This window comes from Ammospiza caudacuta, chromosome 12 (genome assembly GCF_027887145.1).
Source record: "Ammospiza caudacuta isolate bAmmCau1 chromosome 12, bAmmCau1.pri, whole genome shotgun sequence".
Taxonomy (NCBI): Eukaryota; Metazoa; Chordata; class Aves; order Passeriformes; family Passerellidae; genus Ammospiza; species Ammospiza caudacuta.
Genome location: NC_080604.1, coordinates 3,104,505 through 3,175,406, shown reverse-complemented (window position 1 = coordinate 3,175,406; position 70,902 = coordinate 3,104,505). Strand labels below are relative to the sequence as shown.

The 70,902-nt window shown below is 49.1% G+C and overlaps 1 protein-coding gene across 1 annotated transcript; it reads left to right on the top strand.

Moving 5' to 3' along the window:
- The first annotated feature begins 19,951 nt into the window (after positions 1-19,951).
- Positions 19,952-55,110, top strand: WNT7A (Wnt family member 7A). The gene is made up of 4 exons (XM_058812841.1): positions 19,952-20,579; positions 21,387-21,613; positions 32,041-32,312; positions 51,749-55,110. The coding sequence occupies exons 1-4, from the start codon at positions 20,509-20,511 to the stop codon at positions 52,226-52,228; spliced, it is 1,050 nt and encodes a 349-aa protein (XP_058668824.1). The 5' UTR covers positions 19,952-20,508; the 3' UTR covers positions 52,229-55,110.
- Positions 55,111-70,902: the final 15,792 nt, after the last annotated feature.

The window sequence follows — 70,902 nt, the reverse complement described above, 5'->3', positions numbered from 1 at the left end:
AGTGCTCACATTGAAATGAACTCAAGGCCATGTTTGGTCTTCACTATAATTCCCACACTAATTATATGTTAATTATCCAAGTATTAACTTTTGTTTAAAATCTTTGGTCCAAGACTTCACTGCTTGGGTGGGGAACATCTATTTACTGCTGAATGTGCAGGAGCTCTGCTGATTCCAGACCTGGTTTCTGACCGTATGTTTAAATTGCTGCATAAAAATCTTGACTAGTCCTAACATAATTGCAGCTGGTAAGGTATCTACAGGTAAGGCTCAGGCAGAGAAACACCAGTAAGTTTGATTTTGGCAGTACCAAATGCCTTAAAAGCTTAAATATACCTACCATTTTATAGATACAAGTGGTATGCTTACAAAAGCTTTAAGTCATCTGCTCCCCACTGCAGCTGCTGGTTCAGCAGTCTTGTCTCACCAGGTAATGTCTCACCTTGATGTGTCTGTGGGTTCCACCCAGCGGGCTCAGGGCTGGTTTGCCTTTCCCATGCGTGTATTCCAGGGGTGCAAGGATGAGGTGATAGCATGCCAGAGCCCTTGTAGTACAGGCAGTGGTGAAAGAATGCTCAGCAAGCAGTGCAGGAAGGGCTGCAGCAGCAGTGGGGACTTGCTTACCACCCATAGTGCAGTGATTGTGTGTGATGGTCTTGGAAACATTCCAGTATTGCTCCAAAAATAGAATGCCCAGCCCAGGTCCACATCCCAGGAGGGGGATTTGTGTGCTGTGCTCTTCCATGCAGAAAGGTGTGCTCTGAATTCTTACTGTACTGTGAAACCTGAGACCTGCTGGGCTTTTTCTGGGAGAGAAACCCCTGCTGATGAACATCCCTGTGCCTGCAGAGGGGCTCTGGGTGCTTGAGCCATGGTCATGGTAGGGAAACTTGATGCATTAAAATTCAATCCTTTTGTTGAGAACTTGGGGTGTGGCAGCTCAGAGTTTCCCATATAGGAGGGATGTGGAGCTGCTGGAGAGGGTCCAGAGGAGTCTCTGGAGCTGCTCCCAGGACTGGATCCCTCTGCTCTGGAGCCAGGCTGGCAGAGCTGGGGGTGCTCACCTGGAGAGGAGCAGCTCCAGGGAGAGCTCAGAGCCCCTGGCAGGGCCTGAAGGGGCTCCAGGAGAGCTGGAGAGGGACTGGGGACAAGGGATGGGGGGACAGGAGACAGGGAATGGCTCCCACTGCCAGAGGGCAGGGCAGGATGGGACAGTAGATACCGGCAGTGCTGGCTTAATGGTTGGATTCTATCAAAGGGCCTTTTCCTACCTGAAAGATTCTGTGACATCTTTATGCCTTGCTCTGTCCCTGGGTAAGCAGCAAGTGGGACTTTCACAGGTGCAGACAGGTCTTTGCTTTACAAGACAAATGATAAAATAGCTGATAATATGCAAGGGGAAAACAAAAAACGTTGAAAGAGAGGAAGACAAGTCTCAGATACACTGGTCCAGAGACAAGTTCAGCTAAGATTATTGCTTTCACCTGAGCCTCCCAAAAGAACAGGCATCCCTCAATTCTAGAGCCATCACAGCATGGTGTGGCCTTCAGCCCCCAAGCTGAAGCTGTGAATTTAATGTCATAGTTCTGTAAAGATGAGTCCTGGCAGGAGCTACTGGAGGCATCAGATGTCAGTGTGTGTGTTGTTGCAACACGAGAAATCAGATTTGTTCTTATTTTTTCTATTGGTTGTAGTGGAATTGGATTTTTAGGCTGGTTTGTTTCAGACACTTGAAACCACTCCAGTGAAGAGGCATTGGAAAATCAGACACTGTTCTCTTCCAGCCTGTTGCATTAAAGTAATCTTCAAAATAAAGCTATTACAAGCCACATAATGCTACTAAGAGCTGTATTTTTGGCAACTGAAAAGGTCCTGTCTGAAATAGGAGAATGTTTCTGAAAAAGCACTCCTTTGACATTAAAACTCTATATACAGATGATGTTGAGCTGGTTAGTCAAACCCAGCACAACATAAAAGCAGGGAAGGGATCAAGTCATGGAAGTCCCAGTTCTGTGAGAGAGTTTACTACTCCCTGTGTGCCTCACCTTGTGTGTTACACAGCCTTTAGTACACTCCCAACAACTCTGTGTGAATGAAGGGAAAGGAGCAGCCAGTGGTCAATCCCAGTGTCCCCAAATGCTGTCACACATTAACCCTTAATCTCAGCTGGAATTGCCTCTGCAGTAGCTCCCTGGAATGAGGAGGGATAGGGAAGAAAAGGAGAGGTGTAATTTGAATTTCCCAACTCCCAGTGTGCTGCTGAAGCCCTTGGTGCTGGTACAAAACACTGAAGGGCTTATGCTGAAAGAGCAGCCAGAGCCTTCCCTCAGTATCTGTGTGCAGAGAGCAAGGCTGAGGCTGTTCTCAGAGCCTGATGGAATTAATTCCTGGTGGGTTCTTCATCAGCTGCCCAGCACTGCTCCAGCTGCCTCTGTGCTGCAAGGAAAGGATGCACAGACACCACTGCAGCTCCTCCTCAGCTTGGAGCAAACCTCATCAGAGCAGGGGAGAAACCTCCAGGTCAGTGACAGTGGAACAGGAGGCCTGAGAGTGACTGAGGAGTGTGAAATAAGCAGAGCACATGAGTGTCTGAGGGTTGCAAAGGCAGGAGATAGGGTTCTGTTCAAGGGCTGGTACCAGTCCCAGCTGACTGTCACACAGAGGTGCAGTGAAACATGTGCAGAGCTGGAGTGGGGGCAGTGCCAGGGAGCAGCTCTGCTCAGCTGGCCTTTGACAGGAACAGACAAGTTTAAACCCAGGTTCAGCTGAGCAAGGGAAATCCTTCATCTCAGGGCAGGATTTCATTTTGAACTCAGAATAATTCACAGAAACTTGAATATCCCCAGCTGGAAAGGACCCCTGTGGGTTATTGAGTCCTGCTCCTGGGCCTGCACAGGAGACCCCAAGAACCCCACCCTGTGCCTGAGGGTGTTGTCCAGACACTTGACTGAAATAAAGCATACAATTAACTCATTACATTAATTAACATATTAAGAGAAGACTTAGCTAAGATACTAATTAGTAAGTATTCTTAATTATATTAACATACTGTAAATTAAAATATTTTAAAATAAAATTATTATAATAATTTTTAGCTTTTAATAGGTTATTAGGTATTGTTTTGGGTTTTTTTTTAATCTACTCAGAGCTAGGAAAGGCTTGTTGTTGTCTGAGTGGGCAGCAGCAGGTGTGGATGTGGGAAATGCACTGGGCACTTGTCCAGGGGCCCTGGGCCAGCCTGGACCACTCAGGGCAGAGGCTGCTGGCCCTTGCTGGGGCACTGGTGGCAAACAGAATGCTTTGAGGAGCTTGGGCATGTGTGCTTAGCCCAGCCATGAAGAGAAAGATGCTATTAGCACAGTGAGGGATACAGGAGTTAATTAATACCATATCACAGAATCCCAGAAATGTTTGGGTTGGAAAGGACCTTAAAGCTCATCTTGTTCCACCCCTGCCATGAGCAGGGACACCTGCCATAAACCAGGCTGTTTGTTTATTCATTGTGTAGTGAATTAGACCACATGAAAATTTCCAAAGCATTTAAAGTATGTTTCTGAGGTGCATGATAGAGTTTTTACTCTTAATAAAATACCTGTTTTCTGTTTCACATTTCAACCCTGGCAAAACCTGTGTTCCCACTGGATTGCCATGACTCAGTGACATTTCATTGTGTTGCAGAAAATCTGAAATGGGGCCAAGAAATTCCAATATTACCTTCTTAAAGAAAAAATGCCCACTAAACTGCTTGTCCTTCAAATCTCATTCAGTGACCACAGTGTTGTATTTCAAGCAGGGCCAGTACAGGAGTTTTCCTTTAAGCTGCTCTTAAAATGTAGGAGCTAAAAATCACAGAATATCCTGACTTGGAAGGGAACCAGGAGGATCACTGAGCTCAGCTGCTGGCCCAGCACAGGACAGCCCAGGAACCCTCCCCAGCTCCCCTCTGTGCTCCTGTGAAGCTCAGAGCCTGTGTCTGGGGAGGATGCAGCCCAGCTGTGTACAGGGCTTCCCTGCCCATTCCTGTCACTGTTGGCTCCCATAGGGATATCCCAGGGATCTTCAGGCTCCACTGAGCTGCAGCTCTGACAGCAGCCAAATCTGAGCTGCTCTGGAACTCTGGTTATTGATTTAGGGTCACTGGTGGGGACTGCAAGTGCTCAGGAATTATTCTCCAGAAATCCAAGTCAGAAGTGCTGATCAGTGAATTCAATACTGAGCAGAGTGTTTCACTCAGTGGAGAGCAGCACTGAGCTGATCACTGTGCCATCCCTCTCCAATCCAAACACAGCTCTCTCCATCAAAATTGGCAATGGAAAATAGCCCAATGCTGCTCTTAGATTTAGAACAAATTCTGTGACTGGATGACAACAAAACATCTCCTGTGTACCTCTGCTCTGGAGCCAGGCTGGCAGAGCTGGGGGTGCTCACCTGGAGAGGAGCAGCTCCAGGGAGAGCTCAGAGCCCCTGGCAGGGCCTGAAGGGGCTCCAGGAGAGCTGGAGAGGGACTGGGGACAAGGGATGGGGGGACAGGAGACAGGGAATGGCTCCCACTGCCAGAGGGCAGGGCTGGATGGGATATTGGGCAGGAATTCCTCTCTGTGAGGGTGGTGAGGCCCTGGCACGGGTTTGCACGCTCATTTTCGAGCACCAAACATGTTCATTGTCAGATAAGGCTCGAGATGTGTTTTCCCTGCAATAAAATAAAACAAAACAACATGAAAGGGAGCTGGAAGGTGCCCACAGGCTCTCTTGGCAGGGTTTGAAGCTGTGGAGCTCTCCCAGGAGAGCAAAGGGCACAGGGCAGCTCTGAGCTGTGCTCGTGGCTGCCCGAGGGAGGGTTCCTGTGTCACTGCTGCCCCACAGGTGACAAGGGAGGGTTCCTGTGGCACTGCTGCCCTACAGGTGACAAGGGAGGGTTCCTGTGTCACTGCTGCCCCACAGGTGACAAGGGAGGGTTCCTGTGGCACTGCTGCCCTACAGGTGACAAGGGAGGGTTCCTGTGGCACTGCTGCCCCACAGGTGACAAGGGAGGGTTCCTGTGGCACTGCTGCCCTACAGGTGACAAGGGAGGGTTCCTGTGTCACTGCTGCCCTACAGGTGACAAGGGAGGGTTCCTGTGTCACTGCTGCCCCACAGGTGACAAGGGAGGGTTCCTGTGGCACTGCTGCCTCACAGGTGACAAGGGAGGGTTCCTGTGGCACTGCTGCCTCACAGGTGACAAGGGAGGGTTCCTGTGGCACTGCTGCCTTACTGATCAACAGCTCCTTGTTACTGCAGCTCCCACTGACACACTGGCACTGTTAAGGTAACAGGTTGCTGTGCAGATAATGCCCCAAACTGTTTTCTCGAGCTGGCTCATGCTCAGGGAAGATGGCAAAGGCACTTTAAAGGTGAAGTAATTTCTTGCCTACTGTGGATGACCTAATGAGACACAGTCATGAGATAAGGGTTTGCGTCACCATCTTTTATGTAAATTCTTTTTTAGGGCTGGTAAGGGAGTGTTACAGTTGGCCACTTCATAAAGGAAAACAAACAGATGGAGCTCTATTTTTAGTCTTCTGAGATTATAACTCACAAATGCCATTTTTCCAGAGGTGATTCGTTGAATTTCCACATTTCTGGTTATGGTTAGCAAAGATTTTAACATGGATTTGCACATTAAATTCATGTGACAGTTCCATAGAAAGCTTTGGAAGTGTTGTTTTGATACCTAACAGGAAGTACACAGGTGGCTTCCTCTAACATGCATCTTTGGGAGCTTCATCAAAACTCAATAATTCCAACCTTGCATTTTGGAAACTGTTACCTACAAACAAGGCAAGTAACCAAACCAAGCTCTGTATTCTCTCCTGCCTAAAGCATGGTGAATATAACCCTCTCTCATATTTTTAGATTATTTACTGGCCACATTTAGTGTATGTGTTATTGCTTAGGTAGTTTGAGTATTTTTCTTGTACAATAATAAAATCTCAAATCTTTATAAGGTGTACTTGCACAACATTGGTGTTTTAGCACTGTTTATCCAATAAAAGAGATTTTTATACTTTAGGCACTGGAAGCAGCCTTCCCTGCCCAGGTAGCTGCTCTCAGAAGTGTTGCTTCAGAACTCTTGTGCCAGGAAAAGAAAATTTTAAAAAATAGTATTTTAGACATGGTGAATTCAAAGTATATAACAGTCAAGGGAGCAGCAGCAGATTGAATCTGCTGTGCCACTACAGCCCCAGTTCTTTGAGCTGTTGATGTTACACATCCAAAGCAACTGTAAATGTAAGTGTAGGCTGCTGGGAGAGTTTTCAAAACAAATCCGTGTGGTCACAGTTCGTGTTAACTTCTTCAAAGTAAAGCCACTAGAATATTCCGTTTTGTGTTTTTTCTCATGAAACAGGTCATAACTATGTACCATGCAGGGAGGGGTTGTGAGACTGCCATCATGTATTAAATCAGTTTGGTGTTAAAAACAGTTACAGCAGGCAGGAGCATCCCCAGGAGCTGCTCCTGGCCATGGAGAGCCCATGAGCTGCCTCTGGGCAGGCTGGGGCTGCAGGGGAGCTGCTCACACTCTGTTCCCAGCCCGCTCTGGCTGCTGCCTGTGCAGTGTGACAGCTCTGCGTGTGCTCCATGCCCAGAGTGACCTCCTGTGTCTGGGATGGGCGTCATGCTGCACCTGTGTGTGACAGGGTCACAGCAGGGCTGAGCCTGTGCTGCCCTGGGGACTCCAAACACTGTCAGTCCACCAGGTGAAGGTGCTCAATCCAATCCAATCCAGCCTGGGCTTTTCCTGGCTCCCTGTGTCAGTGCTCCCTCTTTCCTTCTGTGTCACCCCATCAGGGAGAGCCAAACAAGCTGAGAGCTGTAAGCCCTCCAGTGCAAACATCAAAGCAGGGGAAAAGCTCCTAAACAAACCCAAACCAAGCTTCTGACCCAGCTTTTGGTGCCATCTCTGGGCTCTGTGCTGTGTCTGTATGCTGAGGTGGAGCCCAGGGCACGTGCCTGCTCCGAGCGGGGTGGGGAGCACAGGATGTACGGACAGACAGAGCCGGACAGACAGAGCCGGACAGGCAGGCTGGCAGGAGAGCAGAGCCTGGCTCTCCCAGGAGCTAATCCTGCCTGCTGGGCACGTTCCCTTCCCCGTGGCCTCTGGGCCATGCAGGGATCATGCTGAAGCCTGCCCAGGTTATGTTTTTCATGCTCAGTAAAATTTGGGTGCCAAAAACTTTCAGGATTCTCCCTCCCCTGTCCTCCATGAGTTATGCTTCCTTGAAAAACCACAGCCCTCTCTAAGTACCTTAGAAATGCACCATAAGCACTAAGCCAACACGGGACGATAATAAATGAGGCCAAATTACATGCCAGGATGTGCTGGTGATAATGTTTTCCACTGAAGACAGGAGCGGGGAAATTTTCCAGCACAACAACAGAGGCTCTGTCCCCACCCCACAGGAGTGACCTTTACCTGAGCACCCCAAACCTGCCCATGTGGCCGTGTCCCCACAGGTGACACCGGGGCAGTGCCGAGCGTGGCCAGCCCTGGCTGCCCTTTAAATCCATCTTGGCTTGTTTGCATGCCCAAGAGGAAATCACATGTGTGGCACGAGCCTGACCCAGAAATATTGCAGGGAGTAGGATATTTTGTGTGAATAAGGAAGGGCAGGGTCTGCAAGATGAATCACCAAAACAATAATTATCCTGAGGAAAAGCCTTGGAGGGTGGATTAGCCATGATAACTGCCCTTCCAAGGTAACAACAATGCGAGCCGTCAGCTCTTCTCAGTGCGAGGGACACGGAATGCTGCGGCTCAAAGCTTAAAAATAAAAATGATGGGAGTTCATGAGAAGAGATTGCCCAAGGAGGCATCCTTCACTTCCCAACTGCTCTGACTTCAGCCTCTGATTGTTATACAATCTGCCACAAGAATTGCTCCAAAAATTATTTTTAGCACACCAGCAGCTTTCAGTGAAAATAAATAAAGGGCCAGACAGTTGCTATAAAGACAGGAAATAAACTTTAGAAACTCTTTAACATTTGGCTAAGCATGGCAACTGAATTACACAGTTCCTGAGCATGCATGATTGTCTCAGATAAGATGAGCTCTGATAGTTTTTTCTTTCTCATCAGCCCAGTTACAACATCGTGGTCAGTGCTTTGTGCCTGACACACCTGGAGCCAGCATCAGGGCCGGGAATCCCGGGGTGCTGTGGTCTCAGCCCGCACCTCTGGTGTGTGTTTGCCACGGCTGTGCCATGTGCAGGCATAGAGCTCCCGTGGGTGGCACCGTGCCCGCTCCCAGCCCTGCAGGGTTTGGCCACCGCACATTCCCAGAGCAGGGTCCTCTCCTGGCCAGCCCACCCTGCATGGCTTGGGCACAGGGGCAGGAGAGCTCTGCTTGCCCGACTCTTGCACTGCTCCCAGGAGCTCCAGGCGCCCCAATGATGGGCAGAGCCATGAGGGGATGCGGCCTGGGCCTGCAGAGCTGGGCAGGGGCAGCAGCACCTCAGGCCCTGCAGGGCCCAGGGTGGGCAGTGCCCCTGCCAAGCTGCCCACTGAGTGCTGCCCATCACACCTCTGCCCTGGAGCACAGCCAGGCAAGGCCCAGCTCTGGCCTGCAGGTGAAACAATCTCCTGGTTCTCGTGACTGAGCCAGCCTTGTGCCCAGCCTGGCTGAATGCTCCCAGCTCCCACGCTGGCAGTGGGACAGATGGGGGGAGGTGACAACATTGTGCTGCCTGTCAGTTTTACACCCAGTTATCTCCCTCAAGTGTGCTCTGAGCAACAGAGGTGCCACAGCCTTGGCTGTGCAGTTTTACACCCAGTTATCTCCCTCAAGTGTGCTCTGAGCAACAGAGGTGCCACAGCCTTGGCTGTGCTCCTCCCCACCTGCCCACAAGGCTGGAGAAAGTGCTGGCACTCTCTGGGAACGCTGCCTGGCTCGGGCAATTCCCGGGGGAAAATCCCTCCTGAGGCCCTCAGGCTGTGCCCTGAGCCGGGCAGGAGAGTTGTGTGCAGTGCCAGCAGCCGGGGTGAGCGAGGCAGAGCTGGCACAGGGAGGGCAGCGGGGCAGGGGCAGAGCACAGAGAGGCTGCCCTGGGAGCAGCAGCACCGCCTGCCCTGGGCACGATGTGCTGCCAGCCGCCTTCCAAGGAAAGGCTCCTCCTGCTCCTCTCCCACACGGCTGAACCCCTGCCAGCAGCCAGGAAAGTGAAACCACAGCACGGCCACAGAGCAGCTGGAGAAGGCACTTCCCAGGTGCTGCTCCTTCCCAGGGCTGCTCCTTCTTTCCCGAGTGCTGCTCCTTCCCAGGTGCTGCTCCTTCCCAGGTGCTGCTCCTTCCCAGAGGCTGCTCCTTCCCTGGTGCTCCTTCCCAAGGGCTGCTCCTTCCCTGGTGCTCCTTCCCAGAGGCTGCTCCTTCCCAAGTGCTCCTTCCCAGGTGCTGCTCCTTCCCAGAGGCTGCTCCTTCCCAGGGGCTGCTCCTTCCCAAGTGCTCTTTCCCAGGTGCTGCTCCTTCCCGGGTGCTGCACCTTCCCAGAGTCTGCTCCTTCCCAGGGGCTGCTCCTCTGCTCCTTCCCAGGTGCTCACAGTGACCACAGTGTCCTTAAGCCCTTTGCGACTTGTGCAGGAACTTTAATAACAACAAGAAAATGAATAAAATCATTTCCCTGCTCCGGTGGGACGTGGATTCCTTTCCATCTCGCAGCTCCTGAGTTATTAGAAGGAGTTAGTAGAACCATCTACTTCAGTTCACCATTACTGAGCCTGTTACAGCTTTGTGTGGCTCTGCCAGTTCCACTGCATCCTGAGCTGTGCTGCCAGCACTCTGGTTTCTCCCCTCCAGCTTCTCCTGAATGTCTCGGCCCTGGGGTGTCTGCTGGCTGGAGATGGCTCCCTCAGCCCTCAAAGGGTGGCCTGGGTCAGGATGAGGTCAAAGCACTGAAATATCCTCCTACTGCTTGATTAGCTTGCTTAGCTGTGCACAGAGTTCCCGTCTGATCACACTAACATCCATCCCTTCTGGTTTTACTTTAAGGTTTAACAAAATTATTTTCATTTTTATGCCCCCAAAACGTGAAAAACCCCACCTTCAGCCACAGCCCTTCAGCTCAGACTCAGTCCTGCCTCCCTCAGTGACAGAATGGGAGTGAAACACCTTATCAATTTGGACAGATCAGTTTCCTTTATGGTGGAGTTGTTTTCAGCCTGCTCTGATGCATATTACAGAAGGCAAAGATATAAATGATCAACTGGAATCTTGAATTAATTTTTCCTTGTGTCTAAATTAGGAGAGTGAGTAATTGCAGCAGTAATCGCGCGCAGAGCCTGTTTATCAATGCCAGTGAATAATTGGCTGTCAAACAATAGTGCACTTTGCCTTTGAAAATTCACAACCCCACAGCAGGAAGCACACGGTCGGGCTGTGCTCGCCTGCTGATTGATGAGAGGAGTGGCAGCATTACAAACGCGCTTTGGGGAAAAGCTTCTGACGTGTCTCCCCCAAAGCATCCCTCTGCCTCAGGATTATCCTTGCTGCAAGGTTAACTCACGGCAGCCTCACATTACAGCATCTGAAGTCACAGGGCCAAAATAGCAGCAGCCTAATTCTGCAATCAATCACTGCTGTACCTGGGAGCCCCAGGCTGGAGCTGCTCCTGGTGTGTGGTTCGGTACCCGCGGCTGTGACCTCACCCTGTGCCTCCAGCTCGGGCACTCTTATCTTCCTTGGCCCTCCCATTTTCCATGCCAAGCCCATCCTCTCCCCGCCGTGCTCCTCATCCCTTCCTCTGCCGCCTCTGTGTCGTGTCCCTGCCCTGCTGTCCCACCCTCTGCCAGCCCTACAGTGCCACCACCCCTCCTGTTCCCTCTCCTCTGGCCCTTCATGGGCTCCGTGGGCTCCTCTGGCTCTCAGGACCTCACCTGTGCTCTCCTCCTCTTCAGCACCTTCCTTTCCCTGAGCCCTCTGGCTCAGGAGCAGGCATGGTTTGGGGATTCCTGCCAGCCCCTTCCTTTCTCTGAGCCCTCTGGCATGATTTCTCCTGTTCCTGCTCATCCTGAGCCCCACTCTTGCCCAGCCTCTCCCCATCCCTCTCCACGCTCCATCCAAGGCTCTTCCTTCTCCTCCCAGATTCCCACACACGCTCTTGATGCTCTCAGGTTCTGGAGTGTCAGCTCAACCAGTTCCTCACATTGGCATCTCCTCGCTCCCACAGCCGAGCTCAGCTCCTGTTTGACTCTCTCAGGCCCCAGAAATGGTTAATCTGCAATATTCTGCTCTCAGCACTGCTCATCCTCACCTCTGCTGAGCAAATTGTGATGTGCAGTGTGTTCTGCTCACTGCTCATCCAGATAATTCAATTAGTTTTCCTCTCCTCCTCTGTTTGCAGACCTCTCCTCCCTGTCCTTTTCTCAAATTGAAAATTGCTCATTTGCTTTCAAGCTTCATTTCAGTCCAGTCTATCCTGTTCTCTCAGACTCTGGCCTTCTGACTGAATTTCACTGCTTTTTATCTCCCAGGAGCTTTTAAAACAGCAGAAAATTCATTCTCTCTACCTCTGTACCATTACCTTTCCAACTATGCAGCTGTGAGATCCAGCTGAATCTGAAGAAATGTATCTGCAACTCCATCTGATGCAATTCCTCACTTGTGGCTCTCTCCTGGCTGCCCTGTTCTCCCAGGAAATATGAGCTGACTTTTTCTCATGTCTCCAGGAGGACACTGCTCTGTTCTCCCTTCCAACAGCATCTCCCTGACACCTCACTGTCTTTTATCCTTCCTTCATCCCTTTTCATTCTAATTATGTTTTCGTTTAACCTTGAATTCGGCAGTTTCCCCTTCACTTGCATACTTTAGCATCTCCTTTCTTTAAGATGAATCAAATGCATTGAAAAGCCCTTGATTCCTCTCTTGTGCTGCCACACCCTGTTCCATCCCAGAGCCCAGTGCTGCTCCAGCCTCTGAGGTGCTCGCCCACAGCCCCTGTTGGGGAATTTGGGACTGCATGGCTGAACAGCCAGCCTGTGGCACCACACATGTGCAAGTGTGGGAGCACCAGTTGTGGGTGTCTCTGGGTCTGCATTGAAGGCACTGGAGACAGTAATTTGTGTTCAGACTCAAGTGTTTATTATTTCTTATCAGTAAAGCAGTCTCATTACGGTGAGTTCGGCAGCTTTTCATTAGAAGGCACAAAATGGCCAACAAGCTCTTGTTACAAGGTCTTTTAAGACTAAACTATCCAATTAAGAACTGACACCTGGATTATTTTCCCTTTTAACCCAATAACTGATCCCAAAGAGCCTGCAATGTGGACTTTTCTGCCCAATTACAAAATGCCACCCAAACCCATGGAGAAGGAGGAAGAAGAAGCATGGAGAAGAAACCCAGGGTGACACCCTGTGCCCTCCATCTTGCTTCCATCCACAACACACTAAAAATCCCAAACCCTCAATTTCTCACCAAGTGATACACCTACACTGCTCTCTATAATCTATTTCACACTTTTGTGGATTCCAGTTTATCTTGCAGTCCAGGAAACTTTCTCCTTGAATAAGGGTCAAAGTCAGAGCTTCCCTGGGGGTCAGAGCACCCCAGAGCAGACACTGAAATATTCCTATTGTCCTGGGTTTGCACATGGGAGTGTCTGCAAAGCAACCCCTCCAAAACCAGGAATCAGCCCAGGCAAGTGCTTCCCATGAAGGCATTTATAACAAATTGGTTAATGCTGTTTACATCCTTTAAAATGAAATGTTGAATGCAAGATTGTTTTGCCCTTCATCTGGACATAAATTTTATCTCTGCACAGGTAGATAGGGAAATGTTCTCAGCTTTGCAAGGAGATAAAGATTATCAATAAGAGCCCTGATATCTGCAATACAAACCATTTTCATAGGGTTCACAGAATTGCCCCAAAGCTCTCCCATTAGCGAACTGTTTGGACAAACTTGGCTGGAAAACAAAACCCAGTTCAGTACTTTTCCCCTTTTTTTTTTTTTAAACCAGCAGTGCTATTTTAAGATGAATTTTATGGTTCCAGTTTAGGCACTGGCCAAAACGGAAGGGAAAAAAATGACAATATTTCATAGAGCTTACGTGCTCTGCTCGTGACTCTCTCACACCATGATATCACCATGGCCTCGTGCATTTCTATTGACATTTGACATCAGCCTTGTAAAAGTGCATCCCAAATCTTTGAATAGATGTAAAAGGGAAGTTTTGTTTTGGAAAGAGACAGGGTTTGAGTTCTGTCATTTTAATTATAGTTATATAGAGATATTAATCTAGTCACAGTTTCAAAATGTCTCCTTCTGATTGTCAGATTTGTAAATATGCTTCAGCCCAAGGTCAGACTTCGTCACCACACAAAGTGGACCCGTGTCTTTGTGTGCCCTCCTCCCCATCATTCCACTTTCTCCACCCTTTCTCTCCTTCCTGCCATGAACATGAGTTTGCTTCCCCTCCTCTCCACATGATTTCCTCATGCTATTTGTTACCCCTTCCACACAGGGCTCTGGGACTCCTCCCTGCCATGGCCAGGGAATGGACACCACCCTTGTTGTGCAGGCCGGTCCCCACCCAGCCACACGTGCTGGGCACATCACCCGGGCAGCCTGGGCAGCCAGGGGAGCTCAGGGGGCTGCAGTGCCCAGTGCCCAGCGTTCCTGCAGTGCCCAGTGTCCCTGCAGTTCCCAGTGTTCCTGCAGTGCCCAGTGTCCCTGCAGTTCCCAGTGTTCCTGCAGTGCCCAGTGCCCAGCGTTCCTGCAGTGCCCAGTGTTCTTGCAGTGCCCAGTGTTCCTGCAGTGCCCACTGCCCAGTGCCCAGCGTTCCTGCAGTGCCCAGTGTTCTTGCAGTGCCCAGTGTTCCTGCAGTGCCCACTGCCCAGTGCCCAGTGTTCCTGCAGTGCCCAGTGCCCAGCTCTGCAGTGCCCAGTGTCCTTGCAGAGCCCAGTGCCCAGTGCCCAGTGTCCCTGCAGTTCCCAGTGTCCCTGCAGTGCCCAGTGTCCCTGCAGTGCCCAGTGCCCAGTGTCCCTGCAGTGCCCAGTGCCCAGTGTTCCTGCAGTGCCCAGTGTCCCTGCAGTGCCCAGCTCTGCAGTGCCCAGTGTTCCTGCAGTGCCCAGCTCTGCAGTGCCCAGTGCCCAGGGCAGCTCTGCCTCCTCCTCCCCCTGTCCCCGTGCTGGAGCAGCTGCCAGGCTTGGCTTTTCTCAGCTTTTCCCGTGGCCAGTCCCCGGTTCCCTGCAGGTTTTGCCCCGAGAAGGCTCCTGCAGGAGTTCAGGGCTGGGCACAGCAGCAGGGATGCCCATCCACAGCCAGCTCTGCAGTGCCCCGTGCCCAATGCTCCTGCAGTGCCCAGTGCTCCTGCAGGAGTTCAGGGCTGGGCACAGCTGGCACAGCAGCAGGGATGCCATCCACAGCCAGCTCTGCAGCCCAGCTCCTTTCCCTCCACCTGTGCTCCTGCTGCTCCACCTCCCTGCAGCCCTGGGGAGACCCTGATGGCTTTGGAACCTCCTTCTAACAGCATCCACAGCTCTCTGGTTCTCACACTGCCTGCAAGGCTGTGCCATGTTTTCTGGATCAGACCCACGGTGTTCAGGACCTTTCTTTGGCAATGGACAGTCTGCTTTGACAGTTCATCTCTTCACCCTTGTGTCCATCAATAAACATGTAAAGGAAATGTCATGTCTTAAAAAGAAAGAAAAAAAAAAGGCAAAAATAGTGTTTGTCTAAGTGCATGTTGTGATAATGAAGGAATATTGTTTTTGTGCAAATTCCAGATATTCCCCAGCGTGTTTGCAACAAGTAGCACATTATGGGGTGGAATCGGGAAAGTGTCCCAAAGCAGCTGTGCAGGAAATGAATAATTATAAAAGGTCTGGATGAGCCTCATCCCTGTGAACAAATAGCTGTGTTTATGCCTGTCAGGGAATAAAGGGTGAACAAAAAGAAAGAAATGAGCCCCAGTGGATCTGGCAGTCACTGAGTGACGTGCAGTGGGCACCTGGTGACACTTGCACGTTGCTTGAGGGAGCAGACAGCGAAGACCAAATGAGTGGCAAAGAGTTTATTTCTCCAGTTCTGCTACTGATGTTGAGCATTCCTGTAGGAGAGAGAATTTTCTTCCCAAGAATTAATGATTAGCTCCTTGCCTGGTGTGTGCAGCAAGGCAGGGTCCAAACTCCAGCGGTACCAAGGGAGGGGGACACAGCCTGCAGGGCAGCAGGGCTGATCCCAATCCCAACCCCAACCCCAACCCCAATCCCAGTTTGGGATCCTGCCCAGCCCCAGCCCAGGGTGAGCCTGGAGGTGCCCCAGGAGCCAGGGAAAGCAGGGGTGCAGCCACAGCTGCTCAGAGGCAGCACAGGGACAGACAGAGGGACTGGCAGAGCAGCACAGCAACAACCTCCACGTTCTCCTGTGGGTCTGGCCACTGCTTTTAGAATGGATGCTCATGGCTTCATGCAGACATCCGCAGCTCTCAGACAGAACCATGGGATCCTTTCTCAGAAACCAGGCTGGATGGAGCTCAGCAGCTCAGGCGTGGAGCAGCTTCACAGGCCATTACTTTGGTTTGGATGCAAAGTATTCCTTTGTTGGTACTTGGACTAAAAAGTCTGAGCAAACTTGAACCCAGGGAAACTCTGGACTCACAGACCATGTTTTAAGGAGCTTCTGAGGCCACGTCCAGCTCCAAAAGCCACAAGATGTGTTGGAGGCTGTGGCAGAGGAGAGCCTGCCTGCTGCTGGACAGCCCTGCACCACAAACCAGCTGCAGCTCCCACACCCCTGAAGAGCCCGTAAAGCCCTAACTGCTCCAATCAGAGCAGCTCTTTCTTCATCCCAAATCTTCTACTGGCTTCTGATCATCCATCCCCCTCCCATCCAACCCCACAGCCCCCTGAGCCCATCAGTTGCTAATTGGAGCTGCAAGTAATGAGTGCCAGGCACCTGTGCTGCCCGAGCTCCTGCTGCTCCCGGGGTGCAGGGACTGTGGGGGTGTCCCTGTGCCCGGCTTGGGGGCTCCCCTGTCTGGCATGGGGGCACAGCTGCCCTCTCAGGGGCTGCCACCCTGTCCTGGGCCCTCTGACTGCTGGCCTGGGCCCAGCAGTGTTTGTGTCACCAGAGCAAGGGGTGGGAGGGGATGGATCGCAGCGGGCACCGGGCACTGCCACAGGGTGCCAGAGCTGGGCAGGAGCTGGGCTCACCCTGCAGCTGAGCACTCACCTGGCTGCTGATGGCAGCAGGATCAGCAGTGGGCCCAGCAGAGCCCAGGAAATTACCTGCCTTTGTAAATGTTAGTTATTTATTTATTTATTTATTGTATTTTTTGTTCCATGCGCTTTTAGGAGGCAGGAGATTCTTAATACAGGGAGAGTTGGTATATTAACCTCACATTTCTGCTACTGAAAGGACTCTCTGCTCTGGCTTCTGCAGGAGATGTTTTGACAACAAAACAGTGCAGCTATGATTAGCCTGATAAAAGGGAGCCAGAGTTGGAGTATTGATGGTATGTGCATCTAGGATCTAGTTACAAAATGGGCTTTTAACCACATTTTCCCTTGCGAATTCCTGTTATCAAAGGCCATCTTAAAAGAAAAAAAAAAAAAAAAAAAGAGAAAAAGAAAAAGACAGGCAACCTTTCTTTTTCATTTCAGATGGGGATGTTTCTTGTATTTCTTTATGCTTATGAAAAACGAGCCATTAATAACCCTGCCCAGAAGCACACACAGAGCAGTGTGTGCTGTGCAGGTCTCCTCACCCAGAGCAGCCCCGGGAGCTCCTGGACCCAGCTGCAGCTGTGGCTTCATGAGGGAACTCAGCACTCCCAAAGGATTGCATCCACACCAATGGACTTTCCAAACTTTTCTTTCTTTTTTTTTTTTTTTTTTTTTTTTTGGATCTAATTTATTTTGAGAATACATTTTCAGAGCTGATTAGCAGCTGTACTAAATCACTGCACTGTCTAACTCCAAAAAGCTGCCCTGACAAACAATTAACAATAGAAACACCATTGTGGCAACAAGTGATGGATGGCTCCAGGGTGCAGCTTGGGCCCAGGCTTTGTTCAGAAGAACGTTGCTGCTGCTAAATAAAGACACGGGCAGTAAAAGGTGAGAGCAGAGAGATTGTATCTGGAATAAAACTATTTGCCCTGCTTGGGTGTGTTTCTCAGAGCACTGAGCATCTCGGGAGAGCCCCATGGCTCTGGGCATGGTCACAAACTGCCAGGGCACCAGGGAGTCATGGACTGGTTTTGGTGGGAAGGGACCTTAATGATCACTGTGTTCCACCCCTGGCATGGCAGGGACAGCTCCCACTGTCCCAGGTGCTGCCAGCCCTGTCCCACCAGCCTTGGGCACCGCCAGGGATCCAGGGGCTGCTCGGGGCACCTGTGCCAGGGCCTGCCCACCCTCACAGGGAGGAATTTCCTCTCAAAATCCCATCTAAAGCTGGGCTGCTCTTCTTCAGCTTAAACGCCTGCCCTGTCACCCCCAGCCCTCGAGGAAAGGCCCCTCCAGCCTCCCCCTCTGGTCGCTGGAGGAGCAGCAGAGCCAAACCTCCTCCTGCCACCAGCTCTGGGATTTCTCTTAAATCCTTTCAAGAGCATGGGTTTGAGTTAATTTCTCTTGCCACAGGCAATTTCCTGATTCCTACTGCTCTGTCATTAATCTCTAATTGTGATTCTAAGCTTTGTGTTAATTTATCAACTTGCCTGTAACTTATTACTCTAAAGAGAAGTAGAATTAGTTATCACAATGCCTCATATTGATTTTTATTATGCAGATATTAGAATCTATTTATTAGAAGTAATAAATATGAAGACACAGTGTAAAAAAGGGAGCTGGATATGCAGACCCTGTAATGGTAGGTAAGGATTAGTTACTACAGACCACTCAAAAGACATTGTGGTTGAAAGGATGATTTAAAGTCCACAGCATTTTAAAAATTATGAAAAAGCTTGAGAAACTTTGCCAAACAAGCCAAACTACCTCCTGTAATCTGCACAGGAATGTTATTTTATGTATGCTTCAAATGCATCTAGGTCACAACATTTTTAGGAATGAACAGAGTCAAAGAAATTCATTGATTAGTCCAGTAGGTTATTTTCTCAGGAAAGTTTGCCATTCTCCACTTTTCCTGAGCCCCAAGAAAACAGTTTGCTCATCCTTGACCTGTCTCATAGCAGTGTGCTGTGTTAAACACTGAGGTTGAATTATACTGATCATCACCAGCTTCCACATCAGAAATTAAGAAAAAAAAAATCAGAAAAATGAAGCATAAAAAGCTGTGGATGTGTTTGCTGGAGGAGCCTGTGGTGTGTGGGCAGGGCAGCTCTGAGATTCTCAAAGCTCTGGCTGTTGGTCACTGTGAGATTCCCGAAGCTCTGGCTGTGGCTCCCCTGTCCCTGTCGCCCCCTGTTCGTGGCACCGGAGCGAGCGCAGCTCTGGCAGTGCCCACAGCTGGGTGATGTTCCCTGCTGCTGATGAGGGGAGCGGGCACGGCCTTTCTGCTGCCTTCCAATGGCACTTCGCTCTGCTGGGGGGTTTCCCCACCCAAAGAGGACCTGCTCCAAGCCTTGAATTTGCTCTCATCAACACCTGCTGCCCCCTACTCACCCCTGTAGACGCTGGCCCATCCCCTGTCCCTGGTGCTGGGTGCGCTCCAGGGCTGGGAGCCTTTATTACATTGGAGGCTGCAAAAGCCTCGGAACAGCTGCTCCCACCGGCCCAAATGCCCTGGAGGTGCTGAGGGCTGCCCGCTGCTGCCCGCTTTGCCCTCTCCCCCTTTTCCCCTCCTTTCCCCTTTTTCCATTTTCCCCCTCTCCCCTCTCCTCTGCCCGCGCCTGCAGTTCCGGCCGTGCCCGCCAGGTGCCGCTCTGACAATGGGGTTGCGGCGGGCGCTGCCCGCGGGGCTCGGGGCTCGCTCGCACCCGAACCGAACCGAACCGAACCGAACCGAACCCCGAACTCCCGGAATCCTGCGCCCCACACCCTGCACCCCCCTAACCCTGCACTCCCCGAACCCCGCACCCCTGCACTCCCACCCTGCACCCCCGCATGTCGCTCCGTGCCCTGTCCCGGGCCGCCCGCAGGCTCCGGTGGGAAGCGCGGCCCGGCTGCACGGAGAGGCTGCAGGTGCCAAGGTGCTGGGAATCATCCGCCGCACCGGGGAGCGCGGAGCGATGGAGAGCTGGACCGGGACACTCCTTCCGTGCCCCGGACAGCCGGTTGGGCAGGGACGGACCGGCCCGAGCCCCAGCACCGGCTGCGCCCCGCTCGGGGCGGCTCGGGAGAGCGGGGGGTCCGTGCGGCCGCTGCCCGGAGAGGGGCTCCAGCCCGGCTCCAGCTCGGCTCCTCCGAAGGACGCCGAGGAATCCTGTCATCGTGTTTCTGTCATCAGAAAAACATTATCAGCAGAACAATTCCCGCACCACACCCCTGTTATCATTTAGGTAACCTCCCTGTTAGAAATATTTTAAGTGGATAATAAAATAGTCACCATATCCGTGTAAATTCCCGCAACGAGGAGCCGGGATCCTCTTCCCGGCCGGGCCGGCGCCCCCGCCCGCGGCAGGCGGGCGGCTCCGCGGAGCTCCCGGGCGGCCGCAGCCCCCGGGCCGCCCCCAGCGCGGGCTCGGAGCGCGGCCACGGGGACCGAGCCGTGCCCTGTCACTGAAGGATCGGCACAAAGCCGACGGGGAGGTCACTGCGGGCACACGGGGCTCCCTCCCGGCCCCCCCCGGTGCGGGCGGGGCGGCGCTCCGGGGATGCTGCGGCCGCCCGGGGCTCACCTCGGCGCGGGGACCGGGAGGCTGCGGGACAGCCCGCGACACGCGGGAGGCAGACCGGGGGGAGGAGCGTCGGGACAAACGCATAAAACCGGCCCCAGGTGCTCGGCGGCCCCGGCGAGCGGGCGGCGAGCGCGGAGTCAAAGCTGCGGCCCCGCAGCCGGCGCGGAGCAGCGCGGGGTGCGGGCCCCCGATGCCGCCCGGCGGGCCGGGGCCAGCCCCGGGGGCGTCCCCCGGTGACACCCCCCGGAGCCCCCGCCGCGCTCCCCCGGGCCGTGCCCGCGGCAGGAGGATCGCGCTGAGCCTGCCCGCAGGCAGGTGATCCGTCTGCCGCTCCTGTTCCCCTCCTGCCCACCTCCCCGCCTCGCTTCCCCCCCGGCTGGACAACTCCCTCCTTGGAGAACACGCCCAAGTAGCTGAAAAAGAGAGAAAGAGAGGAAAAAAAAAAAAAGGGGGGGGGTGTTGTGTGAAGAAGAGAGAGAGCCAATTCACACCGAAGGTGGGCACGCGGCTCGCAGCACCCCGCAGCCCGTCCGGCCCCGCGCTCCCGGACAGCGCCCGCAGCGGGGCCATGCCCAGAGCCGCCGGCCGGGGCTCGGCGCGGAGCCGCGGGCGCTGCGGGGCGCGGCGGCGGCTGCCCCGCTCGGCCGGGCGGCCGTGAGCGCCAGCGACGGAGCGGCCCCGGCCCCGGGCGCGCCGGGCATCGTTTCGCGTGTTGGTCTGAGCCACGGCAAGCAAGGAATATGAACAGGAAAACAAGGCGCTGGATCTTCCACATCTTCCTGAGCCTGGGGATTGTGTATATCAAGATTGGGTAAGTAACTTTTTTTTTTCTTTCCCTTATAACAATCGCGCTCTCTTTCGCGCTCAGTCCAACCTGCCCAGACCTGTTACTATTTAACTCGAGAAGTCTCAAAAAAAAAAAAAAAAAAAAAAGAAGTGATGATGGTGGAGATCACGATTATTTCTCTAAGGACAGGTAAAGCGCGCCTCGGAGCGACCCTCCCGGGGGGCGATGTGCGGGGCTGCGAGGGGCTGGGTCCGTGCCGGGAAGGGACGCCGGGGCGATTCCCGGGCAGCCGGCCCTGTCCCAGCCCGGTGCGGGGCGCTCCCTGGCCGGTACCTGCCCGCGCCTCCGGCAGGGACATCCCTCGGCCGCTCCGCCCGGGGGGACATCGCCGCCGGCCCGGGAGGGGCGCAGGGAGGGCGGCGGCGCTCCGGACCCGCAGCATCCCCGGCCAGGTGCGCTGCGTGCGGGAGGAGGCCGCCCCGGGGCAGGCAGCGTGGCTTGTCCCCCTCCCTTCCTTCCCTCTCTGTCTCCTTCTCTCCCTCTCTCCTCCAACTGCTCGGCAGCTTTGGGAAAACCCTCCCAGCCCTCCGCCAGTGCGCGGCCCGGGCACACAATGCCGCTGCCCGCGCTTTAATTCTGGCAGGAGGAAGTTTGCTCCTGGTTTGGCGAGGGCAGTGCGCTCTGTCCATCTGTGCCCCGGCTCGGAGAGAGGGACGGGGAGAGGGCAGCGCGGGCAAAGGCGGGCGCTCCCCGGGGCACGGGGAGGCGGCGGTGCCGCTCTGCCCCCGGACCCGCCTGCCCTCAGCCTCCGCCGCCGTCTTGTCGTTGCAGGGGCTTCTCCTCTGTGGTGGCCCTGGGAGCCAGCATCATCTGCAACAAGATCCCGGGGCTCGCCCCCCGGCAGCGGGCGATCTGCCAGAGCAGGCCCGACGCGATCATTGTCATCGGGGAAGGGTCCCAGATGGGCATCAATGAGTGCCAGTTCCAGTTCCGCAACGGGCGCTGGAACTGCTCGGCCCTGGGCGAGCGGACGGTCTTCGGCAAGGAGCTCAAAGTGGGTACGTGCTCTGGGCTCTGACCCGCCCGCCCGAGGGCACGGGATGGCGGCACGGGCACCGGGGTGGCACTGCGGGCACCGCGGGCACTGTGCGCACCTGGGCGCTCTGCTGGCACTGCTGACCTGCTCCCTCCCGGCAGGGCACCTGCCTGTACCTCACTCCCATGTGTGCCAGCTCCCACCTGGGCGCTATTTCACAGCCCTGCTCTCAGAAATCCTCCCCAAAAAGCTTCCCATGTGTGCACAGGACCCGATTCATGTTCTTAGGGATGGGACAAAAGAGGACTGGCTCTTGCTGAAGGCAGCAGTGAGAGCCAGGGTGCTGAGCAGAGCTGGAACTGCACCTGTGGGGTTACTGGGCTGATGTGGGATCCAGGCACAGCCATCAGTCTCGCTGTGAGAGATTCCCAGCACACAGAATCCTTGCACAGCAGCTGTGCCCCTGTGCCACGAGGAAGAGTGGGTGTGTTCTGCTTTGGGATGTCAGGGCATTCACAAAAGCTGCTCCAATCAACTGACAGAAGATCCCATTTTCCATGCTTTCAGTTATTGCAGCAGCACAAAATATATGCAAATTCTGAACTAAAGCAGCATTTATAATAACTAATGTAAATACCTGAAGAAATAGGGCTGAGATTAAAACTCTCATGCCCCCATTCTGCAAAACACTGTAGTGAAACTTACCCAAGGTTTCTTTGACTCCACTTAAAATGCAAAGACCAAGGAATGTGCTTTCCAAATACAGGCTTGTCTTTTTTAGAGACAGCACTGAAAGCTCACAGCACTGCATTCCACGCCCAGAAGGATCTGTGGTTTCCAGTCCTTCTCCGTGTAAAATGAAGTTGCAAAAACCCAGAAACACCATCAAGCAATACTTAGCATGGTAGGAAATGTGGATGTTTCATGAGGAGAGCAGGCAGCCCAGAGAAAGGGGCCAGGGCAGCCCTGGATGGGCTGGCCCCAGGCACTGCTCAGGCCCAGGGCAGGATCTGTGCCAGGCCCTCACTGCTGGCACTGCCATGGAACACAGAGGCTCTGGAGCCCCTGAGAGCGCTGGGTGTGTGTTTTACCACAGCAGGGCACACTGGCAGGTGCTCTCCAGGACTTGGGTAAGGAAAGAGCAGGAAGAGAAGAATTCGTCTCAGTTTGGAAACCCTGCCTTTGAAAACCTTTGATAATCAGAGTGGCTCAGGTAGACAAGGGAAAAAGCTCCCTGCACAACGCTCGGGAAATCTGAAAATGGAGCATTTATCCAGGTTCACTCATGTTTCTGTTCCTTGAGCTGAGCCCTTCCTGTCAGCGATGCAGGCGAGTGTTTGCCACTTCTGTCAGTGAGGAGTCCATTTGGATGGTTGGCAGGTTTGGGCTCTTTTAGTCCAAGAGTAACATTTCCTTAAGCAGAAAATGTGAGAAGGAGTTTTCTTCTCCCAGAAATTAGAAAATTGTGGAGTTGTTGTGGTCTGTTGTGTAAACATGCTCTCAGTTCCTTCCCTCCCTCCGAAAATTGAATTATTTAGCTAGCGGGTTATATTTAGGCCCTTTTAAAGAAAGTCAATATCAAAGGAAGTAGACTTTGATCTGTCTTTGAGGTGATAACTCTTAATATGTTCTATCTATCCATTATGAGGCTAAGATGGATAGGGCAAATTCTTCCTTGGTTTCAGAACACAGTCAAGAGTTGAATGGCATCCAAATTACAAAACTCCATAAAAATAATTTAAAGAATAACAAACCCTTCAAATTTAAACAGGTGACACATGATATTTTTAAAGTAGACTTTGGAAAAAATCACAGGGGGTTGAAATCCAAAGGTGATTTTTTCTTTTGCACAGACATTCCTGTGGTCTCAAGGATAAAACTACTTAGGCTCTCAAACACCACAAAATATTTGTAAGTGTTCCTGTTCAGGTGGTCTCCTTGTTCTTCTGCTTCTTCCCTTCAGCAGGTATAGAAACCCTGAACATCTGACACAGCTCATCTTTCTATGGCTATGGGGAAAAGGCATCTCTTGCTCTTTCCCAAGGATCTCTGCCAGGGTGTGTTCCAGGTTAAATAATATTTTCCTTGGTTAAAAAGGGTGCAACCCATGTGCCATAAAGCCATAAGTCAAATTTGGTGCACACAAACAGGAGATCAGGTCTGAGTGCCTTACCCTGAATTCTATGAATGTTGTGCAAATATACTGCAATTATTTAAATTCTCTTATTGCCACTCAGGGCAATTCCCCTCCTGGCCCTGCTGTTGTGTAGCTAAGGGTCATGGCACACTCTTCTGTGTTTCTCTTTTCCAATCTTTAAAATGGCAACAGGAATATTAACCTTATTGAAACACTTGGAATTCTCTAGAAGGAAAGCATCAAACAATATTTCCCTGTTCTAACCTGCAGCATGTGAGTATTTTTAAAAATTCACATACAACCCATCATCCAGTGAAGTGATAGTTTATTTGTGGAGTTTATCTGTAGAGGTACAGTGAGCAACCCTTTGGATTCATCCTAGAGCATTTTTATGTTCATGGGCTTGAGTTTCCCACTGGTGGCAGTGAGCTCCCACCAGTGCCCAGTGCTGACTCTCCATTTCCTGGGTATTTTATCTGCTTTGCCCTTCCAAAGAGAGGTGTTCTGTGTCCCCTCCTGACACCCAGTGGATGTGACCCCATGCCAGCTGGGGACAGCAGTGCCAGGACACGCAGAGAAGTCACAAAGTGCCACCAGACTGCTCTGCTCCGGTCCCAGAGGGAGCAATGGAGCCCAGACCAACACAGGGATGATTTTTCTAGACCATTCCACAGACACCTTATTAATAATGTAGAGTGGCAGAGAGAATTTCTAAAATAACCATGGAGATGACGCAACGCTGCAATTATGGACACACTTAAAACCAAATATATTTGCCACAGTGGTCAGCAGTTCTGTTCCTGAGGACGGCCACAATCAAAACCAATGTTTTTAAAGCAGGAGAGGCCCAAACCCTTCTGCCTGTCTGTCTTCAGGTGAAACGTGGTTCAAGCCCGAGGATCTGAGATGCCTTTGATGGAGTCTGAAAATCAGATTTGGGCTCTGCTGGATCACGGGAAGAGTGAGAGCTGCTGTGGCCAAGGCTTTCTTTCCATCAGGTGCCTCAGGGGCCTGTTCTGAGGGTGCAACCTCGTGAGCAGGTGGCCAGCAGTGACTCTGCTGGTGTCCCAAAGGACTGCCTTGGGCACAACCACATTTCATGGGATCTGGAGGACACCACCACACTGGCATCACAGGGGGAAAAACCCCATCTCCTTTTGCCACAAGTGAGCAGCACTGGCACTGTTAAACAAGAAAGTGAAGTGGTACAAAGCAGAGGGACATGGCCAAGTGGAGACCCCTCAGGACAGAACTGAGAGAAGAGAGGCACAAGAGCCCTGCAAAGGCTGCAAGGACCCAGCAGGGGGAGGATGGAGGGAGCTCTGAGGTGTGAGTGGTGGTCTGCAAGGAGCATTTCAGCAAAACCTTTCAGCCAGCTCTTCATCCTGGCCTTACTAAAATGCATCAATTCCTCACTCTCTTCTACCCTGGAAAATGCTTCAGTGCAATCCCATTGATACTTCACCCACCTGACATTACTCTTGGGCATAAGGAAAGCTGAAATCAGAAGAAGAGTCCCCATAGGCAGGCTGATCCCAAAGCTGATGAGCACAGCAGGGCAGCTCTGCACGGTGTGCTGATGCCTTTGGCTCAGGGATCACCCCGGGCTGCCCTGAGGCACACACTAAACCAGGAGAGCCTGCTGCCTTTCCTCTGTCCACTGCACTGCACTGAATTAGCACTCACTCATTTGCCAGGTACTAAAATCAACTTTTCTTCTATGGCTTCAAACACCATAAGGGAAGAGGGACATTCCCACTCCTGCCTATTGAAGCAAATGGCAACTGTCCTACAAGGCAAAGCCTTCCCTAACCTGCTCAGAGCTGCCAGCTCTCCTGCTGGTATGGAAAAGAGAAGAAGATCTAGGACATTTTCCTCTCCAGCTGGGTAGATTTAACACAAAATTTAACAGGAAAGTTATGAGTAAATCTTCATATTGTCACTGTGTTATAGACAAACACTTGTGAAAACATCCCAGTACAGGTGTGCTGAAGAACAGATTTAATCTTCAGTCATTTCAGGGAGCATTTTGATTTTAAGCACTGCTGCAGTTTCCCGTGCCAGGTTTTAAAGTCTGATTGTTTGAATTCCAGAATAACAGACCAAGTGAACAACCACTGGTGGAATCCCAGAATCCCAGAACCTCCTGGGCTGGAAGGGACCCTGAGGGATCATGGAGTCCCTGCACAGACACCCCAACAATCCCTTTGAGAGTAGTGTCCAAACGCTCCTGGAGCTCTGTCAGGAAAATCCTTCTTGTTTTTGTTTTGCATGGAAGATCACCTGCCCAGCTCTGTGGGAAACAAAGTTCTGAGTGCTGCTGCACTATGTGGTTTGGTCAATATTTAGAGGAAAGTTTGAGAAGTACTCTGTTTTCTCAACCACTGCTGTTAGGAAGCCCCCAAGATGCACAGAAAAAAAATTGTAATTAACTGGAGTCTTTCTATCTAGTCAGGTGAGGTCAGAGTTTGAATTTCTGTGCTAGGTTTCCAGCCCCTACAACCAGTTTTTACTGTCAGTGTCTTGCGGGAGAACAGTTATTTGCAGGCAAAACAGAGGCCAGGCTGAAATATGGCCTGATCATCCAAAGCTGCTTTGTGCCAAAAAGTCAATCTTTCTCAGCAAGGACTGTCACTGCAAGATAAAACATTGCCCCAAGGTCACTGCAGTTGGAATTCCCATCACAAGGTTTTCATACCTGCCTTCAGATGTGTCTTGTGAGTACTTGTTCCAGAGGAACAGAGAGATTGCATCTGGCTGGGGAAGTGGGAGATCTGTGGCAGGGCAGGGTTCCCCAGGAGCGCTGGGGTCTGGGGGCTCACAGCCCCCTCAGAAGGGGAGACTTATCTGAACTCCAAAATAGTGGCTCTGAGTTTTGCAGTGCACGTGTCTTGAGTAGTAACTTTATGAATTTCAAGGGGGTATTTTCAGAAATAATCACTCTAGCTGGAGTGTTTCCTCTTCAAGAATTTAATGTGTTGATGAAAGGAACTTTAGTTCATGAAAATGGGCAGGGCATAAACCCCCCGAGTCTTGAATGCCTCTTAAAGCCCCTTTGTACTTTATTTACCTGTACTAATCTTTGTAAAGCCACAGTGCTGTTTTATAGGGAAGCATCCTTTTCATTCCAACTGAATACAATATTTTAAGGCACCAACCCGCCAAACTTTGTAGAGAAGGGGAAGAAAAAATTAGGAAGAGAATTTTTTTTTTTAAGCTACCATTCTTATTAATCACTTGTGCTAGATTAAAGAAAAATGAAAATAAGAAATCCTGGCAGACCATTTGTATCTACCAAAGAAGGAGGAGGCAAAGCCCGAAGCAGGCAGGGGATGGGTTCTGCTCTGCGTTTTTCCAGGCTGTGAATTATGGCCCCTATAGAGAGATGAGGAGTAATGTTTGCTGTGGCACATAATTGGCAAGGTACGCTGTGTTTTCCATCTTTATATTTTCCCAATCATATTTCAGCTCATGTCACTGCAGATAACTCCCTCTCTGACCCTTTGGCTTTAAATAGCAGAAAATACAACCCATGTTTTCCAGTGAGATAAACAGAAATTTGTCTCTCTTTTATTTCACAGCTTAGTCAATTTATGAGGGGGACTGATAGGGCAGGACAGGCTGTTTGGAAGCACCCTTAGATCCCAAACTACTGAGCACCTACTGACTTCCTGCAAGTAAATCCACTCTGCATTTTGCAGGCTCAGGCTTTGTTTCCCAAACAACATCAAGGTATTGCACTCCTTTTAAAAAAAAGTTCCCATTTCTAATCTGCGTCAATGAAGTTTTTACAAAGTCTTCAAATGTAAAGATTAAACTGAAACCCAAGTGTTGTTAGCTAAATTAAAAGCAGAATGCATAGCAGTCAGTGCAGCTGGCAGACAGGCTGCTCAGCCCAAACCCAGCCTAGCAAACACATCCAAACTCAGAGGCACACAGTGAGTGTTTGCAGAATGAAGGCTCCGAGGTGTGCATGGGGTGTGTGTAACTGTGCTCAGTGTGAGGAGAGAAGCTGCCCTGCCAATCCCTGTGTCTGCACCCACCTGGGACCCTCTCAGTGCTTCCCCAGGGTGGTGCCTGACTGTGCAGAGCTCAGACACAGGCACAGAGAGCCTGAGAAGGTGCCCTGCCCAGAGCAGGGGCTGCAGACAGGACCCCAGTGCTTTGGGAGAGGATCTGCATCAGCAGGTGGAGCTGCAGAAATTTTGGGAGCCATCAGTGCCAAGCTCTCTGCCGTCAGAGCAAATGGAGCTGCAGTGTGCTGCACACCTCACTGCAGTCCAGAAAAACACAGGAAAAGCAGGAGGATGTTTCTGTCCAACACCTGGAGAGAAGCCCCTGAAGTCCCACAGCCCTGAGGCACTGGCTGGGGCTGGGGAGAGCCCCAGGTGAGGCTGAGGGAGCAGAGCCATGGCTGGAACCTGTCAGGTCATCCTGTGAATGGCCAGAGCGAGCTCTGACTGCTGCCAGATCCTTCTCTGGAGTCTCCAGTGCTTGGAGTTGAGCTCTGGAGTGTTTACCATGGTTTGTCTGAGATAAGGAGAAGAATGTGTGATTTGGGAGCTGAAAGGAGGGCTTGCAATTCTTGTACACGTCCAGAGCAGGTTGGACGGGGCTTGGAGCACCCTGGAGTGCTGGAAATGCCCTGCCCGTGGCAGGGGTGGAATGAGAGGAGCTTTAGGGTCTCTTCTGACCCAAATCCTTTGGGATTCCATGGTTCTGTGACAGGTGACTCTCCACCTTTGCCCAACATCTGTAGGAGCAGCTGCCTGGCCATACCTTGGTAAAGCCACATTTCCCCCTCAGATCCTCCAGGAATTTCAATCCAAAGAACAGGAGTAGAAATTCTGCTTAAAAGTGGCAGGAGCACCCCCATGCTCAGGTTACCCTGTTGGGGCACAAACCCCTGGGACCTCAAGCACTGTCACAGAAGACACTCAGGCTGCTCTGAGCTTCCCTCCCATGCTGGCATTTCTGTGAGCCAGGCCAGGGTAATGAGACTTGAAAAGTCAATCATTTATGGAAAAACAGGAACAGTTGGATGCAGACGTGACAAACCCACATCACTTTATCACCACTGCACGAGTGCCAAGGCACTTCCTACTTGGGCCAATCCTTCTAGGCACTTGCTTTGTTTACATTGTAATCTCCAAAATTTGAGTTTTTAAAAGCTGCTAAGATTTTCTCCCAAATAAGACAAACGTATAAAATAATTCATGTAATGTAATTTATGATCAAGCTTGACAATGGTTCCTGACTCTGCTTGTACTAATTTTGTATTTTCTACATTGTATTTTTCTCCCCTCTAAAAAGCAAAAGAGGTGCTCAGCCTCTACAATGCTGAGTATGTCAGATTCAAGTGATCTTCCAGTGGTTTTTGTTCTAGAACTTGAAAATAACTTGTGCTGAACAAAAGTAATCTGATAAAAATCAAAGGGAGAAAATAACCACATGTAAATTCAACTCAGAAATATTTCCTTGACAGTGTCCCATTTGCTGCTTTGTGGAGCAGAAATCTGGTGTGATGCAGTGCTGCCCTCTGAGAGATAAAGTGGAACTTATTGTACACTGTCCACCAGTGCCTTTTTCATGGTGTTGTGCTTAAAATAGTGAGGGTGTTGATGAGTGTAAACTGGAGGAGGAGCACAACTCCAAATACACCTAAAGCCTGGCATTTCTCTTCCATATTCAGATTTTTATAAAAAGCCAAGAGTTCTAGAAAGCTTCATCTCCAATTTCCATGGTCAAAACAAATAATTTTATGGGTTTTTTTAAGTAAGGAGAAACAAGGAATCCTTTGAGAAAGTCAGATAATTGACTGTTCCTTAATATTTATTAAGTTCCTTAATAAATGCAGCACGTTGCAGCATTAGGGAATACTGCCTTTGTAAATAGAGGGCACGAAGTTGACTATTAACAGATTGTGATAATGTCATCTTGTTTTCCATTTTACTTCCTCGATATAAGGAAGTGAACATTTATCATTGAAAGAGACAAGCAGAGAAATCCAGATCATATTACACAAAAGGGATGCAGCCAAGGCTGAAGTATTGTAAGGTTTCTTTCCCAAATGAATTTTTTTTTTTTTGGTGAAATGCAAGGAGCAGCACAAATGGGCTTGTTTCATGGGCAACAGACTCTTGCCAGCAGCTGAGGTCTGCCAGGACTCAGCTGAGGAGCACTTGGAGAAGGGAAGCAGATCTTCCCATCTGCACTCCCCTAATTAAGGGCCTGATTCTGATCCTATTGAACAAGGGTGCATTTTGTCATTGGAGAAATAAGAGTAGGACAAGTTCTTGGTTTGGGAGATCCAAAGAAATTTTAAGGGCTGTTTGACATACATGGGCAACCTCTGCAAGCCTCCTCAGGCTGTGAAGGGCCCTCTCAGCTGAACTGGCCCCCAAAGCCTCACAGATCCCGTAGGGTCCATGTGTAGGAAATACACCAGCATGCAACCAAACTTCAAAAGGAGAAATTAAATCTTAAAGTGAGAACCCCCCCTCAGGAAGCAGAAGCCTGTAATTATGGCCTTGTTGCACAAGGTAATGTTGACCCAACCTCTGTCGCACAGCCTCTGGTGAGGCTGTTACTTCACCTTGCTCTGGTCACAGTGCCTACAACCGGTCAGGATTTTTTCTTCATTTTATGAGAAATTTTGAAATTAAACCAAGACTAATTTCATTGAGTCAGCATAGACGTCAGCGTTGAAAATGTTTGACACCTACCATGTGAAAAAATCATCCCAGTTGAGTTAGAATGTTTTCAGAACGCCAGTCAAACAGAAGTGGTCATTCTGTAAAATTACAATTTAGTGCAGAATTAAATTTTTAAATAAAATCCTATTTCTGAGCTGAATTTTTAAAAGGTTTAATATGGGTGCTTTCAAAATTTAACCCCCCCCCCCAAGCCCACCTATTTTGTTTTCCTTTCTTTCTTTATTTTTGAGCTCAAACATTTTCCACCCCATCCTTTTGGTTTAAGTTTAGTTTGCCTACTTCTAATAGCATCTGGAAATACAGAGATGAAGCTGGCTTGATGCCTTGGAGTGGCCCCTAGAACAGAGGCTAGGCAAGGTAAAGAGAATAAAGTGGGTATTTATTGAAAGTCTTTAACAGGGACTCCTTGGGCTGCCAGACGCCTCCCAGAGACTGCACCGAGAATGGACAGTGGTCATGAATTTTTCAGACAATTATAAGTTTGGTCCTTTTATATATCAGGGGTTAATTCTTCAATTACAGCTGCAGATATTGAAGTCATTTACCCCAAGTTTCCTCCTCCCCATTCATTTCTGTTTATACTTTTCGGGCTCTGAGGCTGTAGGATGTCCTTGAGTTTCAGGCTTAAAGGGATTTTTTGTCTGACCAAAACATGGAGACAGTAGCTAACACTCTGTATGGCATTTAGAGTTATACATTGATCAGTACAGGATTTGAAACATAAAAAAGCTAAACTCCAAAGGCATCAGCCTGAACAACACTTGATCTCCCCATGCCTCATGGAGAGCCGTGGCTTTAGGAATGAGCACGCAGCAGGTCAGTCCCAGGGGCCAGAGCCCTGTTCATGGGGCTGTGTGCCCACAGCACTGCCAATAACGGAGCAGGTTTCCAGTGCTCTGTGCTCGTAGCCGTTCACGGAGCAGGTTTCCAGCACTTCCAGAGTGCCGTGTGCCCACAGCTGTTCATGGAGGTTTCCATCATTTCCAGGGTGCTGTGTGCCCGCAGCACTGCTGTTCATGGAGCAGGTTTCCAGTGCTGTGTGCTCATAGCCATTCATGGAGCAGGCAGCACAGTGGGGCCCTGCCAACAGGCCCTGCCATTCATAGAGCAGGTTTCCAGCATTTCCAGGGTGCCATGTGCCCACAGCCATTCACAGAGCAGGTTTCCAGCATTTCCAGAGTGCCGTGTGCCCACAGCTGTTCATGGAGGTTTCCAGCATTTCCAGGGTGCTGTGTGCCCACAGGCCTTGCCATTCATAGAGCAGGTTTCCAGCATTTCCAGGGTGATGTGTGCCCACAGCACTGTTGTTCACGGAGCAGGCAGTGCCTTGTGCCCACAGCACTGCCCTTCATGGAGCAGGTTTCCCGTGCTGTGTGCCCACAGTCATTCATGGAGCAGGTTTCCAGTGCTGTGTGCCCACGGGCCCTGATGTTCATGGAGCAGTTTCCAGCATGTCCAGGGTGCTGTGTGCCTGCAGGCCTTGCCGTTCCCCCACTGTTCCCTGCCCTTCCCTGCTGTTCCCTGCCATCCCCTGCCATTCCCTGCCGCTCCCCCGCCGTGCCCCTGCCCGCCGCTCACGGCCATTCTGCCTTGCAGGGAGCAGGGAGGCCGCCTTCACCTACGCCATCATCGCGGCCGGCGTGGCGCACGCCATCACGGCAGCCTGCACGCAGGGCAACCTCAGCGACTGCGGCTGCGACAAGGAGAAGCAGGGCCAGTACCACAAGGAGGAGGGCTGGAAATGGGGCGGCTGCTCCGCCGACATCCGCTACGGCATCGGCTTCGCCAAGGTCTTCGTGGACGCCCGGGAGATCAAGCAGAATGCCAGGACGCTCATGAACCTGCACAACAACGAGGCCGGGCGCAAGGTGAGTGCCCGCTGTCCCCGTGCCCACCCCGGGGCTGGGCTGGGTGCCCTGCGTGGTGCTGCCATCGTTCACAGCACACGAGCAGGCACCTTGGCAGGTTGTTGGACCGTCTGCTTGTCAAGCATTTGTCTAAATGTTACTCTTTGCAGCTGTAAGAAAGGGGAAAAAAAAAAATCAAACAAGTGTTTTATCTGGGGAGTCAAACGGTACTTCTGGTAACAAGCTGCCTGCTGCTGTGTGGGTGAGCAGGAGTCTTGTCAGGTTCAGACATGAATGTCTCACTCAGCTGAAAAGGGATCATTTTCAACCCTGCTGTTCAAACGTTGCTCTTTGTGTGAGAGCCGCCCCTGCGAGGAGGGAAAGGCTGAGCTCTTGTCACTCAGTGTGCCACTGTCACTCGGGTTTGGGCTCAGCATGGCAGCATTGCCACCCACCCCATCCTTTGGGACTGAGAGCTGCTGCTGCTGAGGCAGTGCTGGGGAAGGCAGGGCCCCAGCAGCTCCCGCAGCCAGCATTCCTGGGGATCCCCAGCACTGAGCCCCGGGATTTGCTGCCTTGGCCGGGTGTCCAATCTCCAGTGGCAGCTGGGCCGGGCACAGGAGCCTGCTCTGAGCCCTGCTCCCTGCGGGCCAGGCATTCCCAGGCTGTCCCAGCGGGGCTGTGGCTCCATTCCAGCAGCTGGGATAGCCAGGGCAGCCTGTGTGCTCCCCACAGCCCAGCAGGGCTCTCCCTGCACGAGTTCTGCTGATCCTATCTCTCAGGGAAGTCAGTCCTTGCTTCCTCAGCTCTCCTTTACCTCCTCCTATGCAATTCCTGATTCCAGCATCATGTGAGTGTGACTTAGAGGCAAATAGGAGAAGGAAGTTGGAAGCAGCAGTTAATTTGTGGATGCTATTTTTGTTGTGGTAATTACCTGTAGGCTCTGAGACATCTCCAGTTATGCTGGAGCCAGGCAGATTGTATTGAAGAAAAGCCATTTCCACCCCAAACAAAGGCCTAACCCTTCTTTAATTTAATGCTACTGTAGGAGTTTTATAGGTGAGATTCTGGGTTTTACTCTGTGTAGTATTCCAAATGCCTGTGTCTGGCTCTGTGGTGCCAAAACTTGTGCTTCAACCCCCGCAAAATGAACCCTGAATTCTGAGAATAGCTCAAGAATTGAGCATTCATATTTGCAAAATGAATGGTTCTGAGATCTTTATTACTTAGCTTCTGGTAGCATGAAGGCACATCCTGAAAAGCTTGGTGAAGCACCAACACCCACAGCCTGCTCTGCTGTACAGGCACAGACCCAGTGAAACAAAAAATAGCAGAGGAGTTTTGTGGCACAGCTACTTCCTTGAAAGGTCTGCTTGTATTTGATGGGTGCTGGCAGTAAAAGATTCCCAGGAAATGACACAGCAGCCTACACCAGACTGCAAACATGGCTGGAACTGCCTGCTGGCCAGAAATTTTTCCCCAAAGCAAAGCTTAAAAATGCAGAGAAACAGAAAAGATGCATTTTTTACCTTGGTTATCCCCCAGTATGGAGTGTGGGCAGAGCAGGGCCATTGGTGCTGGAGGTGGCTGTGGGAAGGAGGGCTACAGGAGCCTCCCCAGCCTCCCTGCCAGGCTCCTCGTGTTTCTCACCTTTCTGTGCACAATTTGCTGTCCTGGAAGCTTGTGCCTGGAAGGTTCAGCTCTCCTCATTGTAATCTGGGAGAGCAGTGGTTTGTGCTATCTCTGGCCATCTGCCATTTCTCCAGCAGGCTCAGGAACTGCTCTGATCTGGAGATAGCTCTGCACTTCTTCCTGCATCCTCACAGAGCAAAATTACCCATCTTTGTTCGAACACATCTCTGCTTGAAATCTGCAGGGGAGAGAAGGAGTAACAGGACTGAGGGGAGGCTTGTTGCTCCACTGTCCCATAGAGATTGAACAAATGATGTTTTTGCTAGAGAGATTTCTTTCAGGCTTTGCTCCTGTGTGAAAGATCACAGTATTTAAAGACAATTGGCAGGGGAGGCCATTACAGGTATTTGGCATGCCAGGACTCTCACAACCTGACTCTTCCACAACAAAGACAGCCTTGTTGTGAGGTGGAACTCCATTTTGGAGCAGTATGGATCTTATCAGCCTCCAAACAATCTATTCATGGTGGCTTTCCTCTGGGCTACAAATTCTTGTCTTGTTTCACTTGCCCATGGCTAGGTTTTGATGATATTTATGCACTTGGGAGACAGAGTGGCACCTACCAGGCTTCCAAAAATAAATCAATTCTTATTGATTTCTTACCAGCACCTGTAGGCATTGCTATTCTGTTCAAAAGCCTCTCTGCTTCTTTGGCCTGCAATGTGAAACTGTGCTGTGCCCACTCACCTGGTGCTCATCTGTGACAGGCTCCTTCTTCAAGGTGACACCTACTGCAGGTGGTTCAGGATGCACTCTAGAAAGGCACAGATCCATCAATATTGAGTTGTCTTCTTGAGAACCACTGATAAAATCATCCATTCCATCTCAGTGGGTGAGAATGTTCTGCTGGGCTTACTGGGAGCACTGGGCACAGAAGGGACTGCAGGGTATGAACCCACAGAGAACCACCAGGAAAAGCCTGATCCAGGATTCCTGGAGACCTCAGGTCAAGGCTTTCCAGCCTCTCACAGTCCTGTTTAACCCAGGCAATGTCTCAGTGCTCCCTGGGTGCCAGCAGCAGCCTCTGAACATCCTGAGCACACAGCTCTGTACAGTTATCAAGGGTACAGCTGTCCAGGGAATGGGCACAGCCCCAGGGCTGCCAGAGCTCCAGGAGCCTTGGGACAAGGCTCTCAGGGATGCCCAGAGTGGGATTGTTGGATATCTTTGCAGGGCCAGGCTTGGCTGGGTGATCCCTGAGGGTCCCTTCCAGCTCAGGATACTCTGTAATTCCTCAATCTGTCAGCTCTTGCTGGAAATGAGACAGGTGAGGGTGTCAGATGCGGAGGATTTCAGAGGTCAGAGGTGGAGAACATCCCTGTTCCACTGCTGAGCAGCTCGGGTCGCGCCGTGCTGGAAACCCCCGGGGCACGCCCAGGATGCAGCAGGAGCAGCCCTGCAGGAGAGGGGCACAGGAGCCATTCCCTGCTGCTCCCACCACAAATGCAGCCAGGGGCAGCCCTGCAGGAGAGGGGCACAGGAGCCATTCCCCGCTGCTCCCACCACAAATGCAGCCAGGGGCAGCCCTGCAGGAGAGGGGCACAGGAGCCATTCCCTGCTGCTCCCACCACAAATGCAGCCAGGGGCAGCCCTGCAGGAGAGGGGCACAGGAGCCATTCCCTGCTGCTCCCACCACAAATGCAGCCAGGGGCAGCCCTGCAGGAGAGGGGCACAGGAGCCATTCCCCGCTGCTCCCACCACAAATGCAGCCAGGGGCAGCCCTGCAGGAGAGGGGCACAGGAGCCATTCCCTGCTGCTCCCACCACAAATGCAGCCAGGCCGGCTTTCCCCACGCTGAGGGACAGGCTCTGACTCTGTCTGTGTGTCTGTCTGTCTGTGTGTCTGGGGGACAACCCAGCAGGACTCACTGGTGCAGCACAAGTTCCTCGGGCTGCTGGAAGGGCAGGGGCAGAGTTCTGAACTGGGGTCACCAACACCCCCCCTCAGACTGGTCCTGAGCAGCCCCAGAGCCTCACCTCATTTGTCAAACCTGCTGGAGAGCAGCGATTCCTGACCTTCAGAAGCAGAGTTTAGGGTGTCTTTCCTCTTTGAATTAGTGTTTCCTGAAGTGCTGATTCACTGCAGGAAGGAGCAAGCAGTACAGTGAGAACAGGAGGAGAATTCATAACAGCTGGGTCAGAAAAAGGAGATAAAGCTTCAATTAATTTAAAGGCATAATCCTTATTTGCCCTGCAAACTTCCATGTGAGGGGGTATAATTGCAAGACTGAATTGTCTGTTAGCAAATTTGTCTTCTCAAATATGAAGTTGATTAAATTACTGTAAGTAACACAATAATGTATGTCTGAAAGATATTTATACTCCAGGAAACAGAAATGTTATTCTCCAAGTTATCCTGCTAAAAAATAACGAAGTAGATACTGAAGGGCTCAACACATTGTGGCTGTGAGCATTTCATTCTGACAGCATGGCAAGGTACATGACCAGACTGCTCTCTCCTCTCTTTTTCCCTGTGACATTGAAATTCCACAAATGGCATCTTGCATCAGCGTTACATCATATTAAGTATAATGCAATATTATGAGTCATTGTTATAAATCATGGGCACAGGCTGCATTTAGAAGGCTTTTGCCTTCAAGAGCACATCAAGGTGGATTTTTATTCAGCATTTCTCTTTGGAGGCATGTGTAGGTGCACTAACTTTGCAATGTCTCTCCATGCTCCACATCAGGAGTGTTTCAGATTTCCCCTTCAGCTCCGAGGCTCCTGGGGATGTGGAGGACGTGCCTGACAGAGCTGCTGTGACAGCAAGCAAAGCTGGGAGCACCCAGGAGGTGTTCCTGGCATAGATCATGCAGGGATCACAACACACTGGCGTGTGTAATGTTTTATCCTGTAGAAAACTGCAGCAAGGCTGAAGTGACACTGTGGCATTAGGAAAGCAGGAGCTCAGGGCTTCTCCCAAGTGTCCTGGGAAGCCACACTTGTGGGACTCTTTACTTGCTGCTTCTCTGACCTCAGGAGTTCAGCTGCCATGAGGCTTCCTGAGCATGTTCCTCTTCTTGTGGGGTGTGCAATCACCACTGCAATTAACTCTCTCTGGAGGGGACAGCTATTTCTACCCCTCTCAAAATGCCTTTTTCTTTAACTACCCTTTCACCTGACTACCAGCAGCAGCACAGAGCACAACCTCCTGCAGATGAATGACTTAAAAACTGTGAGCATCATGTTAGGAAAGAGACAGGGCTGATAAAAGAGGCTGCCAAACAACAGAAAAATATTTCTATTTTTCTGAATATAGGCCTGAAATTCTGGAGATTTAATAGTTCTGCCTGAGCTAAATCTTTAAACACATGAAAAGATGCAGTGAAAGGGCTTGCAGCCCCACTGGAGTGGCCCTGCCTGGGGAAGAGCAGTGTTGCAGAGGGACCCCAGCATTCCAGCAGCTCCTGGCAGGAGCTCTGCTCCCAAGAGATGCCCAGGGATGCTGGTCTGCTTGGCAGGCACAGCTGGGGGACACAGAGGAGGCAGGAGATTCCTTCCACAGGGATGTGGCTGCTGTAAGGCAGCCCTGCAGTGCCTGCACACAGCCCAGCTGGCTGGGAGAGCCACACCTGCCCTGCTGCCCCTCCACCTGCAGGAACTGCTCTCATGGACCCACCAGAATAAAGCTCCTGTGCCTGGAGCTGCTCACAGCTGCTGAAGACTCCAGAGAATCTCAGAGAGCCCAGCAGGACTGGGAGAGGCTGCCCTGACACTCCTGGCACCAGCAATCAAAGGATATTGGAGTACCAGCAGCACAGCCACATTCCCTGGAGCTCAGGATTTAGCAGTGCCTTTGCCATTGCACTTCACACTTTCCAATGTGTTGTTGTTTGTGGTGGGATTTTTTTGTTTGCTTTGGTTTTTAATTTGGTTTGGTTTGGTTTTTCTGGCATGGGCACAGAAATGTTCCTCATTTTCCTTTTCAGAAACTCCCATTCTTGATGTTAGGGACGCTCCTCCAACACCCAGCTGAGTGGTGCCCCTTGTTGACAGTGGCAGTGACAGTTCTGCCAGACCCCACTGTCACTGTCAGGGCTGTGCCAGGGCAGGTTGGCAGGCCCTGACCTGAATCCTGGCCAGGGCACCCCTGTGCTGGAGAGAGCCATGCCCAAAGCATCCTGCAAGGAATGCTCAGCCAGGACAGCACATGGCACTGCCACTCACAGAGCAGGAGTATTAACAGAGAAATATTGGCTCCATGAGGCCAGGAAACCTGGTGCTGGGTGCAGCAGATGTGCCTGTGGAGGGGGTCCTAGGAGCTCTCCTGGTGCAATATCTGGCTTAGATTAAAACCAGGCAGACAGAGAATGTTGAGGAGAAGGTTTACACACAGGGCTTGTGCCTCACTGTGGCCAGACAATGTGTAAAACATCATCTGGCAAACCTCTGATGAGGCTGTGGGGGCAAAGAGGAGTGTGCACTCAAGGACCCAGGCCCAGTTCCATCCATCCAAGGTACACCCAGTGCTCAGGCCCTGCCTTCCCTCCAAGGGCCTGGCACCCAGCTGTACTTCAGTGCAATTAGCCAAGGAGCCTTAAATGCCACAAAGTCTGTCCTGGCAGCTTCGTTGGCTGGGGCAGCAGGATTCCCAGAAAGGCCAGGCTCTGAGTTTGGAATGAATCCAGTTCACTGAATGGGAAAGCTCCCATTGAGGCTGGTGGGAGCACAGGGTGCAGCTGAGTGCTTCCAAAATCCCATCCAGCTCCATCCCAAGGCTCTGCTGGGCAGCCTCCTAGGTGTGAAAAGAAATACACATCCCTTGCAGCCTTAGAGCATTTTGTTTGTGTTTGAAAGGATCAAAGCACTATTTATGGCTTTCCTACTTTTTAGATAATAGTCTTAAAGCAAGTCCGAGCTTGACAGACAAGCTCTGCATCTTCTCAACAGCCCAGAGTAAGATAAAGGAAGCATTAATGTTGGTCTAAATTATGAGAGGGAATTGGACTGCACAAGAACTGTAATCCACAAAAATGAATTTTCATTCCACTTGTCCTCCACTTTCAGCTAATCAGAAATGGTGATACATGGTCCTACTTGTATTTTGGCTTTCAGCTCCCTCCTATATCTCATGTGGTTGAAAACTGAATTCCTGATTTACACTGGAGATTAGGGAATGATAAATGCTATCACTCGCCCGGAGTCGCAGTTTTAGAGGATTCTGGCATTATGAGCAAAACATGCATTTCATGTGTGTGACTGCTGGAGCTGCCAGTCTGTCATGCTGCTGACAGAGAGCTGGGACTGAGGGCCAGCCTCTCTCCATAAATAACAGATCTCAAATTCCAAATTTAATAGGGGGCACCTTTTAACAATGGCAATAATCAGATGATTGCTTTGGTGATTAATTTGCTCAGCAAAGCCACTGGCTGGGTCACAGGTTTCTGGACAATTTCTGATTTAATCTGGCCTTTCTCTCTGGACAGTTAGCAACACTTCCCATAGGACCACACCTGTCATTCAGTGCTCAGAGGGGAATATCAGCTAGACAAAAATAGGTGCTGTGTAGATTATTCACTTCTCCCAGGGTTTTCAGCACCTTTGGAGCCTTGACAGAGTCCTTGGTGTCTCTCCTGTTGTGGAACAACACATTAATGATCTGAAGCATATGCAGCTTTCACACAACACAATCTTGCCACAGCAGATTCCTGCTGTGTTTGGGGGTTGTAAAACTTATCCTGGTCATGGAAAAAAAAAACCAGACCTGAGAGGCTGGAACAGGATGGGCTCCAAGGTCTCTTCCAGCCATTCTGTTGCTCTATGAAAAGTTTCAAGAAAAAACCCAGCACCTGTTAACCTTAACTGTGGCCTATGAGCTTGGCTGTCGTGTCTTGTAATGTTTTTATTAACCTGAGCTCCTTGATGTTGTGTTGAGATCAGAATCTAAGATTTTTGAGCTTCATACCTGAATTTTGGCCCAAGTTTTTGAAAAAAATTCAGAAGCAGCAATTGAGAACTGTTCTGTTTCTTCCAGCTGTCATTTGTCACACTGGAAATTCAGGTTTCCAAACCCAAGACTGATTTCCTTGCCTGATATTGGGATCTTCCATATCCACACTTTAGCAAAACTCAAAGAAGATTGGTGTTGGCCAAGTCAGCAGGAAACCAATGGTTAGGCCAGTTCACTGAGACCACTTTTAATGCAGAATCAGGCTGTGTTTATACATGAAGTGTTCACCAAATTCTGGTGGAGATCTCCCAGTGTGCAGCCTCATTCACTAAATCTCTCACAAATCCAAGCCAGGACTCGGATTTGGGGCAGGATCTGTGCTCCCTGCTGTGTGAAACTGGAACCCTCTGCAGTTACAGCCCAGACCTCCTGAGCCTGAAAGTGTCTCCAGGAATGTTTCCAAGAGCCTCAGTGATGAGTCAGGAACATGAACTCAGTTACCTGAGCTGAGCCTGTAACTCAGCAGAGGTTTTGGTAAAACTGAAAGTTAAACCAAGGTTTGGTTCAAACCTTGTCATTAACACGTGATGGCAAAAAACTCTAAGCTCATGAAGCCCTTAATGCTCACCAAGAGAAATAATTGCCAGCATGTGCTGTACAAATGGAACAGACTTTTGCTTTAATGGAAGGAGTTTCCAGGTATTTTGAAGTAAACAATTAAAAAATCAATGAATGAAGAACAACCTTTTAGTCCAAGGACACAGACAAGGCCTGTTGGTACTGGCAGGATGCAGAACTGAGCTATGGAAGGACAGAAAGGTTTCAGGGAACTGCGGGGAGGATGCTTGGCTCTCATGCCCAGTTAGTGCCAGAAGGCACCAGGATTAGTTTGAGTTAGTGCTGGTTACTGAAACCAGCCCAAGCCTTCTGGTGCTTGGAAGGGAGCTGCACCTGAGGGGTGTCCCTGGGCCCAGCAGCAGGAATGCCATGGCATGGGCTGGACCCCAGATGTGAGGCTGCTCCATCCTGGAGCTCCAGCCAGGCTCTCCTGGGAGCAGGAGCCTTGCTGGGAACCAGCCTTGCCTGCAGCATTCCAGATCCTGTCCCAGAAAGGAGCCCACCCACAGCGAGGGGACAGAGCTGCCCTGCCAGGAGATGTTCCTGAGCCCCAGAACACACTGTTGTGTTTGGCTGGATTAACCCTGCAGGCATAGAACAATTCACCATCCAGAGGGCACAATAGCCTGGAAATAAAGAAGTGCAACAAGGAGTCAAGAGAATGTGTCCAAAAAACATGGATTAAGACTTCACAGAAGTTTCTTTCAATATATCTACACTTTGTCATATTTAGCTGAATTTGATTTGAAATTTCCAGTGGGAAATGAGAAGGCAGAAGGAAGCCAGACACCAAATGAGTGCTCAGGCTTTGCTTTTTTGCTTTCCCAGGGAATCAGCCTGAGAAGTTTGCCTTGCTATACTTAGTGCAAATTTAGACTGAAAGGTGTAGTCAAAGTCCTGAAATATTTTCTAGAAAAGTGTAGATTTGAATAACTATGCTAAGGAATACCTTAGCATTGAGATATTTGTTTCATTTGATCCAACAGACTTCTACTTTATATTAAGGTACCTTAATGAGAGATTTATCAAATTGAGATCAGATTAATACACTGAAGGTGCACGATGGACATGCATGGTTTCTTCAGCTGGTGCTTCATGTACTGGTGGGACTCGCATTCAGCTCTGTTCCACCTTCTGAACTGGAGACGTGGAGCAACTGGTTAACCCTTTGTTAAAAACATCTGTCTCAAGGTGAAGACTCACTTGTGCGTGGCTTGTAAAGAGGAACCATCAATGGCATTGCAGGCTGCTGCTGCTGCTGCTGCTGAGCTCGTGTGTGAGTGCTGAGCAGGTAGATCAGTTCAGGAGAAGCAGCAGCACTGGGTGAGCTGGCTCAGGGAACCCATCCAACCACTCAGCACACCCCAAGTGAATTCTGTTAGCATCTGATTCCTTTGTAAGACAAAAGCTTCAACTATGGCTCAAAATGGTGCAATCACAGAATCACAGGATAGCTGGGGTTGGAAAGGACCTTAAACCCACCCAGTCCCAGCCTGGCCTTGGACACTGCCAGGGCTGCAGGGGCAGCCACAGCTCCCCTGGGCACCCTGTGCTTAGGCTGCACCCAGCATTACACAGAAATTTAGGAAATTCCACTTTCTTCTGCATAGGAGCAAATTTTCATTGAGAACAGGCCAGAAGATCCCTGTTAAAATACTTGGCTGGGTCTGGGCATGCTGCTCTTGGCAGCTGTGGGGCTGCAGAGAGAGGCTCTGCTGGTAGGATTTTATCTCTGAGAAGTGGGAGCTATCTGAAAACGTGGAAGTGGGGACCTGCAGCAGGAGGGGGAAAGCACTTATGGATTAAACTTAATTAGAAAGTCATCTTTGTAATACAATTAACACCAAAATCATGTTACTTGATGATAACATGAGTATTTTGAATTGCAAACACAAAATGTGTGGAAGTCTGTGCACAATATACACTCTATCATTGTGATCCAGCTCCTGCTTTCCAAGAACTAACATCATTGCATGGAGATTATCTGGAGGAGTAATGAGACATTTCTTTTAAACTAACAGGAATGGCTCTCACTTCCCTGAGCAGCTGTGGCCTGATGTGCCAATCTGTGAGATCCCCCCCAGGGCACAACCACCCCTGGCACTGGGCTTTGAGCCTGTGGCACAGCCCAGGCCATCCCTGTTATCTCCAGGTGTTATCCCTGGAGAACAGAGGGGCTGGGGGAAGGAGGGGAATGGGAGTGGGGGTGAGGTAGCTCAGGTGCTCTTCCCAGATCAGCAAATGGCAGGCAGGCAGAGCAGGCCATGGGTGCCTCTCCAGTGCCATTTACTGAGCTGGGAACAGTGTTAGGGCTGAAGTTTAAATATGTCTCTCTGTATCAAATACAATATAGCTCATGTTTTGTTCTAGACCAAAGGAGTTAATGGAGAAGTTGAGGTAAGAAACGCTGTGTTTTTATAAAGGCAGTACTGCACAATTGATGAAGAATTACTTTGACATTACCTAAAAAGGCCAGTAGAAAGGAAAAACATCCCTTTCAACTAAAACTACTGTCTTGGAGAACTAAAATTTATAGACATTTTTCAGCATGATGAATAATGTCCTCTGTAGCATCATCTGCTGGGTACCCTAGGGTTAACTCTCACAGTTTGGTATGCAACCAAATGAACCTGTAATTAACTGTGTGTGGCTATTGGTTGGGAATGTTTGGAAGCAATATGAAGTGATAATATTGTGCAGCTCATGCTCCTGCCAGTACTTGGCTTTGTTAGTTTAGCACTAGAGGTGTTTCCTGATTACTCGTCTGGAACCAGCCAGGCTGCTCTCTTGGTTTCCATCACTCTTTGGGAACTTTCCTCTCGACAGCTTCAGCATTTGTCAAAATGCTCTACCTGGTGGCTCCCAGCTCTTTATACAGAATCCTTTACTGGCAGCACCATCCCTGGAGAGCTTCCCCTCCACTGGGGAGGGTCCCACAGAGGGTGAAATTCAGGGGATGAGTCAGGCCTGGGTCATTCCTCTCCCTGTGAATCCGCTGTGATGAGGACAAATTCCAGTTGTGTCATTTCTTGTTTTCCCTGCATGGTTTTTATGTGCAGAATGACTCAGGTTCCATGACAAAACCCAAAGCAAGGGGCAGCAGTGACGTCCTTGTCTGAATAACCCCAAGAGTTTAACTCATTGTGTACCCAAACTGAAGAACAGAATTAAATTCAGTTCCTCTTACCTGGGGGTGTTTCCCATTTCTTCAGAAATATCATGAGAATCCCAGAGAATGGGTGAGGATCACTGTCCCAAGATCAGAACTTGGAGCAGACACTCTGGGTGTAGGATGCTGGAAGGATTGCATTGGCATTGAAGGGCTCAGGGTCAGCAGACACAGCTGAGCTTGGGTTTCACTGCCTCCACTGCCCTGATCCATTGACTGCAGGGATGGGCTTGTGGGGTGAAGCAGGGATTAAGGAAAATGGTGATTTTAACAGTGGACATCCGTGACATTTTAAATACATAGCAAAATACCACACAGGTCACTATTTTATGAGAATCCTGATTGGAAGTATCAGTGTTTTAGGGTGATTTTTATTTGGTGACCAGAATGTAAGGGGGGAAGATATGACCTAAGAAGAAATGTTATGTGGGTAGCATGTCAAAAGGCAGAAAAATTGCTGCCTCATTTTCTTTCTAAACTTAGTGTCTTAGTGTCAGTGAGCACCATGCTGTTTCTTCATTTCCAAAACTCCTCAATCATCATCTTCTATTCACTTCTGGCATGAACCTTCTCTCCAGTATCTTTTTGGAAAGGAAGATATGTACTGTGGAAAACTTATGTAGTGATAGGAAGGAAAGCTAGATAACAGAACCAACAACTCTATCTGTAATTCTGTGCCACCACCCCCATCCCCAGCCTATTTCAGCTTCATCCTACAAAGTGCTCAGGTGGGCCAGACAACGAGACTGTTCAGTATTTCACAAGCTGAAATCCATCATGTCCACAGTGTCAGTTTTGCTTGGACAGCATCAAGTAATGATCCTAGATAAATTTTCCCTTAATCTCACAATCCCATTTCAGTAAGGGGCTAGGAAATCCAATTTTCATTTAATTATAGAATATAAAATCACATGTTGAAACTCTTTAAGACAATTCAGCTATATTCTAATAATAACAAGTGAAAGCATAATAAAAGAAATCAGATTTTTTTCGGAACTATTTTTTCAAAGTTCCTTTTTATGACAGATCTTCAAACTTCCTACATGATGACACTTACTTGGCACTGCATTGATCCAGTCTAATCTAGGTGATAATGTGTCTCACAAGAGTTACTTTTCAAAAACAAGTAGTTTATCAAACCCATTGAGAGTTATGTTTTCAAATTATTTCCATTTTTTTTTCTGTTAAAATATTTGCCTTTCTTTTAAACAGAAAACCCCTCAGAACCAAAAGGCAAATGGTGCTTCAGGCAGCTGTACCCAGGGTCCAGAACAGCAGTGACCCTTCAATAAACTGAGGGGTCTCACCTTTCAGATAGTAAGCCTTTGTCATCAGCAGCTGAGAAACACAAAGTGCCACACCAGGATCCCCCATTTCCCAGCTACATCCAACTGGGAAAATGCTGCTCTCTGACTCTGTCCTAATGTAAAACCTACCTAAGCCTAAATTTGGGGATTTGCAGCTGAAATTTGTAATTTTCTAACAGCATTTCCTGTGAAAGGGTGGGTGAGGAGGTTTTGCACTGCATGCACCACTGAAAACAGAGAAAATAGGGATTTTGCAAAGCATGGGAAACCCAATCTGAGGCTCCAGCTTGGGCATTAATGTCTTTGGTTTGCATTCTGATGGCCAAGAGAGAGAGGAGAGGAGAGGAGAGGAGAGGAGAGGAGAGGAGAGGAGAGGAGAGGAGAGGAGAGGAGAGGAGAGGAGAGGAGAGGAGAGGAGAGGAGAGGAGAGGAGAGGAGAGGAGAGGAGAGGAGAGGAGAGGAGAGGAGAGGAGAGGAGAGGAGAGGAGAGGAGAGGAGAGGAGAGGAGAGGAGAGGAGAGGAGAGGAGAGGAGAGGAGAGGAGAGGAGAGGAGAGGAGAGGAGAGGGAGCACCTGGGGACACCTGAGGCAGGAGGGCCTGGCCCCAGGGGCACAGTTACTTTTGTGAAACCAAAGGGCTTGGGTGGAAGTGCATCCCCAGAGCAGATAAGGTGCTCTCCTAGAAGGACCCCTCAGTGCCAGAAAGCTGAGGAAGATTTGAATTCTCAGGAGGAATTTCTCCATGGAAGGCATTGTTAAACTCCAGCAGGGCTGCCCAGGGAGGGTTGGATTCCCATCCCTGGAGGTGCCCAAGGACACTGTGGATGTGGCACCCAGGCTCTGGCTGGGGACAAGATGAGGATCAGACACAGCTGGGGCTGGATGGTGTGGGAGGGCTTTCCCCCTGAATGTTTCTGTGGCCCTGAGGCATTGTGACACCTTGTTTTATTGCACAGAGCAATCTTACAGCTTGAGAAAAGGCAACAAGGGCCAGGCCTTATGTTTGAGAAGAGCATTAATTAGGTGGTGTGAGAATCCATCTCATTAAATCTCACCTCCTGAAACCAGTTATGTCCTTTGTGTCCCAAATTCAGCTATTCAAAAATAACAGCTATAAAGGCATTCTGTGAAATTTACTTTCTGCACCCAGAAGTGGTGATAAATTGATTTAGTCTACAGCAAGTCACGGAGGTTATCAGAAGTATAAGAAAAATATGCAGGAGAAAATATTTTTTGCTGCATTCCTCTCAGCTTTTACTGGTCCTGCTCTCGTTCATTTGCTATTCTGCTCAGTGTTAGGCAGAGCCTGGAGGGCTCCAGCTCTGTGATTTAAACAACACAACCTGCCCAGGGAGAGAGGATCACATCTCATTCTGTTTGCACATGCTGGCAGCATTGTGTGAGTACTGGGACCATGCAGAAAGTCTCACTAATACTTGTTCTTTGCTTCTTTGACACACTCGGGAGACAGAAGCTGCATTTCAAAGATAATTCCAACTTACGATCATTTTTTTATAAAGATGAAGTAAAGGGCAACTAATATTTCGGGCAGAAAGTACAAAATAAATATGAAATCCTGTAAAGGGCGCACAAGAAATGAAAGGAATCTCCTGCTTTGGGTGGCATAGAGAAAGGTCAGAAATAGGACAAAAAAAGATTGAACTTATGAGAGTTCAATAAAATTTCTGAGGCCTTCATTTTTCAGGGTGTCATGACTTCAAACCTGGAAAAAGTTTTTCTGCTCTTTAAAAGAGGATATCCCTTAGTGAAGGTGCTGAAATCCCAGGCAGCTGTGGTGTTTGCAGCATTTATTTATGCTCCTGGCTCCCTGCATAAGCAGCCCTGTGACCAGCAGGTTGCCCAATTTTCCTGAGACACCAATTCCAAGGAAAGTGCAAAGGTGGTTTGATTGATGCACTGTGGCGATTCCCTGCTCATTTTTTATTTAAAACACAAAAATTCTTGTCATGAGAAAAAGGGTTCAGCCTGCCTGGGGTAGCAGGATTTCTGGGAGAGTCACAGCTCGTGGTGTTCTGGAGCAAAGTTGTTTGATACTGACTTCAGATATTCTTTTGCATGGATTTACTTATCAAAAACATGAGAAAAAATATCTTTTGGCTGTGCTTAATAAGATCTTCATGAGGTGAGGTATCAAAGGCTGTCTGGAATGAGTCACTCTGTGGGACACAATCCTTCCCAAGCTCATCCCAGTCAGTTTGCAGAGGAGTCAGTGCAAAATGTGTTCCCACAGAAGAGATCTGATAGCACCTCTGTGCTTGTAACTAGTGCCCATCCACTGATGGGAATAGCTTCCACCTTTCCTGTTTAACTATACCTTTGCTAATTTTAAACTTGCATTTGGGTGGTTTTTATGCAGTTTCTCAATTTCTTAAAGATTCCATAGGATTTGCCTCTGACAGCAGGGTTTCTTTTTTTGTGGTCTCTCTTGTTCTTTCTTTTTCCCCAATCAAAAAGCACTAGGTGTTACTTGTACTGCCCTCAGATTTCAGAGCTTTGGGGCTAGAACAGTCCTGCAAGTTACCTAAACAGTATCATCCTTTGGAGATGGATCTCACACTTGGATGAAACAAGTGGCAGAGACGTTTCGCAATAGCTTTAAGAGACATGGTCCTTCTGCTGTCTGTCCAGTCAGCGCTACACATCCATCCAGTGCCCTTGCCAATTCCTGGGCTCACCCTACACACGATTTGGTTCTCACCTTATTTTGGTGAAAGACTAAATAAGGCATGGCTTTATTTTATTAGCTTAAAACTTCTTTTTTATTCAATCAATCTTTCCAATAGCAAAACTAATAATGTATCTCAACATTATTCCCAAAGTTTGAGGAGCTTTGTCTTATTTAAGGAGCCACAATTGCCTCTGTAATAATATCAATCACCAATCCTCACCTTCCACCAGCTGAAAGGGGCAGTTCCCCATGGCCCTCTCCAAGCCCTCCCATGTTCTTCTCTGGAGTGAAAATCTCACTCATTTTCCAATACTTACACTTTCCTTGACCTTTAGTGAAGGTGTGTGTGCAGACATTTCCAGGAGACAGTAATTGCCTGACACAGGCACTCTGATGTCAGGCAAAATTAGGCAGGACCATGGCCTTGGTGGGCAGGAGTCAGTGTCTCGCTAATTGCTAATTAATTACCTGGGCTGCAGATGCAGCCTGGGCTGGGGTTATTCTGGTGCCTGGCCCTGCACTGATTCCATGGGAATCCTGCTGCAGGTGGGATGATCTCCAGGTGTGAGATGCAGGTCCTTGAGCACAGCTTTGGCATCAAGGGCTGCAGAGCTGGGGCTGATCTGGGGCTGGGCAGTCCTGACCCAAGGTGTGGGATCCTTGGGAAGCTCAGCTGCTTTGGTGCTGGGAGCCCAGCACTGGGGACAGACTGACACCACCAAGGGACTGGGGACAGACTCTGGGCTGGGAGAAGCCCTGTGTGGGTGTGAGTGCTGTGTCTGAGCATGCCAGGCACAGAGCCAGCTCTCCATGGGCCCCCCAGCAGGGTGGGACAGCCCTGGCTGAGCCTGCAACAGCTGGAACAGCTGGAACAGCCCCACCAGGCTGCAGAACCACATGGAGCTGGAACAGCCCCGCCAGGCTGCAGAACCACATGGAGCTGGAACAGCCCCTGCCAGGCTATAGAACCACAGAGCTGGGGCAGCCCCTGCAGCTCCTGGGCTGCTGCTGCCACCCTGCCATGGCCATCCCACACATTCCCTGCAAAGCTAAAGGGGGAGAGCAAGCAATAGCAGTGCCTAGAGGTGCTGCATCTGGAGATAACATCAGCAGGGAGAGCCAGCCCAGCTCTCCCCACAAACTATTTCCCAGAGGCAAATGGCAAAGGGAGACAGAGGGAGAAACAAGTACTGACAGTTTGCTGTAGGAGCTCAAAGAAAAAGTGGACGAAGCTAAAAGAACTGCAGCTCCTTGTCTGCATTTGATCCAGTTCAGAGCGCCCACTGGTGCATGCAGATTTACTTTCCATGGCTGGTGGAGCTGGAGATGGTCATTTGGTAAGAAACATGGGATCTGAAATTTTGTGCCCTCCATGCTCTTACATTTTAGGAAAAGTCAGTCTGTAACACACCTAAAGTTTAAATCTGATGTAAAAAGTATGAACTGCTGCATAATTCCTTCAAAGAAACAAATCCTGAAATAAAAGGTGAAGAATGCTTTAACACAGACAGAGTTTTTAAGGGAAGGGTTCTGCTTTTGGCTCACAGAAACCAAGGAAAAGACTGGTCTGTGTCCCTACCCAAAGAATCCCATATTACAGGCACTGTTTCATCAGAGGGTACTGGAATAATGTAATAGTATTAAAATACCACCATCCACACATTTTAATGTAAAACAAATAGTCCGAGCACCTCTATCAGAGTACAACCATCAAATCACCCCTGCAGGTTTGCTTTTGCTGAGGCCAGGCAGTTCCAGTCCCGTGCAGCCTCATTTCTGCAGGCTGTGGAGCCAGTTCAGCCCTGCTGGATTTGCAGGACACGGCCCTGAGAGCCCAGAGAGGAGGATGGGTTTGTGTGCAAGGACAGAAGCAACAAGAGGGGTGTGAGCCCCAGGTGGAGAGGGTGGGTTAGAGGAGGCAGGTCTGGAGGGGACACAGGTGAGGCAGATGTGCCAGGGAGATTCCAGCAGAGAGTTTGGAACCTCTGGCACCTCTGGCAAGAGCAGAGAGAAAGGGATAGGGAGCCAGTAAACCTTAGGAAAATACAGAAACAATAAATGGGTGAGAGAACAATAAAGCAGAACTTTCTCACCTGTTTTCTCCTTCCCATCCCCTTCCAGGTGTTTTCGGACTTCTAGGAAGGGCCCCTAGCACTGGGGCTCAGCTGGTGTTGCTCAAACTTCTGTTCAAAAGCCCTTTTAGCCCTGAGTGCCTGTGGCCAGGCTGGGCTGAGAGCTGCAGAGCAGGGCCTGGCCAGGGCTGGGGCTGGGGCTGGCGTCCAGCCCAGGGCACGAGGCCACCCTGAGGAGCCCCATCCCTTCCTGAGGAGCCCCCATCCCTTACCAAGGAGCCCCATCCCTTCCCAAGGATCCCCATCCCTTCCTGAGCCCCCATCCCTTCCCAAGGAGCCCCTATCCCTCAGACCCTGCTGGGATGGAAATGAAACAAACCAAAAGGCAATTTTCACTCCGGGACACAGCCCTGCCCGGGTAGGTGGCACACCATGTGTTGTGTGTTCCTGTTCCAAGCCAATTTGGCGCATCCCCGTGGCAGATTGGAAATACTCTGTTGCAAGTTTGAACATCTTACCAGGATGTCAGGCCTTCTACAAGAGCAGTGATTGAATCAGGGTTGAGAAATGTATCCCTGGCTAGTTTCAATTTCAAAAAAGAGAGCTTTTAAAAAGGTACAAATGAGGCTAAAGGAATTTATGTTATTTTTCCGGTTTCTGTGCTATAACTCCTTTTCCATCTCCTCATCTATCTTCCAAGTGTCCTGCCTTATGAATGAGTGAGCAATAAAAGAAGTATGCAGTGGCTGAGAGAGAAACTCAAGATAACAAGATAAAGGCAAAGCTTGAGCAGAAGTTAAGATGTAGATCAGAATATGGAATTTTCTCACATCTGAGTTTTAGGGCAGTCATTAGATCGTTTGCATGAAAAGCTGATTTAAAATCAGCAGCACAAAATGTGACCTAGCATGTGCTGAGTTCACTTGTGTCAAAGGCTTGGACCTGTGCTTTTGGGGGTTGTGATCCTGTCTTCAAACCACATGTGCTGACAATCTGCTCCTAGACTAAAATAAAAATAAAGCTATTTCATAGAACCAAAAAATTACAGAACCACGGAATGATTTGCATAGGAAGAGATATTAAATTTCATCTAATTCTGACCCTCCTTCCTCTGGCAGGGACCTTCCTCTGGGTCAGTGCTCTGTCCTTGCCACCCCCAGCTCACAGTGAGTATTTAGGCTTGAGGAGCTGGACCTGGCTCCTTCAGTGCAGGCTGCTGTTTTCTGCTGAAAATGGCCAGTGACAGTGTCTGCTGTTTCCAAACACCCCAAGCTGAAGGGAGAGGCTGTAACAAAGGGTTAATTCCAATTTCCATATCACTGACTGGCTGCCCAGGTTTGGAGCTGCATGGATCAGCTGGGTTTTCTCAGGGGAAAAATGATGTGACCACTCCCTGAGCCCTGATAATCCCTCTGCCTGGGCTTTCCAGTGCTGGGCTCTGCCAGGCTAGGCAGAGTTTCATCATCAAAATTATTGTGGCCTCTTTCAAGTACAAGACAGTGGGAAATTAACTGCCGGAATTAGGTGTGTTTGCTTGCGATATCCCAACGTCACTGCTGCTTGGGGTCAGCTGCAGGGCCCAGGACTCAGAGCGGGGACTAAGCTGCACTCCAGTTTATTTGGCAAAGACTGGGCTGGTAAACAGCAGGAGAAGATACAGGGACAGAGTTTCAGGGGATGTGAAGGTGGAAGGGAAGATGAGGATTGACAACTTCCAAAGGAAAGAGTCGGGCACTGGGCAATCCTGTTGGAGAAAAGCTGTGCCTGAGGAGGGTCCCATTCCAGCTTTGGTCCCTCGGCTGTGCAGTTAGGCAGAGTTGTCCTCCCTGCTGAACTCACAGGGCAGGCAGGGAATCAGCTCTGCAGGCAGAACTGGCTCACACTGATGAGCATTTGCTGCCTGGGACAGCAGCGTGCCCCGTGCGTGGTGGCAGCAAACCCATCCCTGAGCGTCACCCAGCCAGTGTCCCTCTGACAGCCCTGCTATTAATGCATCCTTCTTTGTTCTTCTGACCACAGATCCTGGAGGAAAACATGAAGTTGGAGTGCAAGTGCCACGGGGTCTCGGGGTCCTGCACCACTAAAACCTGCTGGACAACGCTGCCCAAGTTCCGGGAGCTGGGCTACATCCTCAAGGACAAGTACAACGAGGCCGTGCAGGTGGAGCCCGTCAGGGCCAGCCGCAACAAGCGCCCCACCTTCCTCAAGATCAAGAAGCCGCTTTCGTACCGCAAGCCCATGGACACGGACCTGGTGTACATCGAGAAATCGCCCAACTACTGCGAGGAGGACCCGGTGACGGGCAGCGTGGGCACGCAGGGCCGCATGTGCAACAAGACGGCGCAGCAGTCCAACGGCTGCGACCTCATGTGCTGCGGCCGCGGCTACAACACCCACCAGTACTCCCGCGTGTGGCAGTGCAACTGCAAGTTCCACTGGTGCTGCTACGTGAAATGCAACACGTGCAGCGAGAGGACAGAGGTGTACACCTGTAAGTGAGCCTGCCCGGCCGCTCCCGGCCTGGATACATTTGCACATGCACTGATGGAACTGCGGGAAGAGCTGCTCTCCCCCAAGGGATGCTCACCCACGGAGCCCTCTCTTCTCTCCTCGCCTTTCATTGCTTATGTGGATACACATTTCAGACTCTTATAAAGTCAGCCAAGAAACAAAAACAAGCAAACCCCTCCCCGGGCCACCAGAGACATGAAAGAGAGAGGAAAGGATCACCTCAGTGAGGAGGGAGCGCTGGCTGCCTTGCAGAGACACCGGCCGGGGAGGCATCTCTGGGGCTGGCAGCAGCTCTCGTATGGGAAAGGGGTGCTCAAACACCTCTGTGTACGAGGAGCAGGGAGGGGTAGGGGAGAAATCCCTACAGAAGGGCTTTGCACAGGATGGGATGGACAGAGCCTCCCCGTGAATTGCCCTGGCAGTGTGTGGATACACAGATTTATCCACACTCGTGAGAAGCTTCTGCTGGTCTTGCCCATCTTTCCACGTCACAGCACTTGCTGCAGCAAGAGGAACTGTGGAAGGGTTCTGTAGACACTGCTTTATCTGCCTTTCTCGTGTGTGTGTGAGCTGCAGATTTTAGCACAGGGATTTGGGACACTTGGGCATAATAATAACAATATTTAACAATTTATTCAGATAAAACTAATATTAATTTATTTAATTAAAAGAAGAACTTTACCAACCTTTCTGGAACTATTCTGCAATTAAAGTAGATAGCTGGCTTTCTTTGTGGAATAATTTTGTAGGATCAGCAAAGAAACACTGGAGCTGTACATATTATTCTTGACTAGGGTATTTCTATTAGTTGGACTTGCAGGATACGTTCTACAGTACTGGATGTTTAAGGACAAAAGCTGGCGTCTTTATATATATGTACATACACAAACACACTGTATTTGGGGGTTTTTGTTTGTTTCCTCCTGTTTGCTGCTAGTTGTCTGGAACAAAAGTGGAGTGGTAGGGGTTACAGATCTTTACCAGTTTTGCCTTTTGTGTTTTTTTTTTTTTCTCTTCAATTAAAGAAAGAAACATTAATAAAATCCTGTTTGGAATATGTCTAAAAATAAGAAAATCCAGACAAAATTCCATCTTTTGGAAAAATCAACCATAGGATAAGAGAGTATATTTTGTAAGAGACTATTTTTATATAAATATTTTATTTATACTACGTCTGCTTGTTCAACCTGTGCTTTTTCTCAAAACAGGCATACAATTTGTAATTCTTAGGCTATTTAACAGAGAAAGGGTAATTAGTTTGTGAACACAACAGCAGCAAGCTGGATGCATTCAGCTGCAATTGGTGGATGTGTCAGAAAGCAGGATGAACTTTCTCTCCTGGCTCCTTTCCTGCAGCTCAGTTTGCAGAATATGCAAAACAAGAACAGGGTATGTAGCATCAATTTTGTCACATGGCTTGAATTCATGATTGGTATTAACTGGATGCTCATTTATCCCATTCAAGAAAAAAAAAAAAAATCCGAATTAGCTTCCCACATGCGTCAGTCATTAAACTGTGGCGTTATGACTCGCAAATGTGCTGTGTGTGCTGTCAGTTAAACCTCTGCTTTGTGCTGCTGTCAAAGCTGATTCTCATCAGGGCAGGACTGTAGACTGGGACTGTAATAACTTGCATGACACACATCGTCTGATTCTCATAGATAGGATACAAAGCTTACTTTTTGTCCAACTCCTTTTGGCATTTACATTATTCTTTCCCCCCCCCCCCCTCCAAAGGCCAGAGCCCAAAAATACAGAAAAACATTTGGATGAGTTTAAAGAGGCAAATTTAAAGACTACTCACTTGTTTTTCAGAGCCCAACTAAGCTGTTTTGCATTCCCTTTGCTTTATTTCCTTTTTATCACTGCTGATTTCTTCAGACACTGGACTAGTAAATATTTCTCTGCATTTAGAATTGTTCTGTTCCCATTCCTTAACTCATTTGTGGCTGATAAAAAACCATGTCTAATTCTAATGTTGTTTTTCACTGGGTAAGAAAGGTGGCCCAGCATTACAGATGATATTGCACATCAGCTGTGACAGATCAGGTTCTCTGCTCCTTCCAGACTGCAGGATCTCCCCAGTTAATGAAGCATCATGATGGGAATGTGTCACTGACTCCCTGCACAGCAGCAAGTGCCACCAGGGCCAGGTGAGACACCTCTGTCCTGTGTGTTGGTCCTCCTCAGGCCAAACTCCCACCCAGCACTGTGAAAACCGAGAATTTATGAGAAGGGAAACAGAAGCATCACAAAAGATGCTGCAAAGTTTGACAACCTACCTGTTAGGACTTGGGTTTTAACTCATTCCTTGTATATATATTATTTAAGAACACAAGCCCATGCAGTTCCTAATCCTAGCAATGTATATCAGGGGTTAATGCACAGTTTCTTTGCAGGCCTGCCATTTAACACAAAATAGAATTTTTATTCAATTCAGGTCCAAGAATGGGGTATCAAAATAAAGTTATTAATGTAATTTACTTTCAATCTTATGACTTGTCAATTTTCATTGAGTTACTGCTCTTAGTCCTCCTCAATTCCACACAACTAGATTTAAAATGCAGCCACATACCATAAGGATGTTCATTATAACTCTGTATTAGGGTTAAATAATTCAGGTCTAACATTTAATATTGGAATCTTCCCCCCAGTTTGTAGTGGGCTTTGATATAGTGAATACCATATCATAGTTAAAATTGTGTTTTCCTCACTAATTAGAGTTACTTTACAAGTTATTACTTTTGCAGCATGTTTTTACCATAGAAAAGTAATGTGCAAAACTCCTGCTTCCTGTAAATTTCCATATGCAGTGACGTGCCACGTACAGCTAGCAGAATAATTATTGAAGGACAAATATGTTTAAACAGTTTTACTCACAATAATAAAAAACTGGATGCACAAGGAATTCAATTTGGTACACATTTTCCCTCTATTTTACAATATTGCTGATGAGAAAATGGAGAGAAGAAAAGGAAAAAAAAGCTGTCAATTTGTTTAATAACTGGAATAACAGTTTGGGAACCATGATTTAAAGAGCAAGGAAAACCAAATGCTGCATTCAACTAGAAAGTATTTAGAAATTTGGCTGTGTCACCTTAGACAGGAGAAATCGGGCCCATCAGGATGTGCCATGACTGTGGAGTTAATTGGTCATTGGCTAAAAGGGCTTGAATGGCCCGGAGAATAAACAGGAGAAGGGGGAAGATTTACGGGTGTGTGGACATTCCTCCCCCACACCAGCTCGGGCTTTGTGCTCGGGGATAGAGGAGCTCTGTTTTTACGTGGGGAGGGAGCTGCAAAGGCGCTGAAATGCACACAAGTGCGGGACAATGCAGCCCTCAAAGGGAAATCCATCCTTTCATGTGCACTGCCAGGGCAGCGCTGGGCACAGGGACACCCTGGATGAGCACGGGAAACACAGGGGCAGGGACAGCAGGGGAAGCAGAAGGGGGAAAGCTTGGCTGCAAGCTGGGAACCTGTTTATTGTGTCATCTCCCTTCCCCATCCCGTAGTGGAACCTCAGTTTGTGGAAATGGAGATGCTCTGCCTCAGGATTCCCAAGTAAGTTCTAAGGGTTTTACGTCTCAGCCTTTCTAGAAGGACAGCTAACCTGAATTGACTCAGCTTGGTACTAGAAACACTTACATAAAACATGAATTAGCTCATGATTAAGTTTTCTTTGCCACGTATGCACAAAGCTAATGGAGATATGTCTTTCAACAGTGATAATTAAACTGAAAACATCCTTAAAATATATTCTTAAGTGGTTCATTTGATAAAGTTATTGTAAGGGGACACAGTAACTTAGAAAAGGCAAATAATGGCTACTAATCCACATAGCACAAGGCTCTCAATGAACCCTCCTGAGGATTACAAAACTTTTTAACTGACCACACTTCAAAATCAATTTGTTAAACAGAGAAACATCACAGACTGCAGTCCGGATGCACAAATTCAAATTTGGATGCTGTATAACTATTTCTGACAATATTTTCACATTTGTCATTATAATAGACAAGGAAGTATGCACTGTGAATGTCCCAAATGTGCACATTAACCAATACTGTCCCTTGTCCCCAACCTGTAACCAAAGGAGTCCAGGGAGCAAGAAAGTCCCCAAGTCTGAGCTGCAGGGTGGGGGTGGATGGGAAACTGGATGTGAGCCATCCCAGCCTGGCAGCCAGGGGGAACATCCCTGTTCTGGGGGCACCAGGCCCAGCATGGCCAGCTGGGCCAGGGAGGGGATTGTCCCTCTCTGCTCTGCGCTGGGGCGGCCTCCCCTCAAATATTGTCTGAGGTTTTGGTCACTGCAATATAAAAAAGAGTGTCCAAAGGAGGGACACAGCATGGGGAAGGTGTGGAGGGGCCCTACAAAGAGTGTCTGAGGGCACTTGGTTTGCTCAGCCTGAGAAGGGAAGATTGAGGTCACAGCTCCAGGGGCTGCAGCTCCTCCTGAGGGGCAGCTCCAATCTCTGCTCTGGGACAGGGACAGCACCCAGGGAACAGCTGGAGCTGGGCCAGGGCAGGGTCAGGGTGGACATCAGGGAAAGGTTCTTCCCCCAGAGGCCGCTGGGGCCCTGAACAGACTCCCCTGGGTTTGGTCATGTCCCCAAGGCTGCCAGAGCTCCAGGAGCATTGGGACAACACTGAGGGACAGCCGGGGTGGGATTGTTGGGGTGTCTGTGCAGGGCCAGGGGCTGCACTCGATGGCCCTTGCAGGTCCCTTCCCATTTAGGACGTTCCAGGATTCTAACTAGGAGACAGAAGCAGACAGATTTATTTATTTATTTATTTATTTATTTATTTATTTATTTATTTATTTATTTATTTATTTGTAAGATAAATAAACGAATGGCCTGTAACAGACAGGGTGCACTCCAGAAATGCTTTGCAGTACAGAGGAAAAGCCTCAGAAGGAAAAGGCCTGGACAAATCAATGCATGGAAGGCACAGCAGAGAACAGGACGGGCTCAGCAGCACGGGCAGAGTGCAGCAAAGCTGAGCCTGCCTGCTGCTGCACAGCCCATAGAGCAACTTCATTCACATCAAGCCAAATCCGAAGTATCTGTTCCCTGGAACCAGCAAGAAACCTGTTTTGTGAGTTGTGTCTCACACAAAAGTTTTTACCTAGCAACTTTTCTTGTACACATGGAAATATGCACTATGGACATCACATACAGTGTATTTTTAGCAAAAAATCCCACAGAGGATGTTAAATACCCATCACCTTGAGAAAGAAGTCAATGGAGAAAGACACAGAAGCAGTAAAGGCAGTCATGTTAGAGCATAATGTCATCGCACAGGACTGGAAGATAGGTCATTTATTAAAAAAAAAAAAAAGAAAAGTATTTTCCACATATTAAAAAAACCTCAGGATAATTCCTCTTGGCCTTCTCTAATGCTGTGATGTCCAGTTGTACAAAAGTTCTGAGCTGAGCCTGGTCCCAGGCAGCGACTATTGTCCCTACAAACAGACAGGAAATCAGGAGACAGAGCCCCAGAGGGTTGGCCAGTGGGCACAAAGGCAGCCTGTGAGAGAAACAGCACTATGGCCCAGATTTCTCAGCTTCTGCCATCCCTTTTGTAAAGGAACTCGAGCAATGACTGATTTGTCTCCTTGTACAAAATACATATCCAGATTTGAGGGTTTGGGGAATGCATTCACTCATGCAGTGATTTCCCTGTGTGTTCTGGGGAGCTGAGGAGAGGAAACTCCTTCCCAGGCTCATTAAATGCTGAGCACACAGTAATTAATATAACCTCCACATTAAGTATGAGTCATGCACCAGGGAAATGGAAGGAACCTGCTCTCATGTTTTGTCTCCTCGAGTCAAGTGATCAGCAAAGCTGGGAGATAGCAAAGGGGATGGCAGAGCAGGCTTTGGGAGGGAGGGGATGTGGACAGCAGTTCCACAGAGGGAACAAACAGCCTCTGGCAAGCTGAAACTCAGCTCCAAGTCTCCACAAAGCAGGGGCACATTGCTCTGATTCCCCAGCACTGGAGACATAGAAAAAGTTAGGGAATATTCTACTGGAAAGCGTTTAATAGGACAGCGTTAAAACACATGGTGTTTGCTGCCACCAAAAGAGGGGATGCGAGATGACTCACTGGGGTCAATGATTGTACCAACTAAGTACAAATTATGAGAATTAGAACAGAAGCTAAAACAAAAAATAAATTTATTAAAGCCTTTCTGAGAAGTTAGAAAGGCAATTTATCTGCTGCTGTCTCTCCTTTTGTGCTCAGCTCGGGCACCTGTCAGAATATTTTGATGCCTGCCCATTTTTAGTAGTGACCCACATGAGCTGCATTCAGATTAAACAGTAAAGAAAAAAAGCATCCCAGAATATATATTGTGTTTATTTAGGCCAGAGCAGCTTGGACGACAGTGCAAAATCAATCAGAGCCCAAAAGGAAGCTGGCAAACCGTCAGTGCCTCGGCACATCCAGGCTGCACTGGCTCACAAAGACAAGGGACAGGGCTGGGAAACTCCTGGTGTTTGTAACATACCCTTGGTTGATATAATAACGAGATGAGATGAGGGGATACACAGCCCTGAATTCATGGCTACACATCAAAGTTGTCATTTTGATGACTTGTTTGGGCAGGAGTGGCAGTGGCCGGGTGATAGATTATTCTCCCTTTATCCTGTCACAATGACATCTGCTTTATTCACAGATCAGCCACCAGTTGCTACAACAACGCCAGTGTGCTTTAGAAAATGTTGTTGAGCTGCTGAGAGAATCTTGGCTACCCATTAGCAAAATGTTAACTATGCAAAACCAAAGAGCGTTTGGTTTTGTTGTAGGAAAGAAGTCAATGCTCTGCAATAACTAAGAATGTCAAAAAGAATTTACATTCAAAAAGTAGAGAAGGGGTTTAACCCATGATATCACCATGATTCAAAAATCCCCCTGGAATTCATTAGTGAGACATTAGGTCTGAAGAATAGAGAAAATAAATAATGAGTTTTAAAAAGAAAGAACAAATACACTTTCCTCCGAGCAGCATTTTAACACGTCTGCTGCCCTTCACTTTTTCCTGTTCATTGTCTTGGAGTTTTACACAGTAAACCTTCACTAATAGGGGTTTATTTATTTTTATTTATTTCTTTCCTGCCTGCTTAGCACTTGGAGGAGCCCCTGGGTGCTGGTGACCCATGGCAGGGCACGGAGCTGGCTCCAGCACAGCCCCTCAGCCCCAGTGCAGGACAGGCTGGAGAGCCTCAGCCCCCTATTCCTTAGCCAGGCAATTCCAGGGAGCATTTGCAGCAGGAATGGCTCTGTCCTGCCCGCAGACAAGGCAGCCCCGTGTTTGGGGGCTGTGCTGGGGGCAGGTGAGCATCCCTGGAAACAGGAGCAGCCCTGGAGGGAACAGTGCAGAGCTGTGCCCTGAGGCTGCTGGAGGGGCTGCTTGCAGGGAGAGGAGCCTGAGCTGCACCATTTGGAGTGAAATTCCTCCAGTTCCTAGGAAAGCTCAGCCTGCCACGGCCCAGTGATTGATGGGGGCTGCCTGCCACGCAGGGTGCTGCTAATCTGTGTCAGGAGCATCCTCCTGTGAGAGAGAATCCCTGCTCCAGCCCTCGCTGCCTTTGGAGCACAATGCCTCTATCCATCTTGGCCATAATTTTTCATCCACTTCAAAGTTAAGTGAATGTAATTCTTAATTTGTTTTCCAAATGACTCAAACAATTTTCTTCCCTTTGTCTCCCCAACAAGATCAGATCGATTTTACAATGTGTTGTACTTCAAATTTAACTTCATTAAATGTTTATAACATTAAGAGGCTAATGACATAAGCCTTGTCTGTGGTATTTATAGGCTTTACCAAGAGACTGAAGACCTGAGAGGGCTGAAGTTCAGGTTAATTCTTTGAGAATGAAATTCAACACCTGGTTGGAGCTGCAATACACAAACTACTAGTACTATGTCAAGACTACCATGGTAATTTAATTTATCAACCATATTTACTGTTGGAGTTGGAAATCTCAGCCCAGCCCACAATAGATCATAGGTGTATTGTTTTCCTGTCACAGTAAATAGGTCCCAAATGCTGATCTAATGATCTTGTTACATCACCAAGCTCAAGATTTGTTAAGCTACTTATTACTGGAAGAATATATGTGAAAAGTTGCTAGGAGCCATTTTTTGCTACACTCTGAACACACGCTGGGGTCCCCTCCCCACAGTGATGTCCTGGGTTCTATCTGCCCCAGTTTCATGTTATAACTGCAAATCCATGGGGTTTAATGAAGGATTCAGCCCTGTTTTGCTGCTCACCACTGCCCTGTCCAGCTGCCATCAGTCTGGTTCCCCCCGTGGGTCTGAGCCTGCTTCTCCCAGAGATTCTTCCTGGAGCTGGTGACCTTCAGTCCATGGGAATTCCAGGGACATCACACAAACCAGGGTCAAACTAGTTGCATTAGTTGAATCACATGATGGAGTAGCATTAGTTAAATCACATTCCAATAATTTTCAATTATTTTCAATTATATTCAATTTCCAATAATTTTCAAGGCAGTGCAGGTGAGGAGTAGTTTTGGGGTCTTTTGTGGGCATTTTTAGTGGGGTTTTATTTGCTTTGTTGTAGCTGCTGCTACAAGCACTCAAGGCAGCAAGGAACAGGGGAACAGGGCTATAACAGGGGACTAATGGGCTGCCTGAAGCTTTTGAATATGTTGGATCATACAGCTTCACCCAGGAGCACTATTTCTGTGCAGATATTTCTGTGTGACCCTGAACTGGGATTTCAGCTGCTCTCAGTCTACCTGGAGTGAGCTTTTGGGACTGGGTGCTGTCTTTGAGGCTTGGTGCAGTTCAGGACCAGGCTCAGAGCTCAGCACAGTCACCCAGGGTTCGTTTTCCCAGGGCCAGAGCTCACTGCCAGCTTTAAGGGATGAGCACAGCACCAGAGGTAATTTTTAAAAGGCTCCTTGTGTCTCAGGTACAGCCAGCAGGGAACAGCAGCCCTGCCAGCATTGTTGTCATGGCTACAAATGGCAATCTCTGTCTTCCACATGCATGGAATGGAATTGGGAAGAGTCCAAAGAGCATCCTTAAAAATCACTGCCGTGAGAAGGCAGGGGGTCCTGAGCCCCAGCAGGCCACCAGCAGCCACCCTGTCACTGTCCCCAGGGCTCTGTGCAGCACTGGCAGAGGGCAGCTCCCTTCCAGTCATCCAGTTAAACCCACCAGGGACCCCCACTGCCCTAATGGCAGCCAATTTCAGCTAATTATACACTAGGAACTTTATTTCCTGAAAATGGATATTGCCTGAGCAAGAGGTATGGATAACATCTTCATCTGCCAGAAACAGGATTAGTTTTGACAGAGTTATGTTTACAAACATAAAATTTATCACCTTTTTTTTTGTTTTAAATAGCACCTGTGTACACCTGGAACAAGACAGTGGCTGGTGATTTATGTTGGATGGGAACAAGGGCTGGCTCTGCTGGAGCTCTGCCACAGCTGAGTGTCTGTCACTCTGCCCTGCTGGGTCAAGACAACACATCAGTCAAGTAAATCACTTAAGTAAATTATTGAGGACTTAAATTGACTTTTTCTACATAATATGTAATTACTTCCTTGAACCAACATTCCCTTACATCACCGATTTAAAAAGCTTTCTATTTGTTTTTTAACTGAATATTGATCGAATTGAAATGGCAGCCAGCGCGCACTGTGTATGTGAAGTTCAGGTTCTGGGGAGCGAGCTCCCAGCAGCTGCGAGCCCTGCAGGCCCTCAGGCACACCCCAGGGCCCTGCCCAGGGCAGCAGCAGCTCTTGCAGGGCCAGGCAGGGCTGCTGGGGATGTGGAGCAGAGCAGCAGCACAGGCAGTGATGAGACACAGCTCTGCAGCACCCAGCTGCCACCCTGACTGCAACAATGAGGGTTTCTGCTGCAGCCAGCAAAGCTGTTCGAGCCAGAAGTGAGAATTACAAGTGTAAAATCTCCATGGGGACTGCAGGGATTTAGAATCCCACAAGGCTGCATCTGCTGCTGGCTGTGCCTGTGCTCCTGTCACAGCTCTAGAGGAAAAGCCAAATGTGCAAAGATTCCTCATGTCATCACAGAAAGACGAGAAATTTTGGCAGATCACATTCTGCCTCTGAGCTCTGTCCCTCCCTCACACCCAGGGTGCTGCAGGGAGTCAGAGCTCAGCATCCTGAGCCACAGGAACCTGCCCAGCTCTGTGTGACAGCAGCTCACTCAGAGCACAGGGGCCTGCACCACTGCAATCCTCTGAGTGCAAATTTCCTTCCTGTCAGAGAGTTTGTGTGTCCTGTCCTCAATCATCCTCCCCAAACCACCCTTCCAAACCCTATTGAACCCCTCCAGTCTGGGCAGTAATTTTCCTGCTTTAGGAAACAAATACCGATCATTGTCAGAAATGTCTGCATGCAAGCTTGGTGGAGGGCAGGAGAGGCAGGAAGGAGACACTGGGCTCAAAGAAGGAAGTTCTCAAGTTGGAGGAGTCTTACCCCCACAGGGATCACATACCCCCTCCTCCTCTGGGCATAAACTAAAAGCCCTTTAATTTGAGTTTGAAACTGGTCAAGTGACCCTGGGCTGCAAAGCATGCCTGGCTTTGAGAAAAGGCTGAGGAGAGGCTGCTGACCCCACCAGTGATGAGCAGAGATCAGATCTGTCAATGTGCAACATTTAATATTCCTTAGTCAGAATCGTTTCCGGTTAAAATTGGCAGAAGAGGTGAATATCATTCTCTCAGTATTTTATTAGTGACATGGGAACTAAATGGGAAAGGGCAGCTAAAAGTAGTTTTGCTAAGGCTAGAAAATACATTAAAGTCAGCATTGTCATGGATTACACCCAAGGTCACAGGATTCAGTCACAGGAATTGATTGGTATTTACAACTCAACAAATTGCTTTAAGCAGGAGTGACATCATGGCCCACACTATTTACCACAGGAGCTGCACACAGGGAGCTGCAGAGCAGCACAGCAGCTCTGGCTGGGTTAATGCACCTGCTGTGGGCTCGGCTACAATCAGGAGAGTTCTGCCCTCCCAGCCTCCCGCTCTGCACAAAGCTGCACCCTGTGAAGCCAGCAAAGTGAGAGGCTGCTGTTGGGTGAGCACCTGAGCACTGCTGACCAACTACAGCATCACCACAGCACTCCTTTTGATTCACATGGGAGATGGGAGAAAGCCACTTGCTGCTCCATGCAGCTAATTGCATTTGAATTAAGAATAACTTCAGCAAGCAAGGTCCTCCTTGCATCTGTTGCAAGAGCAGGATGCTCCCAGCAGCCGAGCAGAAGAGGAGCAGCCCTGGGCCCTAGAACTCCTCCTCAGCCCTCACAGGCCCTTGGATGTTTCTTGCTTGGCTCTGAGCTGGAGAGTGGAACAGGAGCTGTGGGGATGTGCATTAAGAGTTGGCTCAGTGATCCGTGCAGGTCCTCCCAACTCAGGACAGCCCTGACTCTCGGATTCCACTGCTGCCCAGACAGACACCAGGGAATCCCAGACCAGGAGCCATTTCACAGGCCTGTGAAGTATAGGAGCTGCAGGAGAAAATCCTCCAGAGTTGCCCTGCAGAGGTTATGCAGTGCTGATTTCTCTCCACATGATTAAATGTGGAAGTAGGAGTGCTACCAAACCCCATGGACAGCAGGGACATGGATCTGGCTTTGGCTCAGAGTACATGGCCAAGGGCCCTGCTCCTCCCATGGGCTGTGTGACCCCCCCACCCTGTGGTGTCACAGCCCCAGGCCCCAGAGCAGCTCCTCATGCCCTCCCTGTCTCACTCAGCAGGGCACATTGGCACTGTAAAGTCCATTTTCTTCCATCCCCAAAGGAGGCAAATCCCCTTTCATGTAATTGCATGTGCTTCAAGGTGCTTGTGGACTTTGACCAACTGGTTTGTACAATCAGACTTCCCCCTCCCTGCTGGAACCTGTCATTCCCTAATGCATTGCTTTACACAGCAAATTGAACAGGTTTGTGGGTATTTTTGCCAATCTTTACGAATCCTCTTGAGTGATCTGTGGATGGGATCAGCAAACAAATTTTGTTCTAGCTCTCCAAACCCTGACACATGAATTGATTTCAGCAGGACACGTTAAGTGAATGATGGATCTCTGCCAAAAGGGCATGTAGGATTTTGCAGGGGGAGGAGGAGAGAAGAAGACTTTGCTTTCTCCCTTTTTTCTTCTTCTTAAGCAGTCTTGTTAAGAAAGGGCAAAAGCACTTAAATTCATTGCTCTCAAATAAATTGGTTCTCTTTTCCACCCTCTCAGGAGTGCTTTTCCTCCAGGCTTAGCCAGTTGTGTGTTCCTGGAAGCAGGAACAGGTGAGATCCTGCTCAGTCCTGTCCAGGAGACCCTGCTCAGTCCTGCCCGCCCTGGGGCTCAGCTGCCCCTTGGCACCAGCATCCCTCCTGTCCCTGCCCGAGGCTCCACTGGCACCACCATCCCTCCTGTCTCTGCCCCTCCTGGCCCTGCCGAGGCTCCTCTGACACTTTCTCAAGCCCATTGAGGCTGGCAACAAGAGCAGGGCTGTTTTGGCTGTTTCAGCAGCGCCAGTGGGCTCAGGAGCAGAGGCAGCCTGTTCCCTGGGCTGCTCTCACAGGCTGCTCTGTATGCCTGGCCAGGGCTCTGATGCTAATGTGTTGGCACTGCAGAGTCCCACTGCAAACGAGAGATCCCATGACCTTCTTCAGTTACAGATAACACAAACTGCAGTTCTGTTTAAGTGGCAGATTGGTTAACCTCAGGACTCTGTTTCTGTCATTAATAAAGGGTCACGTTACAAAGGCACCTTGGAGCTGTCCCAGGGAAATGTGGCCAACCTGCCCTTTCTTGTGAGCCCTTTTCTGCACTGAGCTCCTGCTTTGGGCAGGCTGTGCATTGCAAATGCTCTGAAACTCCAGCAGCAATGAAGGCACTGCTTTAGGACAGGTGTTGAGGCAAAACACACTTTCTAAATCAGGTGTGCTGTGTAGTAACTGTTAGTGCTGCTGTGATTTCCAAATCCTCCAAAAGGGTTTGTGCACAGAATCCTGTGAAATCTCACCTGGGCTTTCAGTCATCTCTGGAGGAAGGCTGGTTTCAACCAAAAAAAGTCAAAATAGAGTTACAGAGATTTTTCTGTTTCTCAAAAAGTCATTTAATACCTGAACAAAATACTCATTACCTCCTATATTATACTTCATATAGCTGTACCATATTTATAGATACTTTTACCTGTAACTCCTAAAAACCTACACAGGATTTCAGAAGACAGTGTAATTTTTGTCTTATTACAAGAGGTGATGGGCAGCCATTGTAAATTTAGCCTTGTCTGTTGTACACCCTTTATCTTAGGCATTAAGGATGTCATCATATCCATCACAGAAACCTTATTCCACATCAGAGATGAATCCATGGCTCCAGATCTTGGGAAGTTGCTGCTTTTCTGTGCCCAGCAGGACCTGTAGTGTGTTTCCATCACAGCATGCCAACCCTCAGGCTCCATCAATGTCTCAGGGTACCACCAACCTGTGTGAGCAAAAAGTGGTGGTGACAGGAGCCCAGAACTGGAAAAACTGGAGAGTTCCACACTTGGACAAGTTTCTTTAAGCGAGGCTGTTCTTGTGCAGCTGCTCAGGGTAAAGTTCTAGGTCCTTGTTTGCGGACAGCCAGAGGAGTGCAATGCTCAGCTGCACAGGCCCAGGTGATTCAGCCCAGGGAAGCAAATCTGCTCCTTGCTGCTCATTTATCACTGCTGGGTCAGTTCTGTGCCAGAAGCATCTCAGACCTTCTAAGAGCTGATGTAGTTACACAAACACAAAGTCATTATTGCCTTGGCTCCAGATCTGCTCATTCATCTCTCTCCTCAAGAGCTGGTTCAAGAATGCTACTTAATAGTAGTTTATCATTAACGAGCTGGCTTTATTTACCAAGATTTGCCTTTGGTTTGCCAGGGACAAGACTGCTGGGGTTCTGTTCTGTTGTCTGACTTGCATCTTGTTGAACATTATAAACTGGATTTATATGGTATGAAATGATGAATGAGGGCTGAGTCATTTCACGGATTAGCATTTCACACTGCCTGCAACGAGACAATTTGTTAAGTTCTACAACCTGTGTAATTATTGCTCCACATCTCAGGTAAGGAAATGACACAGCTCCACTCTGCCATAGTGAGTCTGAGCATCCAAATGTCTTTTAAAGCATTCAGTGAGATTTATGATCACCTTCTCCTTATTGCTAAAATGAGACTCTAGCATATGATGGAGGTGCACCTAGAACAGCACTGCACCCACACTGCAGCACGTGCACTCTCACACAAGTGATCCTTACAGAAACCATTTTTCTCCTTTTTGTAGTTCCTGGAAATATTTATCATCAACTCAATATAGCAAAGGAGAGCATCCTGCCTTTAAACCTGCTGGGTCAGATGATGCTGCCAGTAAAGGGGGGCAGTGCTTGGGGCCAGTGAGACCCAGAAGGGGTGAGTTCTGTCTCTGTTCCTGTGCCATGGGACAGGGCAATGCAGATTGAGGGGTGCATGTGTGAGGGAGCACGCACTGGGAATGAGCCCTCCCACCCCCTTTGCCTTTCCTCCCAGCTGCTAAAGGTGATGAGCAGGGTAGCAGTGAGATAGAGAGGTAAAAAACCTGAAATTATTAGACAGTCAGAGGCTCTTCCCAAAAGCTCAGTGCCAAGTGCTCCATTTCCAGCCTGCAGCACATGGGGATGGTGCTGGCTCCCAGGAATGGCACAGGGACAGGGATGGCTCCCAGCAGTGGCACAGGGACAGCGATGGGTACCAGGAAGGCACAGGGACAGGGATGGCCCCAAGGAGGGGCACAGGGACAGGGATGGCTCCCAGGAGGGCACAGGGACAGGGATGGCCCCAAGGAGGGGCACAGGGACAGGGATGGCTCCCAGGAGTCCCACCCAGTGCCAGAGGCACTCGAGGCCTGCTCAGCTGAGGGGGCAGTGCTGTCATCTCCCCAAGCAGGGATCCAGCTGCTGCTGCTCTGGAGCAGCCCTCGAGCCCTTGCCTGGCATTCAGAATTCCTGCACACCCAACACATTGCTCCCCTTCCCCACCTGATCCACAAAGCACCTTGCACTCCTCCTGGCTGACTCCATCTCCTCTCCACAGCCCCAGCAGCAGTGGCACCACTGGGACTGACATTTCTGGCACAGTATTTGAGGTAATTACATTAGATTGGTGCTCTCCTTCCTCACTTATTGCTTTGGCAATTAAAAAGCATTAACCAACAAAGTCAGAGATAGGTAGATTTACTGAATGACTGAATATTTACAAGTATATTTTACTTCAAATTATTCCTCAGCTTTCAAGAGAAACTATTACAATGTACATTAATTTATTACATTGAGCACTTCCTCCTATTAGATTCTAATGTAATGAGATAATTTTCTTCCTTCAAGCGTAGAATTCCTATCAGCAGAGGAGAGAAAAACACTAATTCCTTTCTCCTGTGGGTTATTTGGGATAACTCTGCAGTCCATTCTTGCAATTGGTTATTAAAGCAGTTGGAAGTTCAACCCAGTTGACTGGACTGAAATCACACAAGTTTGAACAACTTTGATCAAGTGATGCTCTGCTACATTTAATGATGCAACAAAGGGAGAACAAACAAAAAACTAAACAAATAAATAAATAAAAGAGATCCCCAGACTCCAAATCCCTACAAAACACATGGTATGAAAAATTACATCACAGTATGAGATTTTAAGGCATGTATTATTCAGGGAAGCTGAATTAACACAGCCAAATATCATTACATGATAATTATATTATTACTTAGATTTGCATTTTGTGGATGTCCATATTTTCATGATTTAGAACACATTGTCTCCTTCTCTAAGCTATGAAGCATTACAAATGAGATTTGCAGGGTGGGAATTTGAGTTTTCAAATGCAAACTTTGCTCTAAGGCAAGTAAAACGAAGAACTGTGCATCTGTGGGGAAAGAGGGGCAGCAGGAACAGTGTAACCTCCACCAGCTGACTCCTGCCACCTTTCTTCTTCAGGTTACTGAGCCCTTTAGTAAAAAGTCAGTCCCTGAAAGCAAATAAAAACCCCCTCCCCAGTGAAATGGAGCTCTGATGGGAAAATCATTGATATTCTCTGCACAGGCTGAGGTGGTGCCTGGAGAGCACAGGAGAACCTTGGCTGCACCAGGGCCTCGTGCAGGATCTGACTGTGCAAGAGGCTCACGTTGACCTGAGCAGGGCTCAGTGGTTGCTGGTGATTCACCTGTGCCCAAGCCCTGTGTCCCTGTCACACAGGTGTGCCACAGCCCCATTGGTGCCAGGGATCTGAGCTGTGCTCTGGCGTGATGCACGCCCTGTGCTAGAGACTGCCCCACACGGACACCTAAACATTGCATTAGCTCTCCCTTCTGTGCTTGTGAGCTTGGATAGAGGAGCCAAAAGAGTCAAAAATAAGAAGATCTTTGAAGTTTCCAGTTTTTGCAGACCCAGATAATTTTGGCACAGGTCATGTCACAACCATCATTTGTCCTGAGGCTGAACTTTCTGAGCATTTCAGCAGCAGCTCTGAGACTGTGCTTTGAAACACAGATAAAGTCCTTGACTAATGCTGCTGTGAACTAAAGGAAATTCAGGTTCTGTCAGGGTGTTTTGAAATGCAGGATTTGGCTCAGAACAGATTATCTTCCAACACTTCAACATTTCAGCCTTTTTTTTGGATTTCATTGTCTTTCCTTTGCTGTGGTTTAATCCAGGAACAGGGAAGGGCTGGGTCCTTTGGAGCTGCCCCTTGCAGTGGCTTCTGTGCCACATCAGCCCCATTCACTCTGTCACTTGTGAGCCCTTTAAAAACGGCTTTTGATGTCAGTGGCCCCAGGCATGTCGATACCAGGGACCTCCTTCTCCTTGTTCCCCATCTTCCATCCCACACCCGGCTTTAAACTGGTTTGCAGTGCATAAAACTGTTGAGAAGATTCAGGGGGAATGGACAAATTCCAGCTTCACAGATCCCACTGACAATTTTGAGTCCCAGTAGACAGAAAATTAAAAACCATTAGGGTTTGTGATAAACAGAACAGTTCCTAAATTTCACAGGTTGTATGGTTTGTTCCGTCTTCTTCCAAATTCCTGAACTGTATCCCAATTTCCCCCAACACATCCACACTGGTTTTGCTGAAATCTTTAACCAGGAATCAAACCAGCAGCTGAGAAATGTCTTAGGTGCTCCTTGCACTCTCCATGGAATTATTCTGTTGCCTTGTCACCATGTCTTGTCCCTGTTTAGTAGTACATGGGTTTGGGTACCAAAACTCTCTAATCTCAAATAGATACAATTTCATGACATGTACTACTTCTCTTTCCCATGGGAGAGGAGATGGTGTCAGGAAAGGGATGCCAGGTCAGTGAGTGGTCACAGCATGCCCAGTGCAGGGCTGTGGGTCACCTCAAGTTCTCCCTGTTCCCCTGGTGCTGGAAAGATCACCCCAAACCCCAGGGTGAGATGCTGGGATCCCCTCAGAGTGGCTCCTCTAAAGTGAGTGATGAATGAAGCCTCAGCTGTAAGTTCTACTTTTCCTGAAACTGTCAGAAATATTAATTTAGCACTTGAGGACAAGATGCTGATTACTAGAAGAAGGGAAGTGCTCACATCAGGCAAAAGTCCTACAGAAAATACATTCATGCTGTCTGCAGAGCCCCACATGTCAACATTTTGTTGGTGTTAATTGCAAGTCATGGCTGGAGTCAAAACGAATCTGCTGAGCTGCCTTTCACATGTATTCCCAGTCTGTGCACCAGTGATATCAAACTGTTTAGAGCTCTTCATGTGAGCAGTAGTTAACTGACTTGGATTTGTAAACACTTGAAAAAATTCTTGCAACTTAAGTAAATCTTATTATGACTGGGGAAAATTCCTATCCTTTCTCCACGTGCTAAACAGTCAGAAAACAAGGATGTTTTAAATTCCTTCAGTTTAAAGGAGTTTGAGGTGTTCTTTGAAATGACAAATGCATTACCTCTTCCTGCCCCAATTTCCATTTGCTGTCAATGGCTGAAGTTACTCTAAAACTGTCTCATATTTCATATAGCAGAAAAATGGATAGCAAACAGAAGGAACACAGACATTTCAGAGCTCAGTGTCTTTGTTTCTTTCCCTCCCCAGCTGCTTCTGTGTTGGTTATCAGATACAAACGGGGCCACTGTGTTGTGAACCAAGTCCAAACCCCACTAAGCTTGCAGTGTGTATGGGAAAGGAGAAGGAACAGAGGAAACACCATTCTCATTCCTTCTGGGAGGGTTTCTCCTTTCCTAAGTGTGGCAGCACCCAGCCTTGGGGCACTCAGGGAGTCTCCCATGCCCTGGTCCTCCCTGCCCCTCTCTTCTCCTGCCCACATGGTAATTCACAGGAAAACAGACCAGGAAATTCTTTTGGCACTTCAGTTCAAATCAGTGTCCCAAATACTTCACTCTCAAGTGGCACAAAGCACAGGTACAGCTGAGTTTTCCCAGCCCAGGCATGGCCGTGCCTGTGATCCCACTGAGAGCTCCTTGCCAGGCCAGGATCTCTCCTGTGCCCAGAGGAACTCTCAGCTCTCATTCCTTGCATTTTTAAGGGAAGCAATTCCTGCACTTCACAGAAGCAGAACCAATGCTCAGTTGTTTTACCTCTTTTCTTCTACCAACAGGTGA

Bases quoted from the DNA above. Each gene is read 5' to 3' on its own strand.
- WNT7A (XM_058812841.1), top strand. From the start codon at position 20,509: ATGAACAGGAAAACAAGGCGCTGGATCTTCCACATCTTCCTGAGCCTG. The intron at 20,580-21,386 runs GTAAGTAACTTT...TTGTCGTTGCAG, and splicing joins ATTGTGTATATCAAGATTGG to GGGCTTCTCCTCTGTGGTGG. The intron at 32,313-51,748 runs GTGAGTGCCCGC...TTCTGACCACAG, and splicing joins ACAACGAGGCCGGGCGCAAG to ATCCTGGAGGAAAACATGAA.